The following is a 72,089-nucleotide window of genomic DNA, read 5'->3' as shown; positions in this document are numbered from 1 at the left end:
AGATTATATACATTTATCTATAGACATAGTAGGTAATAGTAATATAGGTAACATAGGTAAATACAGATATAGTAAGTGATATGTATATAATATATCATGTATATATGCATTATGTACTATGTTATATATATATTCTGTATATCACTTTTACCATTAGGCACTGTGGTGCATGTGCTTGTGTGTATTGGGGAAATATAAAAATGTGTAACTGTCTGCCTCTAAGGGGTATTTAACCTATTTAAAGATATAAGACATATGCTCAAGACTTCATGTGAGTCTGGACCATGAGCTGGGGGTGATCATGGAAAGAATTATGAAGGAGGTACATCTATAGCTGAGCATTAAAATACTACTACTGCTACTACTTCTTTTTAACATTGATTCAATACCTACCAAATTCCTGGTAGATTCTAAGTACCTTTATATACTCTCGTAAGTGCTTTTTGCATGTGTTTAATCATCACGATATAACACTATAAGGAAGAAAGGGGAAAACTGAGGCATAAAGGGTTTAAGGAACTTGTCCAAAGTCACACAGCTAGTTAGTGGTGGGGCTGGATTTAAATGGAAAGCAGTCTGATTGCAAAGGCCCAGCTCCTGGAGGGATTTTAGTCTGCACAGAGAAGAGTGAGGCATTCCTGATGGCAGAGGCTGGTCAGCAGAGCAGTGGTGGCTGCCGTGTTTAAGTGGAAAAGGCCTGGCTGGGAGGGCGGGGCGGGGGGGGGGTGCTCTGTGTAATGATTGGCACGATGCCCGGAAGACAGTAAGTGTTTGATAAATGTTTATTGAGTTATTGACTGCATGGTTAGAGAAAGAATGCTGGAGAAAGTAGGCTGTTATCAGATTGTGTAGGGTTTTGAATTACAACCTAAGTGGTTTAAACTTAGTACCGTGGATAATATCTTCTCTAGAATGCATGAATTTCTGGGGTAGGCCAACATGCTAGTTCATAAACGTGTGTCATTCTCATCTATATTTTCTTCAGTGCTTTCTGTAGAATGTCAAGGAAAAAATAAATTGAAACTTTGTTCATGAAGCCTATTACAAAATCATGCTTTCTATGTTTTGTTGAGCCTTCACTGCAAAAGTAAGATGCTAGCTAGACTTGCCAGGTCAGTCTTTGCTGTTATGCCCTTACTCCCTTCTAAATGCACATCAATGAGCAAATCCTCAAGAAGCCAAACTATATCAATACATATGGTGTGACCTGCCCCTTCCCTGGCCATAGATGACTGGACTTCTGGTGGGTATTGCAACATGACAATGCACTGTCTTTGGAAATATTAAGAGTACAAAGCATTTAGAAGAGGGTTTAGGAACTGAAAGATCATGCTGGAGAGAAGAGCCAGAGATGACGCAACAAACTCCTCATGTGCTAAAATTATGAGGGAGCAGGAATAATACATAAGCAGAAAGTGTGATGTAAAGAGAAATTATTTTATGTACGCCTCAAGCCCAAATCTTTGGATTTCAAATTCAGTTCTGGATACTTTCTGAAAATTCCCCATAAAACGAAAAATCCTACCATCATTTTCCAAAATTCATTCCCTTAGATTTTTCTGCTATATTTTATATAATTGCTCATTCACTCCATTCTCAAACTCTTTCCACTGAAGTGCAGTCCCCTCCTGGGTCTCTTCCTCCTTATTCTAACACCCATTTTCTCTTCTTAAGCTCCTCCTCCTCTATGCCCAAGGCTTTTCTGAAACATATTACTCTTCCGTTTTATTGTCCGTGTGATTTATCCATCTTCAGGCTTTAAACTTGTATCACTTTGCACATGGTGCCCCAAATATACACAGTCTGGACATCTTTTCTGAGCTCTCATGGAGCTCACATTTCTAGTGGTTTGCCCCATACCTCCAACTGGATGACACTCAACCAATTAGAAAAGGTTCCATGCAGTCCCATGGCCATGCCTTGCTTCCAGACTTTATTACCTCTTTCCTGACATCTCTATGTCCAATGGATTTTATATGCTGCTGCAAAAATAATCCTTAAAGCACAACTCTGCTTTTATCACTTCCCTGTCCCTAAATCTTCATTGACCCCTTTTCATCTACCAGAAAAAATTCACATTCCTTACCTTGGCATTTTTGCCCATCTTTAATATGATCCCAATAGATGATTACAGAATATGTACATGCCTTTTAGGCTTTTACAAAGTAGAATTCTTTCTATATCTCCTCTAGTTTTCAAAATTCTATCCATTACCCCTAAATTTCCCAAAGTGCTGCCCCTTTCATAAAGCATCAGCAATTCTAAATCAAGTTGATATCTATTTTCTCTAAAATTTCATGAATTTTTGTTTGCAGCTCTAAGGCAATTATTGAACATTTATTTTATTTACCTGTGATATTGCTAATTTGTATTTGCTATTACACAGGTGTCAAAGTTCGAGATGTATGGTCTGTTTGCTCTCAGATTCCATCCCTTGTCTTTTCCTGCTCTGCCCTTTATCACAGAGGCTGAACCTGTGAGCTGTGCAGCCCATACTCCTGGGTCAACTGGCTTCATACTGGGTGGTTTCATACTGGGTGGGTTTCATGCTCGGTGGTACTGGCATGAGAAACTAGGGTCTTCTCCCCATCCCTATGCCTTGGGAGATGTCTCCAGGAGAGCTGTATCTCCTTTGAGGCTCCAACTGCCACCTGATAGCTCCCGATTTTGTTGGGTGGTCCTTACCCTTGGGATCTGGGAACACAACCTCCTTGTTCTTCCTGCTTAGGGATGGTGGTGGTGCCCACTGTTGTTTATTTCTGGATTGCTTCACCATCCCCTGATGGGCTTCTGGTTCTTCTATCACCTGTGTAACCTATTCCCATATATTAAATTCATTTTATTTGAAATACAAATGGTTTCTGTTTTCCCAGGATGGGTGATGATAGATGTATTCCACCTTAATTTTCACAGCAGACTGTGTCTTGTCCTTATATCCTCCGTGGTGCCTGGCTCAGTGACTTGCACACTGCAGGAGCCAAATAAATGTTTACTAAATAAATGCATAAGTTAAGGAGAAATTTTGCTTTGTTTAAAGGTAGCATAGTTAATTTTTAGAGAAATTACGGTTCTCAGAAAAATTTGGGAGGCACTAACTATATTAGTCATCAAGACATAACCCAAAACCAAAAGCTGAAGACAATATCCTTGTCATTAAGAATTAAAGAGGCTACTGGGAGACTTAAAAAGAGCACTCAATTTTGTGTTAGAAAATTTAGTGGACTGGAAAATACCTACTTAAAATATTTCTTTTTCACTTTTTCTTCTCTTGGGCTTTGAGGAATGCTTATAAAGTGAAGGGGCTCAAATTGTTCTTAAAATTAGCCATCAAGTCCCTTTTAAAATCGCAATGTTGATATTCTCCAACTCAGCCCTAGGAGGTGTTCAGAAGAAGATATTAGAATGGTTGGCATGTTAACTGCTGTGTTGATTTTGAGTATTTTTTCTTTGTGGTCCTTAGACCCAGAAGAACTCACGGGTTCTCTGAGTCACTGCCCCGTCCCTGTTTCTTAGGGCTCCCATTCCTGAAGGCTGTAATAACATGGATGGATATGTGGGAACATGATGGACACAGCTGGAGTGATGAGCCAGTGCTTTTGGAACTATGCCCACTGCCAATGAAAGTGAGCTTGTGGTTTAAGTTCTTAATAGAACTCCCTACTCTGCCTCTGGGTTGACCCAGGGACTTGAACCATCTCTCCCAGCCTTAACCTCATTCATCAGAAGTAGCTCAAGTGATAGAAAGAATTCTGTGGGGAAATGACTTGGTAAAGTAAAGGATGATCTGGGAGGGCAAGATAAGTTAACCTTTGCCATAGATAGATGCTGCCATGCAAAGTTCTGAAAACTAATGAATTTCTTTGAATTTTGTTTTTATCAACAGTTTTTTATTGGAGGCCTATTATGTTACTGGCACAAGAAATTAGAAAGAATTTGCTGACAATCTTCTGCATTTCTTACAGGAAAATAGTATCACTCCTGGTTTCCCTCTGTTAATCTCCATAAACCAGTGATCGGAATAACCACTTTGTTCATATTCTTGGAGTTGAAAGCAAGGGGAGAAAGCACACATTCTGCCTCCTGAAGTTAGTATTTCTTATTGCTTTGCCTGCGGAGGTGGCCAACTTTTTATCCCTGTAACAATGCATGTTGTCTAAAGTCTCTTTAAAATGTCTCCCTGCATCAACAGGGAACATAGACTTTTAAAAATAATTTTGTTTCATCTGGAAAGAGGGTATCTTGGAAGGGAAGTCAAGACCTCTGCCTGGAGGGCTGGCCCAGCAGTAATTTTTTCATTGCTGAGTGCATCTGGAAATCTGCTGAGGCTTTAGTTTTAATAGGATTTTTTTTCTTTTTTCCCCCAAAGGAGACTGTGTCCATGGCTATTCACCTTAAAGGCATATGGTTTTGATATTAGCTATTTTGAAAGGCTTGCTATTCCCCACAGCTGAGGAATCTTCACTGCCCTCATCATCATGATAACGGTAGGCTCAGCTCAGCAACCTGGGACCTCACACCTTGCTTGGAGTCTCTGGTTTTCTCCCAGCGACTTTGGGATGGATCTGATTCCATATCTATAAGATACACTGGATCTTCATGGCACTCCCAGCTCAAGGGAGGGGACCAAAGATCTCCAAGACACCCAGGCAGGGCTCGGCTTTTCCTCTGTCAGATGACCCATTTAATGGCCACCTCCTGAGTACCTGCTGTATACCAGACCAGCACTGCATTAAAGACAAGTAAGTCAGAGGAGGCAGACTCAAGGAATTGTGACACTAATATTAAACCATCTTTAAATTAGAATTAATTAAATTACATAGCCTGATCAGGCTAAGAGTTTTTAATTTTCAGCATAAGCTACAGGCTGATGAGTTTAGAAATCTACCCTGTAAATGATAGTCTTCACATGGTAAGATCAACTCTACAAAGAGGTTAAAGGGGTAATCCCCCATGGTGGGGAGAAGGTATGTATCATTGATGAAAGACCCTTTTCCCCAAAGTGTCTTCTTTCAGCCCTTATGTTCCCACAATATTTTTTCAATTTTTCTTTCAGGCAATAAAAATATTTAACTTTACAGATTTTTTTTTTTTTTTTTGGAGTGGCTGCTCAAACCACTGTATCACTTTAATTTCATCCTAAAGCTCTAGAAGTTTCCTGTGTGAGCCTGGAAAAGTTTTCTTCCTCCTTTCCTATCATGTGGTTCTTCTTCCCATAGGTTCCTACTTTCTGCTATGGATGGGAACAAAAAACTAGAGGTGGTGGGTGGGAGTTTCCCAAATTCTAAGAGGAAGAGGAGAGAGATGAGTCAGTTCATAGGGTGGATTCAGTTCCCTGATTTCAGAGCTGAGGAAATTGGAATCAAGAGATCCCGAGGTGACTTGCTCAAGACCATGCAAGGAGCTCGTGGCTAAATGAAAACCATGGAGGTGGCATCTGGATTCCATGACTAGTGTTCCCTCCATTCCACTGCCACCCATCAGTGAGAACCGGTCCATCGTATTCTTCTCATCTCATATGTCTGTTCTTCATCATATTTATCTCAGCTGTTTTAGTTCTTCTTGAATCCTTTACCCTCACATCTGGAAAAGTTTTCTTTCCTTTCTCTTCTCAATCACACGCATTTATCCTTCCGATAATGCACTCATTCCAGACCTTACGAATATGAGTAAGACCATGCCTGTCTCTACACTCTTTCCATAGTCACTCCATTGTGCAGGCCATCCCTATTCTCTGAATGTAATTCACCTCTGTGACCTCCTGGCTGACTCCTCTCCAACATTCATAATTTAACTCTCATGCCAGCTCTTCTGAGGAGTAGTCTCATCCACTCCCTCTTTTCTGACACTTAACTCATTGCACTGCTAGTCTGTGTAAGTGTCTTGCTCCCTTACTTAAAGATGAACTCTCAACTCCAGCATGATTCCTATCACAAAGTAGGTTTTATTTTAACAAATGCTTGGTAAGTGATTGAATAAGGGATGGATGAAGGAATGAATCCATTGTGTGGCTGCATTTGAAGCTATTTGCTTCCATCTCTCCTGGAGTTGCCTTCCAGCCACTCTCAAAAAATCAACATATTTACTACTGTTTGTAGAGCACCTATGACTTGCCAAAATCTAATTTAGCCCCCATTTGATGGGTGAAGAAGCTGAACTGCAGAATAAACTAATTTGCCCAAGGTCACATGATCAGCAGATTTGTGCTGAAATTTGACCTCAAAACTAACTCTAAGTGGATAAAATAATGCTGCATTACCTCTCATGTCTTATGCTTATATGAATATATTATTACTTGTAAAATTGAGACATTTAATTAAAATGCTATATGAAAGACATTTGCTTCTCCAAGTCACAATCATCCCTTCTGCTGTAGATGTAATCACTGCCTTTCACTTTATTTTTTTTTATGGTACTTAGATGATCACCACACTCCGTTCCCTCTATGACTTTCCAAGATTAAGGTAAATATCATGTTTTTTATTTTCTGAAATTTATATTTGTATATTGAACAGTTTTTATGATAGTGTGACATTGGAAAAAGATTGAAGTCTCCGTTTTTGAAAGAGGGCCAAGTTGAACTCCGTGCAGTTAGGTAATCTACCCAAGGTCTCACAAAGTATGGTGGCATAATTTTGACCACAACTAGGAAAAAAAATGGGAACTACATACGATTGTTTCTTAACTTACTTATCTCAGTATCAGACCTTTCCAGGTCTTAAATATTGAATTATATAATCTAATGGGGCTGTAAAGGTGGCCTCTCCTAAGACAAACTGCATTTTTAAATGGGTATCTTTAAGATCAAAGAAACTTTAAAACTCAACTGTTAAACCACAACGTAGGATGACTGGTAATCCCATCAGTAATTTGGGCAGCAACCAACCACTTGTACTGAGAACTGATAAAATCAGGCTCACCCAAGAGTAAGATCCAAGTTTCTCCCATTATCTGACTTCTTAGTAACATCCAATGGGATGTTGATGCCAGTTTCCACTCTTGATTTTCAATTTGTGTTTCCTTACCTACGAAAGAGCTCTGAGGTGACCACTGAAGTAGACCCAGGGCTGTCCAAGTCTAGCAAAGAGAGCTAGGCTGACATGGAGGATGTGAAGCATGGTTCTGTTGGAGGCAACCACAGAGCAGACAAAGTTTAACTTAAGTTGTTGGATCCTAAGAGTGACTCATATTTTATGTGGAAGACAAACCCAGAGATAAGGCGTTTGATGAGAATGTGCTTTGGTAGACCCCCAAACTGTAGTTGGTCACATGATTGCAGGAAAAGCACAAAAACTCTTCAGGTCTTCAAATGTGTGTGTCTAACAGGGAGAGAGAGAGAGACAGACAAAAAGCTGGGTTTTTTTTTTTTTCTTTTTCTTTTTTGTTAAATGGATTAAACCTTGGTGCCTGACGAAGTATGGAAGCAATTGTAGTTTGGCTAATGCAATATAAAATATTCCCTAAATAAATCTTATGTAAAATAAATCTATAAATCATTTGTAAATATTGCTGAAGAATATACTTCCTCTTTGTGCCAGAATTCTTTTTTGCCTATTTATTTATTTTTTATTGAAGTATAGCTGATTTACAATATTGTGTTAGTTTCATGTATGCAGAAAAATGATTTGGTTATACATATATGTGTATATATCTATATTCTTTTTTTTATTCTTTTCTGTCATAGCTTATTACAAGATATTGAATATAGTTCTCTGTGCCATACAGTAAATCCTTGTTTATTTAGAGAGAACTGTTTCAATTAGTACCTTTCTGGTCTCTAACACAGAGGTACTGTCGTTGTCATTTTGGTAGGTGTGTCAGCTGACCCCAACAGACGTGAGGTCAGCAGGTGCTAAGCAAGGATGATGCATCTGTGAATGCTAACAGAGGGGAATCCTGGCCGTGGTCCTGGAGTGAAGTTATGGACACTAAGCAATGGTTGCCAAATGGGGAGGACCAGGAAGTCTGAGTTTCCCTGGTGGCTTTAGGGCTGGATCTGGGGATGATTAATTTTCTGGCCTATTTGTGCTCCTTGTGTGTATGTGCACGTGAGCATGTGTGGGCTTTGTCTTTCTTCCCTGTAATATTTTAGATGGTCTTCTGCATGAAATCTGTCCCTGAAATTGTCATAATTGCTGAACTTATTGTTTCATTGATCATCTGTACTTTAGATCATTGGGTGCTAGAATAGGATAAAGACTGGGACTTTGGTGTCTCTCATCTGCCCAGTTAGGTTACTGCCTTAACTCTTTTAGGGGCTTGGCCTCTACTTATTTGCATTTCTTCCTGTCATTTTATGTCATTGCTTTGAGCATCTGGCAATTAACCGCAGGATTGGGAAATACTTTCAAGATACATAGTAAGAAACTAGTAACTTTACTCTTAATTGCTGTTTTCATATTTCAGTGGTGTCTCTCCATTGTTGCACTGCGATGATGTATCTGTAGACTCTGCCACGGTTACCACTAGGTACATGGACAGTGCAGAGATCTGTGGGCTATAAACCTATTTGCAACACTGCCCACACCTTACATCTAGGTCTCCAGATTCCTGGGATAGAAATAGAATTTTTTGCCCTGTAAAAAGTGGTTAAACCTCTCAGAGTGCTGTTTTGTTTTGTCTTTTTTTTTTTTTTTTTTTAATTTCAGAGAGTTGAGGTAGATACTAACTAAGATCATGGGGTTATCTTTCTTGCTTTTTGGTTTGCATTTTTATTTTTTAAATTTTTTCATGGTATTTTCTAAATCAACAAATGAAACATGCTTTGCAATACACATACTCCTATGTGAACAACGGATTTCAATATTTGAAATCAAGAACTAAGCTTTTAGGTATAAAATGTGGGGCTTTTTCATAGTTGTTCAACACAGATTCCAATGCAACATATACTTGTTAAATGGCTAATTTTGTGCAAGATAAGGCATTTGCCTCTTATGGTCTGGTGTCATGTGCTGAGGATATGAGTTCTGTGCTTATAACTCAGACTGTGACTAGCACCATGAGAGCTGTCTTGCAGGTGAGATGCTATGACATCAAACCGTCAGTGGCAGGGAGTGCCCACTCAGGTGCAATGGGTCATCCTGTGACCCAGGAGAGACAATCTGACATGAGGGACAGGCTCTCAGTTTGGTAGGAAATCTGTTTTGGATTATCCCCAGATTATTAGAGAACAAAGTCTCTTAGGGAAAGACTTTGTTCATTAATTTGTTCAACAAATATTGAATGAACAACTTAATGTAGAAGGCACTTAGGAATAGAGAAATGAATGAGTTATTTTCCTGTGCTCTCATGGAGTTTACTTTCTTGTAGGAAAAAGAGACTTTAACAAAGACTTAAGTACTTGATTGCTACATTCAAACTGTGATTGTCTTGAAAGTAGAACAGGAGAGTGCTATGAAAAAATATAAGAGGAGACAGCTAATTTGGATAGTCTGAAAATGTGACATTTAGGCAGAAATATGAGAAATGAAATTGGCCTGGTTAAGGTGATGGTCTGAGGGTGGGGAGAAATGTCATGATTCAGGCCAGGACTTGGTGATAAGTTCCTGAGGCAGGCAGGTGTGCTTAGGGAACTAAAGGAAGGACAAAATAGAGCTTGCTGGTTATGAAGGAGAGTGGGTATGATCAGGCTGAGGAGACTGGCTGGCTGTGCTCATGAATGAAGTAACTTTACACTAAGAATAATGGAAAGGTTTTGAGCGGGGGCACAATAAAATCAGATCTATGTGCTTCAAGAAGAGGGTCTGGCTGCTGGTGGGAAGTGGGTTGAAACACGCTGAGGAATGCAGGGATAGCAGGAACAAGGCCATTTCAACAGTTCTAGGTATCTTCATCAAAAGCCTCTTTGCAATAAACATCTTTGGGGCAAGCATTTTTGCCTAAACATACTCGTTGCATAACTAGCTGGCCATAAGGCAATTTTGCCATAAAAGATAAAATAGCAAAAATTAAAGAGGGGCATGAAAAAGGACATAATGACACATGAAAAACGAATTATAAAATTAAAAATATTGCAAAATATAAAATAGTTGAATACATTAAAAATGTGTGCAGATTCATGGCAATACTGTACAAATAACTGATTTTATTTTATGTATTGTATCTAAATACTAGTCTTCAGAGTTTTCCAGTCATAATATTTTATACATTTTTTGCTTGTTAATTCACCTCTTTGGCAGCACACTTTTTCTTTTTCACTAAAATTTCTTCCTTCATTAACAGAGGTAACAGCTCCAAAGAAGGTATACAGATGGCCACCAGGCACATGAAAAGATGCTCAATATCACTAATTATTAGAGAAATGCAAATCAAAACTACAATGAGGTGTCACCTCACACCAGTCAGGATGACCATCATTAAAAAGTCTACAAATAAAAAATGCTGGAGAGGGTATGGAGAAAAAGGAACCCTCCTACACTGCTGTGGGAATGTAAGTTGGCATGGCCACTATGGAAAACAGTATGGAGGTTCCTTAAAAAACTAAAAATAGAGTTACCATATGATGCTGCTATCCACTCCTCGGCATATATCCAAAGAAAATCATAATTCAAAAAGATACACGTACCCCAATGTTCATGGCAGCACTGTTTACAATAGCCAAGACAGGGAAGCAACCTAAATGTCATCAACAGATGAATGGATAAAGAAGATGTGGTATATATGTATATGCTATGGAATACTACAAAGCCATAAAAAAAAGAATGAAATAATGCCATTTGCAGCAACATGGATGGACCTAGAGATTGTCATACTAAGTGAAGTAAGTCAGACAAAGATAAGTACCACATGATATCACTTATATGTGGCATCTAAAAAAAATGATACAAATGAACTTATTTACCAAACAGAAATAGACTCACAGACATAGAAAACAAACTTAAGGTTTCCAAAGGGCATGAGGGAGAGGAGGAGATAAATTAGGAGTTTGGGATTAACATATATATACCACTATGTATAAAATAGGTAAACAGTAAGTACCTACTATATAGCACAGAGAACTATACTCAATATCTTGTAATAACCTATAATGGAAAAGAATCTGGAAAAGAATATATATATTAGAATATAAAGAATATATATCTGAATCGTTTTGAAAAAAGAGGTAACAGCTTCTAAATACTAGGTTGCATGTTTGTAACTTAGCTCTGAACTGTGTTGTGAAAAGCCTTCTACACTGTTGTTTGTTCTGGGCATAAATATCACTTGTCTGTTGACAGAAGTTCCAAAATTCTATGGGATATATGGGTTCAACCCTGTGCCTTTGAGACCCTCAACTTTTTTCAGATTTATGTAATATAAAAATGGGAGTGGTGCATCAATGAAGAAATGAAACCAAACTGTCAACCAGTTATTTTATCTTTTGCAGCAACAATGCCTTACGGCCAATTAAGTTACGCAGCGGGAAAGTTTGCGGCAAAAGCGTTTGCGGCAGAGGTATTTGCAGCAAAGAAGCTTACGGCGAAGCCACCAAACACATTCCAGCAGTGTAAGCTAGGGACGATAGTGGTTTCTGTGTAAGTTGATGATTTATGTGCCTACTGTGTTTGGGGTGTTCCATCAGGATTAATTGGTATTAACCGAGCTGTGTTTCATGGGTGGTTTCAAAGTGAGAGCATTAAAGGTTTGGCCCACAATCCTCTGAAGCGACTAAGTATCTCTCATTTTGGGTTGTATTTAAGGATGATATGTGTAATGCTACGTGTTTCTTTAGAGCTTAGCACCCTGCAAAATTTAAGGCAACAGCTTCTGTGAGCTCTGGCTTTTGTAATAGGCAGTGAAGTTTTGATTTTTTAACAGCCATCTGGCTGCCAACATTCTTGCTCTTGTTATTTTTTTGACAGTGTGCCATGCTTTGGAAATGCCATATCTGTTATGCAACATCAGAGTGACTAAGTAAGGGAGGACTCCCCACGCAAGGGAAACGCTCCCAGCTGTGCATGAATATCCTACACGTGAGTGTAAGGATCTGCTGCTCCCTGACTCTGTAGGTCAGGTGCCCTGTATTCCTGCAGGTGTTCAGAGTGCTGCTGCCAATGATGTGAGCCAGGCAGCTCTGCAGCCACTGAGGTGCCCTTCCTAAAGACAGAGCCATCTAATAGTGGGCAAGTCTTTTCACTTATTTGCTTACTATGTTGCATCAGGTTTTCTTACACTTGGGTAGGCTGTGAGAAACATAATATAGTGGAAAGACCACAAGCTTTGGAGATAGGTATGGCTAAATTGTACTGTGTGGAACTCTGTAACCTTAAGTGTATTGTTGAACCTTTCTGAGCCTGACTACCCTTATCCGTGAAAAAGGGCTAATGATATTACTACTGACCTTTTGGGGTTCTGGTGAGGACCAAATGTGATGGCGTATGCAATGCCTTACACAGGGCTTCCCCACTGCAGGCATCCAATAACTGAGTTTCCTTCCCTATGTTAATCACGTAATAACTAGCTTGCCTGATGTCACCCAGGGGCCCCAGGCCTTCTGCGGTAATGGGATCATCACCACATCCTCATTTTCAGCTGGTTTGTGGGAATTTCACTTATCTGTGCTGTTCCTTCCCTCTGAGGGCACAGATAATCAAATTTTCAGTAGAAGGATGAGGCAGATAAGACTATAAGCTCTGAGACTATCTGACTATAATTTGTAGACTGTCAGGAACATAATACAACCAGCCTGGCCTTTGGACTCTGACAGATGCATGAGAAAAGAGTGTTGCTCTCAAGCAGTTGAGAGTGTATCCTTTACCTATAAATGTATTGAAATCTCCTTTGAACCTTTGATGATCATCTACTATGTCTTCGGGTTAATAGGACAATGAATGTATTAACATTCAAAGAACCACTTTTTCTTTGGGCCTAAATTTACCCTTTGCTACTCTCAAGTCATGCTTCTTGGTTCTAATATTTTTTCGGAATGGAGAATAAATTCTTACTTACCCCTCTTTTCATTTTAGGAGGCTGAGCTACAGTGAAAAAGCGCTGGATGCGGGCTCAGAAAATCAGCTTAGAGTCTCAATTCTGCTACTTGTCATTTGGATAGAGGTGTTTCTTTGAGACTCAATTTTCAAACGTGTGAAAATGGTGATAATTGTACTTACTCTGCTCCCTTTCTACACTGGCTGTGACGATGGAAGGATAACAGAAGGTATGTGAACTGTTAAGCATCATAAACGTGATTTTCATCACATACCTGAATCACCATGGAGATAAAAAAAATTCTGATGTCAGGGCCTCTACTGAGTCAAAGTCTCTAGCGGGGGCAACACTGGCCCTTCTATTAAAAAAATATATCAGTATGTGCAGCAAGGATTGAAATCCACTGCCCTTTAAACATATATGATGACATCACTATTCACAGTATTATAGACTTCATTGGTCTTAATAGATGAGCTGGAATTCTTTGGGCTCACCTTCAGCTGCAGGTCTCCACCCCTCTCACTTTAAGTGATGATTCTCAGAGCTAGCCCCATGCATTTCTTCCATGCTCATCACCTGTGTCTTCTTTCTGCAGCGCAAATCTCCAGCCACACCAAACTAGCTGCCATTTGCTGAACACTCATTCACTTCCCTGCCTTTGTGATTCTGCTCAGTGATTCCTTGAGAGGATGTTCTTACTGAGTACGGGGACCTGGTCTTCTTGTGGCACTATTGGAGACATAGATGTTTCAAATAGGAAGTGATCTTAATTCCATTCAGTTTAACCCTGTGACCAAATAAGCTAACTTTCTTGAAGTGACACAGCTAGTTAAGGATAGGGTCAGAATTAGAATCCAAGTCTCCAGACTCCAGACCAGTGCTTTTTGCAGGACTTACCCTTCTAAAAATATTAATTGAACACCTGTTGTGTTCCAGGCACTGGCTTAGAGTTGTACTATAAATACGCACAGCAGTCTCCTGTATCTATCATGCCAAATACAGAGCATTTGTCTCTAGCACTTATAATTTTAAAAATTATCCCTTTTAGAATACGTAAATATACACTCAATCTTTAAATCTTCTCAGGACACTGTACTTTCTCCTATGGTATATTCTTCTACTGCCCATAGCCCATGCACATCTGCCTTGCATGATGCATTTGACCTGAGTGCCACGAGGTCAGGGCCTTCTCCTCAGGGGTTTCAACCACTCTTCTCTGCCAAGCTCAGCTTATTAGCAGAGAAGGGGCTGCTTCTGGCCCATTTTCCTCAATCCAAGTGCTCACGTACGGCTGCCTCATTGTCATTCCCTTAAATTGCTGGAAATAGTGGCCTCTAGCTACCTCTTTTAGCTTCAAGTCTTGTGTCCCAACACCAGCTCTGCAAGATTCAATTACCTGAAGTTTGTTCTCAGTTTTCCACTTTGGGAGGAATTTGTCAAATATAAAAACAAACAAGAATTTGATATAAGGACTTTGTTAGGATTTACAGAGCCCAACTTGGGTCAGCACATACTCAGTCTAATCTCCAAAGGTACCATGTCTACAGCTATGGAGTCATGCAATTAATCTGACTCTCAGCTCAGATTGCAATAGAAAACTATTAAGTATATAGATTAAAGGTGTAGAGGGGTAAGTGCAGGAAACTGTGATTTCTCTTCTTGTCCCTCCTGATTCAGTTTGGTTTAGGAACAGAGACGCAGGGGTTGAAATTGCTGATCACTAGAGAGTTTTTCCTGAAAATCGAAAGAGTGGCTCACACTTCCCTGTTTGACAACCCAGTATCTGAAGGACTCCATTGAGCAACGTTTGCCGAGTTTATTGTCCTTTCAACATTTCCTCGGTGCCTTTGCGTTTCTGAGGCCCCTTTATTTCCAGCACATCAGCAATATCAGTTTAGAAAATAAGCAGTAGTGATGGATCAGTGCTACATAAGATCGCGTGTTGACTAATGTCTACGTAGTGAAGAAAAATTAGCAAACTCATGATTTCTATGTTTCCAATACCAGAGCCTATCAAGTGTTGTGTAAAATAAGCCTGCTTTCATTAAAACCACTAGAACTAGATTGTGAGTTTTAAATCTTGAAAGATCTATGTTTCCATCTAGGAAATCAGAATTAGGCAAATACTGATGATTGGTATAAACACAGGACATACTAACTTTTAAGCTGTTATTTACTTTTTCCTCTTGAAAGGAAGATCCATGCATTTATAGTTATTGTTTTCTGCTATGGAAGTTAGTTAAAAGTTGGTCTTTAGCCACATTCTCTTATGCTTTTTCTATGCACTTTTAAAATTAAACAAATACTTAGAGTTCTCTAGGCATGATTCTAGATGCTAAGGAAACCACAATGGACAAATGTGTTTCAGCCAGCACAGGAGACAAGGGTTGTATCTTTAAAAAGACTTAATAACATTGACATACTTATGACAGAAGTGATGAATGGAAAACAGAAAGAGGACTTCCCTCATTGCACAGTGATTAAGAATCAGCCTGCCAATGCACGGGACATGGGTTTGATCCTTCGGCTGGGAAGATCCTACATGCCGTGGGGCAACTAAGTCCATGAGCCACAACTACTGAGCCTGTGTGCTGCAGCCACTGAAGCCCACATGCCTAGAGCCTGTGCTCTGCAATAAGAGGAGCCACTGCAATGAGAAGCCCATGCACTGCAATGAAGAGTAGCCCCTGCTTGCCGCAAGTAGAGAAAGCCCACGTGCAGCAATGAAGACCCAATGCAACCAATAAATTAATTAATTAAAAAAAAAACAGAAAGAAAAAACAGAATGAGAAGGGAACTGTAACCACAGATTATGCATTTTATGCATTTATTAAAAAGATAAGGTAATATTTTATAGACCTATATGCGATCAGATTAGGAAAAACTAGACAAGATATATGAATTTTTAGAGAAAAATAAAACTGACTCAAGAAGAGATTAAAAGGTCTAAATGATCCCCTAACTAATAAAGGAACTTAACCAATTATTTAAAATCTTCCTGCAAAGAAAACATCAGCCCCAATAATTTTAGAGGTGAGTTCTACTAATAATCAGAGGAATAGGCAATTCCAAACTTTCAGATAATAAAAAAGAGTGAATATTTTCTCAGTTGATCTCATGCGGTGACTAAAAACTTCGTGCTAAAACCAGACAAGGCCACATAAGAAAGGAAAATTACATGGCAATTTCACTCATGAACATAGATAAATGAATGAAAATGCTCAATGAAAATGTCAGCAAACTGAATCCAGTGATATTTTAACAAAATATAATGTTATGACCAAATTAGATGTTTTTCAAAATGCAAGCTGAATTAAACATTAGAAACTATATTATTGTAATTCACCATTTTGAAGTTTGAAGTGAATAAAACTATGGTAACCTTGAAAAATGTAGGAAAAACATTTGATAGCATCCAACAATCATTCATTACAAAAATGTATAGCTAACTAAGAAAGCAAAGTTTCTGAATCTATGAGGGTGAGTCAAAAATTATCTGCACTCCAGTTATATTAAAACTTCTGTTGGCCACCCTGTCTTATCAGTGCTTTCCATTCAAGACTACTGCCTCCCCACTCACGGCTGTGCAGGTGTGAATGTGTCACGTCAGTTGATTTGTAAATGTGGTACGAGCAAAAATGGATGCCCACTTGTGATTTGTATGAAAGAAAGCAGCGTGCAGTGATTGTTTTTTATGGCCTGAGGGTGTACACATCCGCACACTTCTGCCCACACTGTTGACAGTCTGCAAAAACTTCATTTTGAGATGTTACAGCATCCTCGCTGTAGTCCTGATCTTGCTCCATCAGACTTTCACATGTTTGGTCCCCGGAAAGCAGCCCTACAAGGTTGAAGATTCACTTCTGATGAAGAGGTGAAGACAGTGGTGCATTCATGACTCGCAGCTCAGCCTAAAACATTTTTTAGTGAGGGAATATGAAAGCTTGTTGACAGATGGACAAAGTGTATTGAAAAGTAAGGAGATTGTGTTGAAAAATGATGTATTTGTCTTTTCTAAAAGTTAATTAAAATAAATTCTACAGCCAGAGTGTGGATAATTTTTGATTCACCCCTGTATTTAAGAGTAGCCACAAAAAAGACCTATAACAAACATAATACTTAATGGCAAAATGTTACAAATGCCATTTTGTTTGAAATCAGGAACAAGACAAAAATGCCTGATATCACTGCTTCAAAGCAAATGGTAATGCAGGAAAAATAATAAAATGTATAAGGATTAGAAAAAAGGAGCCAAAATGTCATTATTTACAGATGAAGGAAAGTTTTGAGTAAAAATATGAGAAATCTATAGGCACACCTCAGAAATATTGTGGGTCTGGTTCCAGATCAACACAATAAAGAAAATATCACAATAAAGTGAGTCACACAAATTTTTTGGTTTCCCAATGCATATAAAAGTTATGTTTACACTATACTTCTCTCTATTAAGTATGCGATAGCATTATATCTAAAAAAACAATGTACATAATATAATTAAAAAATACTTTATTGCTAAAAATTACTAGCCATCATCTTAGCCTTCAGTGGTTTGTAATCTTTTTCCTGGTGGAGGGTCTTGCCTTGACATTGATGGCTGCTGACTGATCTGGGTGGTGTCATGCAATGCTGTTTGATAGCATTTTACCCAAAGAAGAACTTTTTTCAAAATTGGAGTCAGTCCTCTCAAACCCTGCCACTACCTTATTAATGAAGTGTGTGTCATATTCTAAATCCTTTGTCATTTCAACAATCTTTACAACATCTTCACCAGGAGTAGATTCCATCTCAAGAGACCAATATCATCATTGCTCATCCTTAAGAAACTCCTCATCTGTTTTGATCATGAGATTGAAGCAACTCAGTAACATCTTCAGGCTCCACTTCTAATTCTTGTTCTCTTGCTATTTCCACCACATCTACAGTTACTTCTTCCACCAAAGTCTTGAACCCCTCAAAGTTGTACAGGGTTACTGGATATCTGAGTGTTGAAATCAGCTTCTTCCAAACTCATATTAATGTTGATAGTTTGACCTCTTCCCATGAATCACAAATTTTTTTAAATGGCATTTAGAATAATGAATCTTTTTCAGAAGGTTTTCAATTGACTTTCCCCAGGTCCATCAGAGGAATCACTGTGTATGGCAGGCGTAGCCTTACAAAATGTATTTCTTGAATAATAAGACTTGAAAGTCGAAATTACTTTTTGATTCATGGGCTGTGGAATGGATGTTGTGTTAGCAGGCATGAAAACAACATGAGTCTTGTTGTACATCTTTATCAGCACTCTTGGATGACCAGGTGTGTTGCCAGTGACTACTAGCTCTCAACAGTGGGCTTGAGGTAGTTCCAGCATCACTCTTTGAGAGTCAGAACTTACAAAGGATGGATGTGGACTCAGACACTGAGGACTGCAGGCATGAGAGGAGTCAACAGCTTTTGAGACCCCTTTCTCTGGACAGTGAGTGGGGGCAGCTTGCATGGAGGACTTAGTATTTGTTTGACCCAACACAAGGCCATTAGTCTTGGGCTTGGAGAGTCTTCTGTAAACCCCTCTATCGCCAGGACAAGCAACCCCAGAAGTTTGGACTACCATGAGGAAACAAAGAAACACCATGCAGGCAAAGGAGCAGGAAAAAAACCTACAAGACCAAATAAATGAAGAAGAAATAGGAAAAATGGCTGAAAAAGAATTCTGAGTAATGACAGTAAAAATGATACAAAATCTTGATAACAAAGTAAAGTACAAGAAACAGTTCCTAAGAACGAAAGAACAAACAAACAGCAATGGATAACAAAATAATTGATATTAAAAATACTCTAGATGGTATAACCAGTAGAATGACTAAGGCAGAAGAACAAATAAGTGAATTGGAAGATCGAATGGGGGAAATAACTGCCACAGAGCAGGAAAAAGAAAAAAGAATAAAAAGAATAGAAGACAGTCTCAGAGATCTCAGTGATAACATTAAGCGCATCAACATTCAAATCATAGGCATCCCAGAAGAAGAAGAAAAAAAGAAAGGGTCTGAGAAAATATTTGAAGAGGTTATCATGGAAAACTTCCCCAACATGGGAAAGGAAATAATTAACCAAGTCCAAGAAGCACAGAGAGTCCCATACAGAATAAACCCAAGGAGAAATACACCAAGGCACATATTAATCAAACTAATGACAATTAAACACAAAGAAAAATATTAAGAACAGCAAGAGCAAAGCAACAAATAACATATAAGGGAAAACCCATAAGGATAACAGCTGACCTTTCTACAGAAACTCTGCTGGCCAGAAGGGAATGGCAGGATATACTGAAAATCCTGAAAGAGTAAAAACCTAGAGCCAAGAATACTCTATGCAGCAAGAATCTCATTCAGATTCGATGGAGAAATCAAAAGCTTTCCAGACAAGCAAAAGTTAAGAGAATTCAGCACCACCAAACCAGCCTTACAACAAGTGCTAAAGGAACTTCTCTAAGTAGGACACACAAGAAAAGGAAAACACCTACAAATACAAACCCAAAACAATTAAGAAAATGGTAATTGGAACACACATGTCAATAATCACCTTAAATGTAAATGGATTAAATACTCCAACCAAAAGACACAGACTGGCTGAATGGATACAAAAACAAGACCCTTATATATGCTGTCTACAAGAAACCCTCTTCAGACCAAGGGATACATATAGACTGAAAGTAAAGGGATGGAAAAAGATATTCCATGCAAATGGAAGTCAAAAGAAAGCTGGAGTAGCATTACTCATATCAGACAAATTAGACTTTAAAGACTATTACAAGAGACGAGGAAGGACACTAGATAATGATCAAGGGATCCATTCAAGAAGAACATATCACAATGGTAAATATCTATGCACCCAACATAGGAGCACCTCAATACATAAGGCAAATGCTAACAGCCATAAAAGGGGACATCGACAGTAACACAATAATAGTGGGAGACTTGAACACCCCACTTACATCAATGGACAGATCATCCAAACAGAAAATTCATAAAGACACACAAGCTTTAAATGACACATTAGACCATCTTGAATTAATTCATATTTATAGGACATTCCATCCCAAAATAACAGAACACACTTTCTTCTCAAGTGCACATGGAACATTTTCCAGGATAGATCACATCTTGGGTCACAAATCAAACATCAGTAAATTCAAGAAAATTGAAATCATATCAAGCATCTTCTCAGACCACAATGCCATGAGACTAGATATCAATTACCTGAAAAAAACTGTAAAAAATACAAACACATGGAGGCTAAACAATTCACTATTAAACAACCAAGAAATCATTAAAGAAATCAAAGAGGAAATCAAAAAATATCTGGAAACAAATGACAATGAAAACACAACAACCCAAAACCTATGTGACTCAGCAAAAGCAGTTCTAAGAGGAGGTTTATAGCAATACAGTCCTACCTCAAGAAACAAGAAAAATCTTGAATAAACAACCTAACCTTACACCTAAAACAATTAGAAAAAGAACAAAGAAACCCCAAAATGAGCAGAAGGAAAGAAATCGTAAAGATCAGAGCAGAAATAAATGAAAAAGAAAGGAAGCAATAGTAAAAATTAATAAAACTAAAAGCTGGTTCTTTGAGAAGATAAAGTTGATAAACCATTAGCCAGACTCATCAGGAAAAAAAGGGAGAAGATGCAAATCAACATAATTAGAAATGAAAAAGGAGAAGTAACAACGGACACCTCAGAAATACAAAACATCATGAGAGACTACTACAAGCAACTATATGCCAATAAATTGGAAAACCTGGAAGAAATGGATAAATTCTTAGAAAAATACAATCTTCCAAGACTGAACCAGGAAGAAATAGAAACTATGAACAGATCAATCACAAGTATGGAAATTGAGGCAGTGATTAAAAATCTCCCAACAAACATAGCCCAGGGCCAGATGGATTCACAGGCAAATTCTATCAAACATTTCGAGAAGAGCTAACACCAATCCTTCTCAAACTCCTCCAAAATATAGCAGAAGGAGGAACACTCCCAAACTCATTCTATGAGGCCACCATCACCCTGATACCAAAACCAGGCAAAGATGTCACAAAAGAAGAACATTACAGGCCAATATCACTGATGAATATAGATGAAAAAATCCTCAACAAAATACTAGCTAACAGAATCCAACAGCACATTAAAAAAATCATACACCATGATCAAGTGGGGTTTATCCCTGGGGTGCAAGGATTCTTCAATATACATAAATCAATCAACATGATACATCATATCAACAAATTGAAGGATAAAAACCATATGATCATCTCAATAGATGCAGAAAAAGGTTTTGACAAAATTCAACATCCATTTATGATAAAAGCTCTCCAGAAAATGGGCATAGAAGGAAATTACCTCAACATAATAAAAGCCATATATGAGAAACCAAAAGCCAACATCGTTCTCAATGGGGAAAAACTGAAAGAATTCCCTCTTAGAACAGGAACAAGGCAGGGGTGTCCACTCTCACCATTATTATTCAACATAGTTTTGGAAGTGTTAGCCACAGCAATCAGAGAAGAAAAAGAAATAAAAGGAATCAAAATTGGAAAAGAAGTAAAATTGTCACTCTTTGCAGATGACATGATATTATATATAGAAAACCCTAAAGACTCCAGAAAACTGCTAGCACTAATTGATGAATTTAGTAAAGCAGTAGGATACAAAATTAATGCACAGAAATCTCTTGCATTCCTATACACTAACAACGGAAGAACAGAAAGAGAAATTAAGGAAACTCTCCCATTTACCATTGCAACAAAAAGAATAAAATACCTAGGGATAAACCTGCCTAAGGAGGCAAAAGATCTGTATGTAGAAAACTTTAAGACATTGATGAAAGAAATCAAAGACGACACAAACAGATGGAGGGACATACCATGTTCCTGGATTGGAAGAATCAACATCGTGAAAATGACTGTACTACCCAAAGCAATTTACAGATTCAATGCAAGCCCCATCAAATTACCAATGGCATTTTTCACAGAACTAGAGCAAGAAATCTTACGATTTGTATGGAAACGCAAAAGACCCCAAATAGCCAAAGCAATCTTGAGAAGGAAAAATGGAGTTGGTGGAATCAGGCTTCCTGACTTCAAACTATACTATAAGGCCATAGTGATCAAGACAGTATGGTACTGGCACAAAAATAGAAAGGAAGACCAATGGAATAGAATAGAGAACTCAGAAGTAAGCCCAAACACATATGGGCACCTTATCTTTGACAAAGGAGGCAAGAATATACAATGGAAAAAAAGACAGCCTCTTGAATAAGTGGTGCTGGGATAATTGGACAGCTACATGTAAAAGAATCAAATTAGAACACTACCTAACACCATACACAAAAATAAAAAACTCAAGATGGATTAAAGACCTACATGTAAGGCCAGATACTATAAAACTCCTAGAGGAAAACATAGGCAGAACACTCTATGACATCCATCAAAGCAAGATCCTTTTGGACCCACCTCCTAGAATCATGGAAATAAAATCAAGCATAAACAAATGGGACCTAATGAAACTTAAATGCTTTTGCACAGTGAAAGAAACCATAAACAAGAGAAGAAGGCAACCCTCAGAATGGGAAAAAATAATTGCCAACGAAACAACGGACAAAGGATTAACCTCCAAAATATACAAGCAGCTCATGCAGCTTGATACCAAAAAAGCAAATAACCCAATCCGCAAATGGGCAGAAGACCTAAATAGACATTTCTCCAAAGAAGACATACAGATGGCCAACAAACACATGAAAAGATGTTCAATATCACTAATTATCAGAGAAATGTAAGTCAAAGCCACAATGAGGTATCACCTCACACTGATCAGAATGGCCATCATCACAAAATCTGGAAACCACAAATGTTGAAAAGGATGTGGAGAAAAGGGAACTCTCCTGCACTGTTGGTGGGAATGTAAGTTGGTATAGCCACTATGGAAAACAGTTTGGAGGTTCCTTAAAAAACTACAAATAGAACTACCATATGATCCAGTAATCCCACTACTGGGCATATACCCAGAGAAAACCATAATCCCAGAAGAAATATGTACCATAATGTTTATTGCAGCACTATTTACAATAACCATGGAATATTACTCAGCTATAAAAAGGAATGAGATGGAGCTATATGTAATGAGGTTGGTAGACCTAGAGTCTGTCATACAGAGTGAAGTGAGAAAGAGGAAGACAAATATTGTATGCTAACTCATATATACGGAATCTAAAAATGGTACTGATGAACTCAGTGACAAGACAAGAATAAGGACGCAGATGCAGAGAATGGACTGGAGAACTCGAGGTTTGGGGGATCAGGGGGTGAAGAGGAAGCTGAGACGAAGTGAGAGAGTAGCATAGACATATATATACTACCAACTGTAAAATAGATAGCCAGTGGGAAGTTGCTGCATAACAGTAGGAGATCAACTCGATGATGGATGATGCCTTAGAGGACTGGGACGCGGAGGGTGGGGGGTAGTTGAGGGAGGGAGGGAATACGGGGATATGTGTATAAATACAGATGATTGACCTTGGTGTACCTCAAAAACTGGTACAAGAGTGTAAAGCAATAAATTAATAATAAAAAAAAAACAGTGGGCTTAAAATATTAAGTAAACCATGTTGTACACAGATATGCTGTCATGCAGACTTTGTTGTTCCATTTATAGAGCACAGGTAGAATAGATTTAGCATAATTCTTAAGGGCCCTAGGAGTTTTGGAATGGTAAGTATGCACTGGTTTCAACTTCAAGTCACCAGCTGCATTGGCCCCTAACAAGAAAGTCATCCTGTCCTTTGAAGTTTTGAAGCCAGGCATTGACTTATCTCTAGCTGTGAAAGTTCTCGATGGTAGCTTCTTCCAGTGTTTTGTCTACATTGAAAATCTGTTGTTTTGTGTAGCCACCTTCATTATCTTAGCTAGACATTGCATTTTATTTATTTATTTATTTATTTATTTTTATTGGAGTATAATTGCTTTACAATGTTGTGTTAGTTTCTGCTGTACAGTGAAGCGAATCAGCTATATGTATACATATATTCCCTCCTTCTTGGACCTCCCTCCCACCCCATGCTAGGTCATCACAGAGCACCAAGCTGAGCTTCCTGTGCTTTATAGCATGTTACTGTTTTACGCATGGTAGTGTATATATGTCAATCCTAATCTCCCAGTTTGTCCCCTCCCCACCCCCCATGTTCACATGTCCATTCTCTGTGTCTCTATTACTGCCCTGCAAATAGGTTAGTCTGTACCATTTTTCCAGATTCCACATATATGCGTTAAGATACGTTATTTGTGTTTCTCTTTCTGACTTACTTCACTCTGTATGACAGACTCTAGGTCCATCCACCTCACTACAAATGACTCAGTTTTGGCTAATTTATGGCTAATATTCCATTGTACATATGTACCACATCTTCTTCATCTATTCATCTGTCATTCGACATTTAGGTTGTTTCCATGTCCTGACTATTGTAAATAGTGCTGTAATGAACATGGGGGTACATGTAGCCTTTTGAATTATGGTTTTCTCAGGATATATGCCCAGCAGTGGGATTGTTGGGTCATATGGTAGTTCTAGTGTTAGTTTTTTTAAGGAACCTCCATACTGTTTTCCACAGTGGCTGTATCAGTGTACATTCCCACCAACAGTGCAAAAGGGTCCCCTTTTCTCCACACCCTCTCCAGCATTTATTGTTTGTAGATTTTTTGATGATGGACATTCTGATTGGTGTGAAGTGATACTTCATTGTAGTTTGGATGTGCATTTCTCTAATAATTAGTGATGTTGAGCATCTTTTCATGTGCCTCTTGGCCATCTGTATGTCTTCTTTGGTGAAATGTCTGTTTAGGTCTTCCACCCATTTTTTAATTGGGTAGTTCATTTTTTTTGACATTGAGCTCTGTAAGCTGTTTGTATATTTTAGAGATTAATCCTTTGTCTGTTGATTCATTGGCAAATATTTCCTCCAATTCTGAGGGTTTCTTTTTGTCTTGTTTATGGTTTCTGTTGCTGTGCAAAAGCTTTTGTTTCATTACGTCCCATTTGTTTTGTTTATTTTTATTTTTATTTTCATTAATCTAGGGGGTGGGTCAAAAAAGATCTAGCTGTGGTTTATGTCAAAGAGTGTTTTTTCTATATTTCCTCTAAGAGTTTTATAGTGTTCAGTCTTATATTTAGGTCTTTAATCCATTTTGAGTTTATTTTTGTGTATGATGTTGGGGAGTGTTCTAATTTCATTCTTTTACATGTAGCTGTCCAGTTTTCCCAGCACCACTTGTTGAAGAGGCTGTCTTTTCTCTGTTGTATATTCTTGCCTCCTTTGTCATAAATTAGGTGACCATATGTGTGTGGGTTTATATCTGGGCTCTCTGTGCTGTACCATTGATCTATATTTCTGTTTTTGTGCCAGTACCATACTTTTTTTTTTTTTTTAAGCAAACATTTATTTATAGTTACTTTTTAAAAAAATTTTTTTTAATTTTTATTTTTGGCTGCATCAGGTCTTAGTTGTGGCACGTGGGATCTTTCATTGTGGTGCGTGGGCTCTTCACTATGGCCTGCAGGTTTTCTCTTCTCTAGTTGAGGTGTGCGGGCTCAGTAGTTGTGGCACGCAGGCTTAGTTGCCCTGTGGTATGTGGGATCTTAGTTCCCTGACCATGGATCGAACCTGCATCCTCTGCATTGCAGAATGGGTCCTTTACCACTGGACCATCAGGGAAGTCCCCATACTGTTGTGATTACTGTAGCTTTGTAATATAGTTTGAAGTTGGGGGGCCTGATTCCTCCAGCTCCATTTTTCTTTCTCAGGATTGCTACATTGAAAATCTGTTGTTTAGTGTAGCCACCTTCATTATCTTAGCTAGACATTGCATTTTTATCTTATGGAGATGGCTTCTTTCCTTAAACCTCATGAACCAACCCCTGCTAGTTTCAACCTTTTCTTCTACAGCTTTCTTACCTGTCTGAGCCATCATAGAATTGAATAAAGTTAGGGGCTTGCTCTGGATTAGGCTTTGGCTAAAGGGAATGTTGTGGCTGGTTTGATCTTCTATCCACACCACTAAAGCTTTCTTCAGATCAGCAATAAGGCTGTTTTGCTTTCTTATCATTCATGTGTTTGCTGGAGTAGCACTTTCAATTTCCTTCAAGAACTTTTCTGTTGCATTCGCAACTTGGCTAACTGGTGCATGAGGCCTGGATTTAACCTTATCTTGGCTTTTGACATGCTTTCCTCACTGTGCTTAATCATTTCTAGGTTTTGATTTAAAGTGAGAGACGTGTGACTCTACCTTTTACTTGAACACTTAGAGGCCGTTGTAGCATTATTAATTGGCCTAATTTTAATATTCTTGTGTCTTAGGGAGGCTTGAAGAGAGGGGAGAAATGGGAATAGCAGTTGGCACAGCAGTCAGAACAAACACATTTATTAAGTTCTGCATCTTATATAGGTGTGGTTCATGGTGCTTCCCCCACCCCCAATTATAATAGTAACATCAAAGGTCACTGATCACCATAATAAATACTATAATAAAAAAGTTTGAAGTATTGTGTGAATGACCAGATGTGACACAGAGACATGAAGGGAGCAAATGCTGTTGGAATAATGGCACCAGTAGATTTGCTTGATGCAGGGTTGCCACAAAACTTCAGTTTGTAAAAAACTCAACACCTCTGAAGTGCAATAAAGTGCAATAAAGTAAAGCACAATAAAACAAGATATCTGTACAAAGTTTATGGTATAACATCTCAGGTTTGTTAAGGTCCTTGGACTCTGAAATGTAACTTACTTCAAGGGAAAGAGAAGTTTCAGGGTTCTTATATGTTGGACACCAGCAATTGTCAGGCTCAGTGCTGGCTTGTTTATTTAAAATAATGATAATGATTATTATTATTGTAGATACCATCGAACACTAACTCCCCATCCAAGAACAGGCTAAATTTTCACAGTTAATATTTCTATTTCTCACACAAATTGCAAGATATTATTCGAGGTATGATTCTCCTTATTTTACAGATGAGAAAACAGATTCAGAGAAGTAAGGTGACTTAGGTTCACACAGCTACAAGTTGGCAGAACTACCGTTTCAAAAAGGGTCTTTTGCACTCTGAGCCAGTGTACTTTACAGTAATACAGGCAGCTTCCCTAAGGTACCAAGCTGTGTCCTGTTCATGTCCTTGATGCTCAAGAAATATCTGTGGACTATTTCACTTGGAGCCCAAGTCAAAAACTTGTCTCACAAAAGGGTCAACTCATCTTAAAAATCAGGAATATTGGCCTGATTAAAGCAGGTATCACTTTCCAGGATTTTTTTTGGATCCTTTGCTCTTCCTCTTTGGACCAGAAAAGACGTTTAGGGGGGTGTATGCTGTGGGTGCTAGAAAGAATAGAGGACATCAGTATTAGTTTTCTAAGGCTGCCATAACAAAATAGCACAGACTGGGTGGCTTCAAGAACAGAAATTAGTTTTCTCACCATTCTGGGGGCTAGAAGTCCAAGATCAAGGTGTTCACAGGATTGGTTTCTTCTGAGGTCTCTCTCCTTGGTTTGTAGAGGGCTGCCTTCTCATTGTACCCTTGAACCCTTGTTTCTCTATGTTGTCAGTGTCCTAACCTCCTCTTCTGATCAGGACACCAGTCATATTGGAGTAGGGCTCACTCTAAGAACCCCTTTTAACTTAAAGGCTGTATCTCCAAATACAGTCATGTTCTGAGGTGCTGGTGCTTAGGACTTGAACTTAAGAATTTGAGGGGACGGAGATGCAATTCAACCTGTAGCATCTAAGGGATACAGTACGGTGGACCTGCAGTCTCAGAAAGATTGGATACTTTTAGAGCATGTGTGGTAATGAGTTCTTAAGGGCATTCCTCTCTGGACAAAGAACAGCAACAGTCAGCCCTCCAGACTCCTAGGCAGTTAACAAGAGCATGGTGGCTCACACTTCAGGCCCAGAAAATTATTCTTACTGGACTCACTGATGAAAAGGCAAATGCAAGGTCAGCTCTCCACTGAGAACAGAAGCCACCAACAGGATATCCCTCCCTCCTTGTTTTCACTTCGTCTTTAGGAACCTGCCAAGGCCTGGTGAGTGGGAGCTTCAAAACGCCCCCTCAGCTGGCCATGCATTCATCAATTCATCAACTCTGATAAGACAACAGGAACTTAGAAGCAGTCCCAGACTCCCAGATGGATTTAGAAAATAATAAATCTTTGACATTTCATGAAGTATTCTTTAAGGTCATGTTTTAGCATCGGAAGCCATACAGGGGCCACACAGAGTAGAGCATGGGAAGAAACCTGCATAATAAAGCCACATTTGACAACATCCTTCGTGCTGCCTCTCCCCTATTCTTAGCTTCTCTCTATGTTCTTTAGAAAACAGAAACAGAGCTTTCTGTTTGGAAGATAAATCTGGAGGCAGCCTTGAATCCAACCCAAAGGGAATTTCCTTAAAAGCCAGGCCACCATTTAGCCCTTGCCCAGTCCTTAAAATTGGTCAAAAGATATTGAAACTGTCTCTTTCTGCTGAATAGACCATGGGTCTCTAGGGAACTTCTGTAGTTATCATTTGGATTGACATTGACCTCCAATCAAATTGATAAACTTGTGCATAGTTGTACATTTGTTTACTGCAGGTTTTTTTTTAAAGAACTTTTATTGAGATACAGTTAACATACAATAAACTGCATGTATTTAGAGTGTACAATTTGGTATCCCAGTCTCCCATTTCATTTCCCCCCAACCCTCCCCGCTTTCTCCACTTGGTGTCCATATGTTTGTTCTCTACATCTGTGTCTCTATTTCTGCCTTGCAAACCGGTTGATTTGTACCATTTTTCTATATTCTGCACATATGTGTTAATATACGATATTTGTTTTTCTCTTTCTATTGCAGTTTTTTTCATTGAAGTATAGTTGATTTACAATGTTGTGTTAGTTTCAGGTGTACAGCGTAGTGATTCAGTTATGTGTGTGTGTGTGTGTGTATTCTTTTTTACATTTTCTTCCATTATAGGTTATTACAAGATATTGAATATAGTTGCATATGCTATACAGTAGGTCCTTGTTGGGTGTCTATTTTATATATAGTATTGTGTATATTTTAATCCCAGACACCTAAACTCATAGTTGTACATTTAAATTGCCTTAGCATTGTGCTCACAGAAAGGCTCGTAAAGAATTGAGGAACTGGGATTTAGGCCTCGAGGGTTTCAATGAGGAGAATATTCAATGGTTTGAGTGATGGCTGAGTAAGTTTAAACAATGAACATTTAAAGAATAATATTATTTTTAACCTTACATTTCTGAAATACACCACCTTTATCATGATTTATTGTGTTTTTTGGCTTAGGACTTGCACTTAGAATATTAAACGTTCTTGAACCTCATAATTTACTTAAAGCATCACAGTGATATTTAAAGGAAAATGGTTAAACTTTCATTTTATGGAGAGGGCATGGAGGGCAGTTAGCAGTTATCAAATATTTGCTGTATGCTTGGCACCATGCTAGTAACTTTATATTATTTCCTCATTTAATAAAAAATATTGTGGTGGCAGCAACATTTAGCAGCAAGATGTACCTGCAGCATGGATTCAAGGCTTGGAGGGAGCCACGTGACATGCACGATGCTGGATCCATTTACATCCCCACACCTCCCCTTTTTCTCCTACCTCAGTTCCGACAGGCGTGGTGGCTGGAGTTCAGTCACTTCTATTCAATGGTCATTTGGAACATGTAGCCTTTAGGAGATGCTCTGACTTGAAAATCACCTCCAATGAAAGGCCTTACTTGACCACCCTATCTAGAGAAGCCACCCAGTATCACTCCATCAAATCTTTCTATTATCTCTTAGCATTTCTTACAATCCTGTACTTCACTTGTTTGTCATAATCTGGATCCCCTTGTAGAATGCATCCTGTCTTGTTCTCTGCTGTGTCCACAGGGCCTCAAACAGTGATGGGCACAGAGTAAGTTTCAATTGTTATTTGTTGCATGATGTTTTAATGAACAGATTCACACAAATGATAGTAATCCCACTAACTGGCTAACTGGTTTGGATGAGATCATGATGTTTGAAAGAAATTAAACAACATAGAAGAAGAAAAAAAACCCAATAAAAAAATGAGCAGAAAACCTGAATAGACATTTTTCCAAAGAGGAAATGCAGATGGCCAACAGGCATGTGAAAAGATGCTCAGCATTGATAATCATCAAAGAAATGCAAATCAAAACCACAGTGAGATATTACCTCACACCTCTCAGAATGGCTGTCATCAAAAAACACAAATAACAAATGTTGGGGAAGATGTGGAGAAAAGGGAACCCTTATACACTGTTGATGGGAATGTAAATTGGTGGAACCACTGTGGAAAATAATGTGGAAGTTTCTCAAAAAACTAAAAATAGAACTATCATATGACCCAGCAATTCCACTCCTGGGTTTATAGCAAGAAAAAAACCCAAAACACTAATTTGAAAAGATATCTGCACCCCAGTGTTCATAGCAGCTCATTATTTACTGTTGCCAAGATATGGAAGCAGCCTGAATGTCCATCAACAGATGAATGGATAAAGAAGATGTGGTGTGTGTATACACACACACACACACACACACACACACACATATACATACAGTGCAATACTACTCAGTCATAAAAAAGAATGAAATTTTGTCATTTCTAACAACATGGATGGACTCAGGGTATAAGGCTAAGTGAAATAAGTCAGGCAGAGAAAGACAAATACTGTATGATATCATTCATATGTGGAATCTAAAAAATAAGACAAACTAGTGAGTATAACAAAAAAGGAGATTCACAGATGTAGAGAATAAAGCAGTCATTACAGCGGAGAGAGGGAAAAGGGAGAGGGGCAATAAAGGGGTAGGAAGTTAAGAGGTATAAACTATTATGCATAAAATAAGCTACAAGGATATATTGTTCAATTGGGATATAGCCAATATTTTATAATAACTATAAATGGTGTATAACCTTTAAAACTTGTGAATCACTATATTGTATACCTATGACTTATATACTGTTTTATATATACTATCAACTATAGTTCAATAAAAACATTTCAAAGTCCAAACACCTTCCAACCCAAAAATGATTGTCCCAATTTATGTTGACAGCCACTCTTTATGAGTTTCTGTTGTTCCACATCTTCACTAAAATTTGTATTTTTTGACAAATAGCAAAACAATGGCATTTTGATAGGTATAAATATTATAATTTTAATTTGTATTTATTTGATTAACAGTGGAACTAGTCATCTTTTTATATGTTTAAAGGCCAACAATTTATTTTACTTCTGTGAAATGTTTGTTCTTACCTTGTGCCATTTTTTTTCTACTGGGTTGTCTTTTTATTGATTTGTAGTAATTCTTTATGTATTCTGGTTGCTAATCCTTTATCAGTTGTATATGGACCAGTGACCTTCTAATTTTTGGCTTGTCTTTTAATTCCCTTTAGGGAGCATTTTGATTAATAACTTCTCTTATGTCATTGAATTTCTCTCTCTTTTCTGTTAGGGTTTGTGTGGTTTTTTGCCCTGTGTGAGAAATCTTTGCCAACCCAAAATCCAAAAGATATTCTCCTATACTGTTTTCTAAATGTTTTAAACTTTTGCCTCCATATTAGTAATTAATCCACCTAGAATTTATTTTTTAATCAATGGTCTAAAGTAGATACTTGTTTTTACTTATTTTCCTGGATAAACAGTTGTCTAGTACCATTTACCAATATACCATCCTTTCTGTACTAAACTGCCATACCAGCCTTGCTAATGTGTCTGTTTTAGATAAAAGCATGGGTCTGTTTCTGAGCTATTTTATTTATTGGTCAGTTTTTTTTCATCCATAAGCCAGTGCTTTACTGTTTAATTTTTATAGTTTATAATCAGTCCTGATACATGACAGAGTGACAAGTTCCCTACCTCGTTTTTCTCCAAGAACATCTTGGCTTTGCTTTCCATTTCAGCGATTTAAGAGTTAGCTTGTCAGGTACTATGAAAAGTCTTGCTAGAATTTCTATTAGAAATGCATTGAATCTTTAAATCAATTTGAGCATGTATATCATCTTTTAAAATGTTGGCCCTGTTAATTAAGAAAGATCGTATGTCTCTTTATTTGTTTTTTAATGTCTTTCAACAAAGTTTTATATTTTCTACACACAGTTTTAAAAAATTTTGTTGAGTTTATTTTCTGGATTCCTTATATTTTTGTTGTTATAAATAATAGCTTTACTTTTTAGTTGCATTTTCTAACTATTGGTGTCTGTATATAGAAATTAAATTGATTTCTGTACATTAATCATATGCCTGGCAACATATCTAAATTCTTTTATTAATTCTAGTAATATTTCATAGATCATTTTGAATTTTTTTTTTCTTTTTTTAAAAATTTATTTATGGTCTGTGTTTGGTCTGCATTGCTGCACACGGGCTTTCTCAAGTTGCGGCACACGGGCTTTCTCTAGTTGCAGTGAGTGGGCTACTCTTCGTTGTGGTGCACGGGCTCCTCATTGCCATGGCTTCTCTTGTTGTGAAGCACAGACTCTAAGTGTGTGGGCTTCAGTAGTTGTGGCACACGGGCTCAACAGTTGTGGTGCACAGGCTTAGTTGCTCCGCGGCATGTGGGATCTTCCTGGAGCAGGGATCAAACCTGTGTCCCCTGCATTGGCAGGTGGATTCTTAACCACTGCGCCGCCTAGGAAGTCCTGAATTTTCTATGTAAACAATTTTATCATTTATAAATAATTGCTTTCTTTTTCTAACCCTTATATTGTGTGTGTGTGTGTGTGTGTCTGTTTCTGTGTGTGTGTAAGCCTTATTACTTACTGAAAAACTAAGTTGCATAGAAGTGGTGATAGTGGGCATCCTTGCCTTGTTCCTGATTTTAAAAGTACTGATGTCTTCAACATTTTATCACTGAGTAACACATTTGTGGTAGAGTTTTTGTCTCCTTGTGTTTTAGCTATTGTTGAGGGGGCTAAGAAAGTTTCCTTCTGTTTCTAATTAGCTAAGAAATTTATCTTGAATAGTTGTTGAATTTGAACAATTGCTATTTTGGTCTGTTATTTTGGTTTGAATTTGAACAATTGTTATTTTGGTCTGTTAATATGGTGAATTATATTAATAGATTTTCTAATGTTGAATCAACTTTGCTTCCTAGAGTACATCCCATTGGTCATCATTTTCTCTTTGTACAGTCAGCATTCCATTTTCTAATGTTTAAGATATATTTACATCTATTTAAGAAGTAAGATCACATAATTTTCCTTTATACTGTCCTATCTCGTGTTGGTATCAAGGTTTTACTTACCTCACAAAATATGTTGGGCAAGTATCTCCTCTTTTCCTAGTCTATGAAAATGTTTGTATAAATGATTCTTTATATTTGCTAGGGTTAGGCCCTAAAATAATGTGGGCCTGATCCTTTCTTTTTGCAAAGATTTTGTTTCTGTACATTTTACTGGAGTATAACATACATCCAGAGAAGAGGAATCCTGATGAATAATCACAAACTGAACACACCCCTTTAACCAGCATCCGGGTCAAGAAAGAAAACATTGCCAGCACCACTTAAGCCCCTGCCATGCCTCCTTCTCATCACTTCTCCAAGATTTTAAAGGTTAGAAGTACTCCAATTTCTAACACTAATAACATGCGTTATTAGTTGTGCTTTTTTTTGAACTTTATATAAGTGAAATTCTAGAATATATAAATCAAATGTTTTGAGAACTCATAGATTTCTTTAATAGTTATAAAATTATTCTTTTTATTTCTTCTTTATATTCTTTTTTCAAAGATTTATTTTATTATTTATTTATTTATTTATTTTTGGCTGCTTGGAGTCTGTTGCTACACATGGGCTTTCTCTAGTTGTGGCAAGTGGAAGCTACTCTTCATTGCCCTGTGAGGGTTTCTCATTGCGGTGGCTTCTTGTTGTGGAGCACAGGCTCTAGGCATGCAGGCTTCAGTAGTTGCAGCACGTGGACTCAGTAGCTGCAGCTCACAGGCTCTGGAGTGCAGGCTCAGTAGTTGTGGCGCCTGGGCTTAGCTGTTCTGCAGCATGTGGGATCTTCCTGGCCCAGGGCTCGAACCCGTGTCCCCTGCATTGGCAGGCGGATTCTTAACCACTGTGCCACCAGGGAAGCCCTTGTCTTTATACTGTTTTTGATTGATGTATATTTTCCTAAAATTTTGTCTTAGTTCATCAGTTTTCAAATTTGTGGGTGTATACTTATTCAAAATATTTTAAATTCTTTTTAATCAGTGCAGTATCAGGGGTTAGGTTTCCATCTTATTTTATTTCTGCCTTTTATTTTACTAGATTGGTATTTTTAAAGGCTTGTCAATTTTTATTAGTCTTTTCAGCAACTAACATTTGACTCTTTCTTGGTTTATTTCTGTTCTGTTACTTTGTTTTATTTTTATTATATTTTCCTACTTTCTTTGGGTTTATTCTACTATTATTTTCATAATAAGTTTTATTCTTATATCAGTAATTTTTAATCTGCCTTTTCTTATATATGCACTTAGAGATTATTTTAAAACAACAATGTCTTCTAAGTGGAAGCTGCATCCAATGTTTTAAGAAGTAGCATTTTCATTATAATTTAGTTCTGTGCTTTCTCCCCCTAAATTTCATTATATATTCTTTGGCATATGAATTACTTAAACATTTTTTTCCAAAATTGAGTTATCTTTTTGATTTTGATTTCTAACTTTATTGTATTATAGTAAAATATGTGGTCTAACACAGATTTTTAGGCTTTTTTGAGACTTGTTTTGTGATCTAGAATGTATTTGAATTTTATGAATTCTTTATGACTCCATGAAAGTATATTTATTTTCCAATTATTGGGCGCCATGTTCTAAATATATATACTAGTTTAAAATTTTAATCGTGTTGCTTAATTCTCCTCTATCCTTACTGTAATGGTGAGGATGAGTTGTAACAAACAGCCCCACAATTAAAGTTTACTTCTGGCTCATACTCACATCATCTTTATTGAGGAATCAGGCTGACAGGATCCAGCTCTGTGCTTCCATGATTGCGACAGCAGGGAAAAAGGCTTCTGCAATATCTCACAGTGGCCACTAAATGCTTTTGCCTGGAAGTGATACACATAACTTCTGTACACATTTTGCTGGCCAAAGCAAGTCATCTGGCTAAAAATGCCACACCTAACTTCAAGGGGCAGGAAAGTGTATTCCTACCCTGTAGTATGAGGGAGGAAAACTGGAATTTTGGTGAATAACACTAATGACTACCACACTTTCTGTTTTATTTTGCCTGCTTTATTGATTACTAGAGAAAGGGGTTTAAATCTCCTATCATGATGCTGAGCTAATCAATATATCCTTGTATATGCTGCTAGTTTTTTCTTCATACAGGTATAATCCTATATTCTGAGATGGCTATACATTAAAATTCTAATACTGTCAGGGGAATTGTGCAGTGATCATCTTTCCCTTTCAAAATCTTCTTGCCTTAAATCCCATATTGTTTGTTATTAACAGAGATTCGCAGCTTAGTATATTTGGAGAGCCTTGTATATAGTCTCCCTCTTTTGATTGTCAACTTTTTAATTTCCTCCTGTCTTAGGTATGTCTCTTATCAAAAAGTAAGTTAAAAATATGTATACATATGAATATATATGAAAGTTATATATGTATATGAATATATATATGAAAGATATCAATCCCAAGGTTCAAGAAGCCTAATAAACTGTGTGCTGATTAAATATCCATTAGGATTCTTGAACCTGGGCATTGGTATCTTTCATCAGTTCTGGAAAGTTATTAGTCATTAGATCTTTCAACATTGTCTTTCCTCCATTTTTCTCTTTTCTTTCTGAAACTCTTATTATGTGTATGTTGAATCTTCTACTCTAATCACCATATCTCTTAAACTTTTATATTTTCCATCCCTTTGTGTGTAATTGCCTTCTAGGTTATTTCTCACATTTGTCTCCTAATTCACTAGTACTCTCTTCACCTGTATCTCTGGAATGGGGCCTCTGCCTCAGTCAGATATGCAAATACTCCCAGAGAAAATATTAGCAAAAGCACTGGCTCGTTCTTCTGTAATCCCACTTTCATGTTATTTCTGGGCTGTATCTTCTCTTTGTGTGCCCATTAGCCATGGTTTTGAGAAATGTTTATAATTTTTATCCAGTATTTTTATATATTCTATCCCAGAATATTGGATTAAAATCTACAAATCTATTTCACCACATTGCCAGAAATGGAAATCTGAATTTCTCTTAAACTTGTCCTATTTTGCCTAGTATTTTGGTTATTTTTATAGTGTGATCTATTGTTAGTTTTCATTCCTTGCCAGCAAAACTTCAAAATCTGATTTATTTTGAAGTCCCCAAATTAATTAATGTACTTAAACCACATTTGTTGAGTATAGGATTTCAGTAGCTAATGGAGCCTTCTCACATTACCTAAGACCTGATTGTGGGGAAATACCAGAAGAGGTAGTGCCACGAATTTAACCATTAAGAACTCAACAACAGCCAGTTCAATGGGAGAAAGTACCTGTTCAATTCCCAGTCTTTGTTTCATCTCCTATTAGTTTCTTAGGTTGAAGAAAAACAAAATATTTTCTCCAGATGCTGACGGAATTGTACAAAAATTTGTTTTCTGTGAATTGTTTCATATTTAAAATTATTTTTAAAGGACTATTGTTTTCAAGTTCCAGACCACAAAAATTAAAATACAAATAAGTAATATAATCAGAGAAGACACTGGAAGTGAGATGGCAAACAATCTTAGGAAATTATCCTCTCTCTCCTTTTCTATCTCATCTCATCACATAGCAGCTCTTGGTCATATAAATTCCAGTTGAATGTGGGCTTTCCAATTTTTCCATATTTAGTCAATTAAAGAGTGAAATTCTAAAATCTACATTGTATTTGTTCCAAATATGAAGATTTATTGCAGTTAAGAAAGGACAACATATTAGCAACATCTTCTAAAGATGGCCAAGCCACTCAGAGTCTAGATGCACCAGTGTCCTCATTATATGATTTACAGACCCAGGATAAGGCTTACCCCAAAATGAGTGTCTGCTCTCAGTCTCCCAAAACTGAACTTGGAGTTCTTGTCCATGTATGACAAAGCAATAAAATGTCCAAGGCTATAGTTATGGCCAAAAAAATAAAATAAAATAGAATCCCTAAGATTGGGAAGCGTTGTTACCCAGTTTAAGAATCAGCTTTAGACCTAAATGAAGCACAGGGTGAAATATTCATTAGGACTTAAAAGATATCAGATTAATATTGGTGCATCTGATGATGATAATATTTATGTTTGTATGTATTGCCTTCCGGCTAACTAGAACAAAAGAAAATAACCCTTCATTATGTTAGGACCACTTAGAAAGTATAGTTCAGGACTCCACTGACAACATTGAATCTTCTCTATCTTCTATTCAATTTCTGCAACATTTTACAATATTGGCCAGGACCAGCTCACCAAAGATACTCACTCCTCCCTTGATTTCTGTGACAGCAAACTCTCCTGGCTCTCCTCCTACCTTTCTGTCTGCATCTTTTCCCTCTTTCCCTCTCCCCTATCCACACACCCTACCCCAGCCATTAAATGTTGGAATAATGTGAGATTTTACCATTTGCCATGAATCAGCTCATTGGATCTCATACTTGAACTAATTCTAAGTCTTTATTTTTATGTATTTTATTTCTCTAGGTCATGTTTCTAATTGCCTACTTAATACTTCAAGCAGGACATCTGACAGATAACTTTAATTCACTATGCAAAAGAGAAATCATAATTTCTCCATTTCACATCTATTCATCCAATCTAGAAATCTTAGATTTCTTAATGTCTCACTTCCCTTCACCAATCACATATATAATTATGGACAAAATCCAGTAAATATACAACCAGCTGGTGTACTTCTCTGCCTTTGCTCATGGTGTTCCCTCCTCTTGAAATTCTGGTAAAAATTCAACTCACTTTTCAAGAGCTAACTCCAAAACTGACACTTCTCTCAGTACCTCTCAGTGGAATTATTCCTTTCTTATTTTTAATTTTCCTAGCTTTTAGAATCTCTCTATTATTAACGTATAAATACACTTTAGGTATGTGTGCACATGTAAATCCTTTCCAATAAATGTAAGGTTGAGGGTATGGCTGTCTCTCTTTTGGTTTGTGTATCTCCCGCTGACCCTAATCTGTTGCCATGCAGTGTTTGTTAGGCTTTCAATAAGTATTTCTTATAGTGAAAAAGAGTTGGGATTGGATGTTCTACCTGTTCCAAAATCAACTAGCAAAACCTATCTCTACTGTGAAAAAAACAGAAAATCCCCAAAGAGAATTATCATGTTTACTTAAGCTATTAAAATGAGAGTTACTTAAAAAAATCGTTTATTTACTCTGGGCTCTAAAGTCAGTAGAAAAGGCAGCTTCAATATGCATCATCTCTTAAATGGTGAGGAAGCAAAGCAAGCAAAAACCAAAGTTCCTCTCCCTCCCCCCCCCATTCAGTTTGGTCAGTGTAACAAAGGCCCCATATCAATTTCAGTTCAATGTAATATATGTTTAGTCTTTACTATATACAAGGCATTAAGGGGAAAAAGGACAAATGAGAGTTTTCAAAGGAGTTCTTCTAGCACTCCGTTTGCTTTATCAAAAAATGTTCTCTTTAGCTTGGAATGACTCTTATCTCTAACCAAGAAAATTTTCAAATGATGTTGTTGGCTACTCGCAAGATAATTCCATTTTCATTAATAATATTATTGGCTACTTGAAATACAGTTGCATTTTCACAGACAGGCTCCAAGTTGCCGTGGTAATAGAATGGCTAAGGCTAGAAATCATGTAGCTAATGCTGATAGCTTTAGGAATGTTTCAAGATGACCCAGAGTGATAGTCACTCATTTTTTACGCAAGTCCTAAATGTCAAATTTAATTGAACTTGAGCCCCCCTAAACGAGTTGTCCAAACGTGGTAACCCACAAACTTTCTTCAGTGTGTCCTAAAGTTTGAGAACAGCAATCACTCATACAATTCTAAATTTCATGCTAGATCAGAAATAAAAATAGTCTTTTAAATTGACTGTTTTTAGATTTACTACCCACTTTCAAAATCTAATAACATAGTACACTTTCATTGCCTCTGTGAACCACAACGTACATGCGGTAATGTTTACCTCCAACAGGAAGAAAATACTTCTTGACACATACAATTTAACAATAATAGCTGGGACCATTCATGTCTGAGTCCTAGAACTGGAATTTCCTGCATTATGTATATTCCACGTTGGAAATATTGATGGTTTGGCAGAGTGGAAAATAGCTTTGGCTCTGTTGGGAAATAACACTCTGACCTGGATCACTGTGACATCCTGGAGGCTCAACATCTAAGTGTGGTGAGTTGGACTGAATTCTGGAGGATGAGCATCTTTCGTAGACACCAGTAGATATGCTAGAAGAGGCAGTAATGAATTGGCTGTACATTTCTTAATACCTTGTTGTAAGAAATGGGGAAGAACGAAGGAGAGCATCTAGGCCATGAATTTATTATGTGATAATTTATCTTACACTGTGGTAGTATTAATAGTGATCCAAGAAGGGAGAGCTATGCCTCATGTCATATCTGTCAATACCAATAACCAACAAATTCATTTGGTAAATGCTTGTGCTATGATGGGGCCGTAGAGATGAGGGCACAGAGTCCATAAGCCATGGAACTGGGCTTCAAGAGTGTCATGGAAATGATCCTCTAGTGACTTTTTTTTTTAAGTCTCACCAAATCCTTAAATAGTCATCAAATTAGATATTGGTTGTGAAGGTGTGTTGCATTTCAGGTGAAAAGATAATTGAGCTTCTGAACTTGCACAGTAGTATGTTAATCTACCTTCTGCTCATCAGATATTTAAAACTAGGGTGACCATAATTTATCACCTAAACTGGGGTAATTTTGAGGGTGAAAGGAAGAGCTGCTTATAAATATACTGGGATAAGAGGCATAAACCAGGAGAGAACCTAGTTTTTGTATGGTCCGCTTATCTAAAACCAGAGATATTTTTTCTATATATACATATATTTTTAATTTTTATTAGAGTATAATGGATTTACAGTGCTGTGTTGGTTTCAAGTTTACAGCACAGTGAATCAGTTATACATATACATACATCCACTACTTTTTTTTAGATTCTTTTCCCATATAGGCCATTATAGAGTGTTGAGTAGAGTTCCCTGTGCTACACAGCAGATTCTTATTAATTATCTATTTTATGTATAGCAGTGTGTGTATGTCAGTCCCAGTCTCCCAATTTATCCCTCCCCCTCGTCCCCTGGTAACCATAAGTTTGTTTTCTACATCTGTGACTCTACTTCGGTTTTGTAAATAAGTTCATTTGTACCCCGTTTTTTTTTTTAGATTCCAAACATAAGCGATGCCATATGATATTTGTCTTTTTGTGTCTGACTTACTTCACGCAGTATGACAATCTCTAGGTCCATTCATGTTGCTGCAAATGCCATTATTTTGTTCTTTTTATGGCTGAGTAATATTCCATTGTATATTTGTATCACATCTTTATCCTTTCCTCTCTAGATGGACATTTAGGTTGCTTCCACATCCGGGCTATTGTAAATAGTAATGTAATGAATATTGGGGTGCATGTATCTTTTTTGAATTATGGTTTTCTCTGGGTATATGCCTAGGAGTGGGATTGCTGGGTCATATGGTAGTTCTATTTTTACTTTTTTAAGGAACCTCCGTACTGTTGGCTGCACCAGTTTACTTTCCCACCAACACTCTGGGAGGGTTCCCTTTTCTCCACACCCTCTCCAGCATTTATTTAAAACCAGAGATTTTAATCAGTAATGTATACTACTCAATTTGAAGATCTCATCAGGGAGAGAAACTCCAATTTACCCACATTCCTTAATGAATGGCTAACAGAATTGGTATTAGATGGAAAGAATCTGAAAGACATGTTATTCATTCACTCCTCCAGGTGTTTCAAGTTCACCATTACCTGATGATCAGGAAAGATCAGAAACCCATATATATGAGTCATGTTAGCCTAGCCCCCAATATAACTGTCTTCTTTCAATGATGCTCAACTGTTCTGGGCCTGTATTAAATGTCAGTATGAGGAAGAACTGAGCAGCTATGGAACTTGGCATACATGTGTGTTAAAGATGTTCTTGAGGATTTTTCCCATTGTCATTTAATGGCTTGTAAAAGAGTCCATGTGATTTCTCCTAGGATGTTTGCTCTCTTGGCAAGACCTAATGAGCTACTTTCTACCAGATAAAGATTTCTATAGGTTTCAACTTGTGCTTGTATGCCTGGCTCCCAAAGTCAGTTACAGGAATCCATCCTTGAGTTGCAGCACTCCTATTCTACTATTTCTCATGCTTGGCTTTCTTTCTTTTTTTGACGTGACATTGTCTTTCTTCTAAATCGGTAAATTTTTCAAAGTTTTATCTTCTAATGTTAAATTTAATGATCACTAATTTCCCATCAGCAAATGAAGTTTGAATTTTTGGCCTGGTGCTCATGGTCTACAGAGCTGACCCCAAGCTCCTGGTCATTGTCACTTCCTCATACTCTCCCTCATGTACTCTTTTTTCCAATGTAATTATTTGCTCTTCCCAGTAGATGCCCCATATTTTCTTGCCTTTGTGCCTATGTTTATGCTGCTACTACTATTTGGGGGATTTGAAGAAAGTTTATTAGTATCTATGGAGGGGAGTAGAGTAGGAAGTTAATAGAGGGAGGATGGAAGACTGCCCACCAGAACGTTTGGGGCCCATTGAAAGAGAGGCTGTGAAACATCCCGAGCCCTTCTTCATTGTGTACACTCTGGCCTGGTGCCATTATCCTTTCTATATGGGAAGCCTCTTGTCCTGTAAAATTCACCTCTTGAGTGAGCAGAGACTCGTTTTAATGTTTTTTCCCCCCGGGTGTGGGAGAGAGTGATGGCATGGAGCTCACACAGACCATGTGTTGGCACAGGCCTGCTAAAGCCATCTGCTTCTCTTTGGGTAGTCATTCAAACCTCTGAGGCGTTTGCCACCCTAGTCCCCCATTCCCAAAGCCAGAAGCCAGAGCATAGGCCCTAAGGAACAGGAGCCCAGGACTTGGCCTCACGTTTATAATCCTATAATCTTGTTGGGTGGGAGAGAGAATGGGAAGTCCTTGGGGTCATTCCTGCATTTGGCTGTGCAGTCAGGGTCTAGAGGCTTTTGTAAAGAGAGATGTGAAAAGAAAATGGGATGCATGGAGCAATATTCACAAGCCCTAATTTTTTCCATGGCTGCTGCCTTATTTATTTCCTACTTTTTTTTTTTTTCCTTATTCATTTTGTAGGATGGGCTCTTGGCTCTAGTTCAAGCACATTGCAGAGGAATGGTGGAAAGGGATTGTGGTTAGCTAGGTTTTACTGAAAGACAACAAAGAAATTGAATACCCAACTTGGCACTGGCCCAGACCCCTTCCATTGAATACTGGTTTACTATGAGCAGAAAAGACTCATGCACAGGGGCTTGAAAATGTGGTCAGACCTATTTACTTTTCAGCAGAGAAGGAAATTGGAAACAGAAGTCTGGATTGCCATTGAGAGGCAATTTTGAGTCAATTAGTCAAGTGAGGGAATCCAATGGCTAGGAAATGGCAGCTACATAGTCAGTTTTGCACTTGGGGCCTGTAGGCAGGGCCTCAGGGGATGCTGGTAATTTGAATTTTGTGTGGTCCTGGAGGGAGCTCTTTGCCATCTCAGCATACCTGGTTGCAAGGCTGTAGAATGCAGAGTTTTTCACCTGTTTTTGTGTTGTGTTGGCATTGGTGGTTAGGAAATATCATGCAAAGATAACTGTAGAGTGATAATGGTAATAGGATGGAAATACGGATGTATAAATTATAATAACAACAATTAGGATAATAACACATTAGGAAAAAGTTGTAAAGGCTGAGAATGTGAGATAAGGTGATAAGGTTCTATTATAATGAGAAATGAAAATCCTGGAAAAATCTTTCTACTAGTTGGCAAGTTCGTTAAAGGCAGAGTCCATGTTTTACTCAGCCTTGAGAGCATCAATAAATGAATGAAAGACTCTTCTAATACATCTCCTTGCCCTTTGCTGTGGTCTGGATGTGTCCTCCCAAATTTTTACTGATTCCTAAAATGATGGTGTTGGGAGGTGGGGTCTTTAGGAGGTGATTAAGTCATGAGGGCTCCGTCCGCCAGGTCATGATTGGTGCCGTTATGAAAGACCCCAGGGGGCCAGCTTGTCCCTTCCAACATGTGATGACACAACAAAAAGGCACCATCTGTGAACTAGGAGGTGGGCTCTCACTAGACACTGAGTTGGTTGGCGTCTTGATCTTGGCCTTCTCAGGCTTCAGACCTGTGAGGAGTAAATTTCTGTTGTTTTAAGCCCCCAGCCCCGTGTATGGTGTTTTGTTATAGCAGCCTGAATGGACTAAGACACCCTTGAACTATCCTTTAATAGATGTGTGCCTGATAATATTTTAAAATATTATTCATCTCTTAAAGGTCTTTGTGAGAGAATATTCCATAACCAGCTCAGTAACTTATATTCCCAACTATTTTATTTTCAAAGCTCTTTTTGCATTCTAACGTAGATCCTGTCTGCTATTATTTAAAAACCTTTGTTTTCTGCTGTCCTTCATGAAGCTAGAACATGTCACCTTCTTCCACATAAAACGCTCTCCTTAAAAAGTGAGTGGCCCTCCTGAGCCAGTGCTGTCCTCAGGCAGGGAGAGGACAAGACCGCCATACACAAAATAGTCACGAGACCGTAGGAGGTGGATTAAGTGCCTACGTGAATGACATGTATGCAGAGTGTTCTAGAGAAGCAATGCTGAAAACCATTCGCGTGACTGTCTGCGTGGATCTTTCCTTGGGCCAGAGTGTTACTCCTGCTTTTGTTGATGCTTTCCCTCTAAATATGTATGTTTTATTCTTGCAACTTTTTGATTTGAAAAATTTCAGACTCAAAGGGGCTTCCTGTATAGCCTTCCTTTACATGGGTCCGATTTGATTTTGCTTTCCCCCCACCATTATCTGTTATCATCTTTCATTATCTATTCATTCAGGAGAAATTTTAGACATTTTTTCCTACTCATTAAACCCATGAAAATTTAAGAGTACAGATAAACAAACTGTGTAACTGTTTATAACCATTGTAATATCTAAGAACTTTTTGCCCCCCATTCAGTGCTTACTCTCTTATTTTTCTGTGCCCTTTGCAAATAAGTTGCACACATTGCACACTTTTCCCCTAAATATTTCAGTACTTTTTTCCTAAGAAGAAGGGCTGCCTTTTACATAATCAAAATATCAATATCAAAATCTGGAAGTTTAACATGGACACAGTATCATCATCTAAAATCCACAGCCCACATTCAAGTTTTGTCAGTTGTCCCAGTAATGTCCTTTGTAGCTATTTTTTCCCCCAGCCCGGCCAGTGTTCAATCCAGGAGTCCATGTGGTGTTTGGTTGTTATGTCTCTTTAGTCACTCTGACTCTGGAACATTTCCTCAGCCATTTTTGACCTTGACATTTTAAAAGTACAGGCTACAGGCTATTTTGTAGAATGCCCCTCACTTTGGGTTTTCTGATGTTTTGTCCAGATTTGTTCAGGTTTTACATTTTTGACCAAAATGCCATGAAAATGATGTTAAGTCGTCCTCAGTACAACCCATCAGGAGACACATGATGTCAGTGTGTCCTAGCACTTTGTGTTTAAGGGGCTGCCTGCCAGTTTCTCCACTGTAAAGCTACTATTTTCCCCTTGCAATTAGTAATTTGTGGGGAAGTACTTTGATACCATGTAAATACCTTGTTTCTTGTAAGACTTTCACTTGCTTAGTTTTAGCGTCTATTAATGCTTGTTTTAACTGTGTCACCCCTTCTGTAGTTTTTACTTAGAATTCTACTGTCAGGAGGAACTTTCTTTTTATCCTCGTTTATCCATTTATTTATATGAGTATGGACTCATAGATTCTCATTTTATCCATTGCTATCCTTGTTTATTTGAGTGCTCAGATTGTGCCCACTGTGGCCCATTGGGAGCCCCTTGAAGCTGATTCCTGTGGTCTCTGACTCTTGGTTTTGAATCGTAGCCATCCTTTTCAGTACCTGAGATAGCTCTTCAGTGTATTTGCCCCTTTGTGGAATTCTACAATGGCAGGAGGCAAGAGAAAGGGGGCAGTGAATCGATAATCAGCAGACCAGGCTCTGTCATTGGCAGGTAGGTGACCTTCAGCTTTTGAGCCTCAGTTTCCTCATTTGTAAAATACAGCTAATAATAGTGTCCTGACTATTTAACTGGGTTGTTGGGTGGTATCAAATAAAATACTGCATAAGAAATGCCAGACAAGCCATAAAACTTCAATCCTGTGTGAGATGTATTATTATTATTAAATTATGCTTTATGATGATAATGATATAAGCCTTATGTTAGCAATAAGATACTTAGAATGATGCAATAGGCAGTGGCCTAGAAACAGACATACTTTTGATAAACACTGAGGATCTGGATATTATAATGAAGTCTTTTAGATCATTTCCATATCCCAGAGAACTTCGTATGCACTATTTTCATTCCTTTGATGAAATCTCACATCTCGAGGCATGGAATTGTCTTTGTAGAGTATCATTCCCTTAGTAGATCCCTGCCTTTCATTTAAACACTGGCCCTGCCCGACGTGCGGTTCACTAGAAAGGCATCCACACACACGCCATATTAGTCTCATTTATCCTATAATGTCTGGAAGCCCAAAAGATTGCAATGCAGATGGGGCTGCTTGGAATACTTTCCTCCCCTGAGAGGAGAACATTTTTTTGTTGCTTCTTTTTTCGTTTGCTTGTTTTCACTGTGGTCCTTATTCTGTAGTCTCAGGAAATCCTTGGAATTTTTGACACGGGGAAGAGGCATTTATGTCTTAGAAGTTAAGCATTTTCTTGAAGAATCTTGGGCTAACTTACTATCCAGTGAATAAAACTGTCTTTTCCTTGGGTGCATGTACACCATTACCAGGGAAAAGGGAATTAGTTTGACAAGCATGCATCATAACCAGAAATCTCCCCTACTTGTGGGGTCCTAGTAGGACTGAGAATTTTGTTTCATGTCACCTGTGTTGTACTTGGAGTTCTGCCAAAACCTGAAAACCGAAGGGCACATGCCCCTTGGTACAGCCAGGGCTTATTGGCTGTCAGGTCAGCATTCTTGCTAGACTTCTAGGTTCTGGGCTCGAGTTGGAGAGGTCTGAGCAGGGTTTAGGTCAGGTCCTGCATTTTCACAATTTGCCTAAGCCTAGTAATTATTCTTGCAACTACTTTGAAAGTATATATTAGAGACGTTTAAAGTAGGAAAAACACAAACAACATTCCCAGCCTGGAAAAGATTCCTAATCTCCAACCTACCTACCCTTCACCAATGCCATGTGCTCGTTAACCTGGTAGAGGGGCAGTGATAATCAGGCCAGGACTGTGGTGGTGGTTCTCAGATTTAATAACCATATTGAATGAGCATGAACTGTCTACATAGGGTCTGTGAGGGATACCAAGAAATGTCAATGTAGTCACATCCCTCAGGGAGCTTTTGGTTTAATCTCTTACTCTTCCACATCCTCACTTTGATTAGGCCTGACCTCTAGACAGTTTTAGTCTTTGGACCTTTTGAGACTCTGTGTGTGTGTGTGTGTGTGTGTGTGTGTGTGTGTGTGTGTAGTTCTGTGCAATTTTATTCCACATATAGATTTGTTTAACCACCACCATCTCCACAAAAGCGCTTCTTCCGGCTCCCTCTTCGTATTGGCATGTTGCCCCACCACATTGCTGTTTTGTCCCCTTCGAACCACTCGTGTGTGTATCACTTCTGTTGTTCTGTCATTTCAAGATCATTATGTAAATTGAATCATACAGTGTGTGTACCCTTTTGAGGTCCATCCAAGGTGTTGCCTGAATCAAGAGTTCGTTCTTCTTACTGGTGAGTAGTAGTTCTCTGTATGGATGTACACGTCTGCTCTGGGAACTTGTTCTTTAATGGATCTATGGTTTGCAAATATTTTCTCCCAATCTTTAGCTTATCTTTCCATTCTCTTCACAGAATCTTTGGTAGTACAAATGTTTTTAAAGTTGATAACATCCAATTCATTATTATTAGTATTATTTTATGTATTGTGCCTTTGGCATCATATCTGTGAACTCCTTACTTAGTCCTAGGTCCTGAAGATTTTATTGTTTTCCTCAAAATGTCTTATAGTTTGGTGTTTTACATTTAAATCTATGATCCATTTTGGATTAGTTTTACATTTGGTGTGAGGTTTAGGTTGAGGTTCATTTTTAGTTTACATTTGTCCCAACACAGTTTATTGGAAACACTATCTGGCCTCCATTGAACTGCTTGTACACCATTGTAAAAAAAAAATCAAATCATTGTAAGTAAGTGAAATCAATCAAATTTCTTGGTTCTCTATATTGTCCTATTGATCTGGGCCTCTTAATTCACCAATACCACACAATTATTATTAAGCTATGTGACATTATTAAGATGACTATAGCTATATGGTAAGTCTTAATGTGAGGTACAATTATTTCTCCTACTTAATTCTTTTTTTTCAAAATTGGTTTAGCCATTCTAGTTCCTTTTCCTTCCCATAAATTTTTAGAGTAAGTTATTCTTTGTCTACAGAAAGAAATTTGGGATTTTGATAGGAATTTCCTTCAGTCTGTGGACCAGTCTGGGGAGAACTGACCTCTATACTGCCTTGAGTCTTCCAACCCATGATCACAGTACAGTGGTCCCTCTGTATCCACAAGCGTTGATTCCAGGACTCTTGCAGATACCAAAATCTGTGAATGCTCAAGTCCTTTATATAAAATGGTATAATATTTGTATATAACCTGTGCACATCCTCCCATTTCTTTTATTTTGAGAAATGAACAAGTGCCTAGTTTATTCAAATGAAATCATAAATATAGTACATTTTTCACATGTTTTACTTTATGCTTAATAAATATCCTTAGATTGTATTATAATTAGCAAACTATATACCAAGCCAGGACTTGTGTGGAAAATGAAGTGCTGCTAGAGAAGGAGGTCTGTAGATTGATGATGAGAATCCAAAGGGACTGAAAACAGAAAAAGAAACATATAAAAAGGCACAGCAATGCAGTATTTAAGAGTGAGGCCAAGGTCTGGCAAGTTAAAAGCTTGGAAGTCACTACTCCATACTAAACAAGTTAAAACTGAACAAACAAAAATCAACTCTTCTTACATCCCATTTATTTTAAACAAGTAATCTCTAGATTACTTATAATACCTAATACAATGTAAATGCTATGTAAATAGTTGGTGGTATGCAGCAAATTCAATTTTTGCCTTTTGAATTTCCTGGATTGTTTTTTCTGAATATTTTCAACCTGCAGTTGGTTGAATCCATGGATGTTGAACTGATACGGAGGCCTGACTATATATCTCTCTCTAGTTATTTATATCTTTGTTTTCTTTCATCAGAATTGTATAAATTTTAGTTTATGGAGCCTGTACAAGTTTTGTTAGGTAAGCTACTAATTTTTACAGTGGTTTTTATATAAAAATCGATGACTGATAGCAAAAGTAGGAAATTGACATAGGCACACTGTAGCCTTGACAAGATAGATTACATTAGTCAAACACTGCTTAGCTCTGTGGGCCATTGTACTTCATTATCACAGTGAGTATATCAGAGGGAAAAGTGAAAACAACTGTAAATCACGTGGGGTATGGTGGTGGAGAGGGTGACAGGTAGGTCCCAATTCCACTGAAAGCCCAAATTTAGAAAGGATCTCAAGGCTTACACTAGGCTTCTAGGAGAAAGGCAGGGCTTTACTTTAAAGACAGAAACTGGTCTAGAACTTTCAAACTAGGATTTAGATGTTCCTTGTGATAAAATCTGTAGGTTAAAATTTGCCTTTAGGGTTCTCCTCAACATGGTAAAATGAGCACATACATAATCTCATTGGCCTTTAGAGAAGAATGATAGAATATGTATGTTTGTGTAGGCTGAGTCTGGGTGGCACTGACCTCATGTCTGTGACTGTAAGTGCACAAGGAACACTTCACTGGGACTCAACTACTCCTACAGTGAGTAGTTGCACGTTAGCACTGGTGATAAATTATATTTTTCCTCGTCATGTTGATATAGCTACTTTAATCCCTGTTTTTACCCTGTTTATCATTTTTAAAAAAAGGGGAAAAACCCAAAAACTTGTGTTTAATTTTTTTTTCTTTCTGTAAACACAGTCACACTCAGAAAAAAGAGGTTAGGATCCTATGATCTGGAACTAACAGAAACCTGTGGTGGGGAACAGAGGCTAAAGGCAATTGGCTCATAGGCAACAGACACTATATACAAACAATGGAGGCTGAGGTTCAAAGACCATTTGGTGATGAAGGCATTGCTCCTCTCACAAAAGGCAGAAACTTGAGCTGGGCTTCCCAGATGAAGCTGAGATCAGTGTTTACAGCATCTGACAGTCAGTAGACATGAAAAAATTCCACTAACTACCCATCATTGGATCCTGCTTTCCTGTGGTTCTAGGATGGAGAAGAGACATCTGGGTTAGAATGGGAACCATGCCCTGCTGCACATAGCCATGGTGTCAGTGTGACACTACTGGTCACAGTAGTGGTGGCTGGGAATAAGATATGTGTTGGCTTGGTGACGGACATCTGGAGTGCCAGAGTGAGATAACCAACCATAAAACCACTTGACAGGGAAGAGAGTCAACCAGAAAAAAAATCTCCCAAGCAAGATAAGCTTTCAGACAAAACTTAGAAAATACGCAAGGACATTTTCTGTCATGAGGATAGTTAGCTGACCCAATAATCTACAGATGCTACACATAAGGAACCAGAAATACATAAATTTATCTATAGATTTTACAGTGAGGAACTAAAAATAATGGATATTATGTAATTTGGAATAATCAAGTAAGTCAAAGAGAAAATGAGAGTGAAGGCTTGTTAATCAACAACAGTAAGGTATTTAAAAAGATTCATCTAGAAACCTTGGAAATGGATAGTGTATTCATTGAAATAAAAATTACAGCTGATAAGGTAAACTGTAGAGTGCTCATCCGGGTCAAGACCAGGATGAGGCGAAGGAGGCACCCAGGATGCATAATTTAAGGAGGCTCTCACTGTCGGGTGCAGACCTTGAGCTCGCATGAGCCTGCGAGTGCCTCCTTAAATTGTGCACTGTGGGTACCATGCTTCCTTCACCCTTGTCCCAGCTCCAGTAGACACCGCCGAAGTTAAGAGTTCCATGGAAAAACTGAAGGAATGACCTGGAAGGCAGATGAAGAGGTATATCATATGAAAAGAGAAGTTGAGAGACATAGAAGAAAGCTCCAAAAAATGTCTTAAGAGTTCCAGAACTAGCGAATAAAAAGAACAGCAACGAAGAAATATTATGAGAGAAAACCTGAACATTTTCCAGAATTAAAGATATTAATCCTTCAGGTGTAATCCTTTTAGCTTTATAAATGAGACTTCATTCATTGTTCATTGATGAAACTATGAAGGTCCCAGATCTCTGATTGTCCCCTGACCTAGCATAATGGAACTGAGAAAATTCTGTTTAATCTTGGGGCATTGGCACATTAAAGAGGACTGTGGATGGCTCAGAGGGATTATGTCCTTAGTTTTACTTCTCTGACTGTTAAACTTTCCACAATTTCCAGTATTCAGTTGCTTCTGAGCAGCAGTGGCTCAACAGTGAGTCGACTGTCTCATCACTCCTTGGGGAGATGAAAGTCTGGTTTGCAGCTAGTAGTTTGGAGTTAGGCTGGATGCATGTTTGGGAACCATTCCATCTATAGGTCTTTATTACTGGCAGCTGCATATGAAATGTTTTCAGTCCCTTGTGCCTGCTTCCTGTCATCTGCCTCCTCTGGCAAAGGAACTGTGTTTTTCTTGTCAAACTGCAACGCTAAATAGCACAAATTGCTTAATGGGGAGAGTAACACTCTAGTCCTTAAAGTGCTTTGCTTTTCTTTGCTCCTTATCACAACTAAATATGTAGCTAGAAGCGGAAAGTCTGACCATTTTGGCCCAGTCGATGAACAATTAAAGAAAGATGGGTCCTTGATTATTTCTGTGCTCACTTTAGCCCTCATGCAAATTTAGGACTAGAGATGGATACAGAGGTTACTTCCTCTTTCTGAGGGGTTCTTTACCACAGCAGGGGTAAACAAAGCCTCAAGTCTTGAACAGTTTTGGGGCAGATAGAAATCCTTAGCACACAGGGGAGGGAGAATTTTGGATAAATGATTTGGTTGGCCTTGCCAAGGCTCTTTGTTTATTTCAAGGTAATTAAAATGTTCTGGGTTTGGAGGAGAAATAATGCTTTGGGACTTACTCATTTGGTATTTTTAAATTAGGGGTTTGGCATCTCTTTCCAGGAGTGAGTAATTTCTCTTGTGGTGTCTGTATACAGATAACCCAGCAATCAAAATAATCCAGAGCCTCCCGTAGAAACGTGCCTGGGAAGAACCGAAGAATGTCACGTTGTACACTGGGGCTCAGCAGATGCCCACTGAAACATCTCACATGGAAAACAGAATCTTAATTAGGACCCTGTAGAATTGGGTTTGTGCACGTGTGTGTACGTTCACTTGAAAGACAGAGATACAGAAGGACAAAGTAGCAGAGACAAAGAGGGAGATCCAAAGACCAAGAGAAAGAGACAGAAAAAGGTTATTCTTGAGAGTTCAGTTAAAAATCAGGAAACTGAACTAGATGAGAGAAAAATCACCTGGTCATCATCAAAGCACAGATATAAGACATAAAATAAAGATCGTTCACTATGTACCAGACACAGGATAGAGTGTAAAAGGTATACAATGGTATGGCCCTCTCTAAGCAGAAGCCTGGAATGTGGAGAGAAGTAAGGTTGGTTGTGGTTGTGTAACATGATTACACAGGATTAAAGGACAGCACATTACAAGGTCAACCAAGATCAACTGACTTTTCTCAGTTAGATGCCAAGACCTTACTTTGGCCGCCTAGGGTGCTTATCAAGCAGGGCTGCTGCGAGAATCATCTGAGGAGCCTCACAAAAACTTAGAGAGAAACATCTATCTAAACGTTCACTTTCCTAACTCATGCCATCTCGAATAGGAAATAGATGTGTACCAGCTAAGGAATATACTCATTGTGGATGCAGTTAACATGATAATAATATTTTTATTAGGATCAAGCTTTTTCATCTCACAAATGGCTTTCACTTACAGCATCTAGTTGCATCTTTGACTCATCTGTGTCAGGGAGATATCGTTGTTTCACAAGCAAAGAGACTAAAGCACAGACATGTTGAAGTACTTGCCCAAGGTGACAGAGCTAGGAAATGGCCAAGCAGGGCTTGAAGTCAAGTTCAGCATTCTTCCACTGTGCCCTGTGCCTGATTGCCTGCCGCATGAGGTGCTATTTATGATTCTGCATTTTGTTCAGTTTCCTGTTACAACTATGTTAACAAATGTTAACAAAACAATGTTAGAGGCCAGGTTTATAGAAAATTACCATATCTAAATTCTCTGCCGGAGATTTATAGCAACCTATATAGTAAGTGGTGTTTTTTGTTTTCTTTTTTGCAGTCACAGCTTTTTCAGAGGGCCAAGAGTTTTGGTGACCTTATGTGTTAAAAATCATTGCTGCATTAATCACTTCAACATAACAGATTTTAGCGAGGCTTTTCTGAGTTCCATTTAAGATAGTTTCTTTTAGTGCTGAGTGAATTGGTTTGATGTCCTATCACTCCGTCTAAGTAGAAGCAGAATGTGTTTCCTGGCCAAACACAGAGCAGTGAGTCTGGGTGTGGCTTGACTATTCCGTGGCTTGTTTCTGTAGTTGGAGGAAAATGGCTCAAAATGTAATGTGAGGAGACTGTATTGCATGTATTCACCTCAGCAGTTTTGTTTGGGAATTAGAGCTTTATTCCATTTGAAACTTTCAGCTCCATAACTTCAAATTTTCCATTTGAGACCCAGTAATAGACTCAGAAACAGGTTTTGAGAGTCAGAGGTAATTCAAGGGAGGCATAGTCACTTTGAACTTGGGCCTACATTTCACATCTTATAGATGGAAATAATGGATGAATGGCTGAATAGGTGACTAAAGATAATGCTGGTTTCTTTTTTGGCCTTGCAGATTAAATTCCCCATGTATTTATCCCATGGGTGGTTGTTTCATATTGATGGAAATTCATCATAAATAAGACTGGACAGTTGTTATTCTCTTTGATTGAGATGTATTCTTGTGTAATGACTCGCAAAGAAACAATTTTACCTATTTGAATCTCCTACGGGTAAGGCTTTGGCAGAGCTGTCACTAACCACGGCATGTAAGTCACCTAAAACCATTGTGCTTGCTGCTACTTACTTCTTAGGAGATGAGATTTCAGAAGGGTGGCAAATTCTGTATCTGAGAAGTCTGAATCCATTTTCTCAAGAGGGCGGCGTGAATGTTAAGGCATCTCAGGCTTGTCTTGCCAGAAAGCTGAATCAGGAGAAATAAGTTCATGTTTTTCAACTCAATATCAGTTGTGTATCTGGATCTCCACTAAGTGATTTAACATTATCTTACAGGCATTATTGCCTTCATTACACAGACCGAGGACAAGGATGCTCAGAGATGTGCCCTCTGTAACAGCTGACAGGTAGCAGAGGCCCAATTCCTTTAGACATGAAGACTTCACACTCTCTGCTGCCCCTGGGGCATTGAGGAGCTCCATGTGATCTGAGGCCAAATGAGCTCTAAGGCACTAGAGAAACTTTGGTTCTTCCAGCATTATTTTTCTAGAAGGCTGGAGAAGAAAAATCCCTAGAACTTGAACATCACACCATTGGTTTTCTAAAAAGCAGGCTTTTGATGCAAGAGCTGGAAGAGAGATTTATAGGTCCTTACCTTTCTCACCTGAGAGGAATTTAAGCCATTACAAAGTATGATCTAAAATGCCCCCTAAGATCAGCTTGGTGCTTTGTGACAACCTAGAGGGGTAGGATGGAGAGGGTGGGAGGGAGACTTGAGAGGGAGGGGATATGGGGATATATGTATAAATATAACTGATATACTTTGTTGTACAGTAGAAATTAATACAACATTGTAAGGCAATTATACTCCAATAAAGATGTATAAAATTTTTAAAAAGTGAAAAAAAGGTAAAAAAAATAAATAAAATGCTCCCTAAGGGATGCTTCTAGGGGAAAAATGGAGTTGGTAGATTATCTGTTTTTCAAAGTGGCTGAATTGAGAGGCATTTTACAGAGCTGTTCCAGGATGTGGAAAGTCTTGCTTAGCAGGTGATTTAAATAGCCAAAGAGGGGGGCAAAAAGTCAACTATGTGGGGAGAAGTCCAAGAAACAAGCAATCATTAACATACTACTTGGCTTGGCAATGAATTATGTTTCCATAGTCATAATAATAATCATGATAGAACTCTACTGGGAAGCTGGGGGAAGGAGGAGGTGTGTAGTGATGGAGAGAAGACAGTGATGTTTGGGTCTCTGACGTCATCACTCTTGTCCAAAGTTGCTGGACTGTGAATACAGTTTCTGGGTAAAATTTTACCCCCAAAGAGCAAGCAAATAGTCCAGTCCCTAGATGGCTCAGGAAAACTGTTTTTTGTTTTTTAATACTTGAGGTCATTCAATCCTTATAAAAGAAAATAATTTTCAGCCTGTATTCTGAAATTAGAAAAATGCTTCTAATATATTTTCTCCACAACTTTAATTTTAGAAGACTAACCAAAAAGATCTTACTATAAGATTTTTTTGTTTCTCTCTAAAAGAATGTTTGATCTTTAATAAATTTTTAATTGAAGTATAGTTGATTTGCAATGCATTAGTTTCAGGTGCACAACAAAGTGATGCAGTTTTATTTATATATATATATTCTTTTTCATATTCTTTTCCGTTATAGGTTATTATAAGTTATTGAATATAGTTCCCTGTGCTGTACAGTAGGACCTTGTTGTTTATCTGTTTTTAACATAGCAGTTTGTATCTGCTACTAATCCCGAACTCCTAATTTATCCCTCCCCACTTTCCCCTTTGGTAACCATAAGTTTGTTTTCTGTGTTTGTGAGTCTGTTTCTATTTTGTAAATAAGTTTATTTGTACCATTTTTTTAAAGATTCCACATATAAGTGATATATTTATCTTTCTCTGATCAATGTAAGTTAGGTCTTTAGTTATTGACATGGATTAAGAAAATCCATTATTACAAGTGGATTGACCTGGTGGAGGTCAGCTTTTCTAGATGGGAGTTTGAGTCATGAAACCGTCAGCTACAGAACAGGTTGCCTCTACGTAGGCAGGTCACTTCCTGTCTCTCAGTTTCCTCGTCTGTGGAATGCAGGAATTGAACTCCAAAATCTTGACAGTTCCTTCCAGCAGCACAATGAATGGTAGCAGAAATAGAGACCACCATGTTTATGCAGGCCTGGACCCCTGACCTTAGTACTAACAGGGTCTCCCAGTCCTCAGGTGACCTCCTGAAGTTCAGGGCTGGGGCTGCTTCTGTGGAAGTGCCCTCCAGACTTGGTTGTTCCCAGCCAGAGAGGACAGGGCCTCTTTAGCAGGCCTCTGATGACGAGGGGTTCCAAGAAGCTGGAGCTGGGTCTCTACCACAGACATGAGTGTTGTGTGAGGGATGCTTGCGTCCCAGCAGGCTGACTTCCAGCAGCAATTTTCTGGGGAAACAGTTGTTATCAGTTATCAGGAAAAACAGGCCAACAGTTTTGTTGCGTGTTCACACTTGACCCTCCATCTGGACAAGTAAGTAATTTGAACTTGCAGAGAGTGTTTACAGAAACCAGCCAATGAGAAGATCTCTTGGATTCAGAGATAAACACAAAATGGCAAAAGGCAAAACTTTTCAGAATTCCACTGTCAAGCCAGGGGCCAACTGATGCTGCTGGAAATGCTTCTGCCTACCAAACGAGCGCCTGCTGGTTTCCCAGCCAGACTTTTTAACTGCCTGCATCCCACCCGGGGCCTGAAGAAGCAGTGTGGTCGGTGGGTATCTACAGTCTGTGCTGTGCTGATCCCAAACCTGCTAGCCTCTCATCATTTGAATGTCGTGGCTAATTTTAGTACAGCTTCCATGCTAGTTAACAGAGGGGAGGGCTCCCCTGGCACTGTGACTTGAGGTCTTGGAGAGCTGAGTCCCTCTCAGGGGTGGCATCACCTTGATGCAGATGCTTGAGGGCTGGTGTTTTGGTTTGTAGGGTTGTCCATGGTGGTGGAAGGAGACAGGTGAGAGGTTGAGAGACAGTGGGTGGGATACCCACTGTTCTAGGACCAGCCATCCTGGCTCAAGGCTTTGAAGTGAGCCTTTTTTTAGTTTTCCTTTTTACCTTTTCATATCCAGACTCAACTTTCTTGCATTACCCTCTCTGTGCTTCATCAAAACATGACTACTTCTTGTCAGCAAAGGCCCCCCGCATTTCCCCATGTCTGTACCTTAGCTTAGGTGGACTCTGTTCCTGAAACGCCTGTACTTTCTTCTTCAGCCACCAAAGTCTCTGATTCCCTCCAAATATTTTTTAATTTATTTATTATATTTTTTGGGGGTACACCAAGTTCAATCATCTGTTTTTATACACATATCCCCGTATTCCCTCCCTCCCTTGACTCGCCCCCACCCTCCCCTCCCTCCAAATATTAACTCCTCAGGGCTTTTTCTGCAACCCATCCTTTCCCCCATTCAGAAGCTATGCCTCTTTCCTCTGTAGGTCTTTGCATAGCCTTTAATTTTAGTGCTTCTAGCAGTTGGAGCTTGTGTCAGGTGGCCAGGCTAATGTCTTGCCTCTCCCCTCACTCCCTACACTGGCTTCTGGCAGTCCTTCAAAGAGATCACGGTACTGTTGACCTTTTGTGAGAAGTCTTTTGCTTTACTCGTGTGGTTCCCCCACCTAAAATGTTCTACCCCCTCACCAACCCATTACACCCCTTTGCCTGGGTAATGGCTACTCATCCTTTGTGTCATCTTCAGTATCACTGTATCAGGGAAACCTTCTGGAATCCCCAGACTAGCTCATGTCCACCTGCTGTGTGCTCTCATAGGACTCTGCATCTCCCTTCACAGCATTTATCACTGTTTTAATGAATTATCTGATTCTATGTCCATTTGCTTGATGACTATATCTCAGGCTAGATTAAAACCTTTATAAAGATAGTACTATGGTCTTCTCTGATTTTTAGTTCTCAGTGCAGGGTTCAGCACGTAGGAGAATGAATGTTTGCTGAATTAATGGATGTGTGAATTGTGTTTCCTCTACTTGACTCTGAGTTCGTCCACAGCAGGTGACTGACCTCTGCTTCCAGGGTCAGGGCTGGAGGCCATGGTTGGACCTGGGATTATTTATTTATTTATTGTGGTAAAATATACATAAAATTTATCATTTTACTATTTTTAAGTGTACAATTCAGTGGCATTTAATACATTTGAATTTGAAGCCCTCACCAGTCTTTGGATTTTTGTAGCCAGAGCTAAGTGTGAGAGAAGCTGTAGCAACGGGGAATCAGAGTGCAAGGTCAAAGAGAGCTTTGGGAATTAAGGGAGAAAAGAAAAATGCAAAAGGTCAAGTCTGCGAGGTAGGTATTGCATAAGATAATGGAGATGTCTATGAAAGGGACTTGGAGTGAGGTCAGAGAGCAAGTGGGTGCCAGAGAGATCCAGGGGCAACTGCAGCTTTTTGTAACTGAGTTCATGGACGGAGGTGTTGGGATGCTGAAGTGGTTGGGACACTAGCAGCCATGTCTTACTCGTCCCTTTGTACCTAGAATCTCCTACAATGTTTGGCATATGAGAAGGCACATAATGAACATTTTAAATTAAATTGGACTTGTGGTTGATGGCAGTGGGGTGGGATGTTCAGGATAGAATGGATGTTAGAATGTGGCTCCTGCCTCCTTAGACCATAGATAAAGGATGTAAAACGGTCAGTTGCCTCTAGCTTCTTTTTCACTTACCTTAAAAATTTAGGCCCTATTATTCTCGAAGGGCTGTTTCGGCCTCTTTATTTTTCAGACAATAACAAGGCAGAGGGAATTAAAAGCGTATTGAGGATGAGAAATCAGGTTTGCCAAATGCCCAATTTTTACCCAAGAAGTGGGTCAGCTAGGGAAACAGGAGGCAAATGAACGCTTGCGTCTTTTTGCTAACCTCCGGCAAATGTGAGAGTCTGTGAACTTCCTTGCTCTCTTCCCCCACCCACCTGGCTGAACTTGGGTGTTGCAGGGGTGGTGCTAAACGAGGGACCTTTTTGTGGCCTCTGATAGATTTTACTTTCTGCCCTTTGACTTCATTCACATCATGGATGAACTTGGACTCACTTGCCATAACCTTAGGATGGAAAGATCGTGTCCTTTCACTGACACAAGGAGCAGGGAGAGGCCAGGGAATGCTTCTTGGGGGAAGTGGGGAGGGAAATGTCTATCACTCCTCAGCCACCCTCTGTCTCTGAGTTGGAAAAGCTCCCCAGCTGGGTGCAGAGTCAAGACCCTCTGAATGAGGTGGAAAAAAAGGGACATTCTAGGCAACAGACATTAGAGACAATACGCATGTTAAGTTGGGAATTAGCACAACCTGAGGTGTGCAGAAGAAGCAAGTGGCAAAACAGTGAGAAAGAGGGTTTAATACACAAATTTTGGCCAGACAATGAAGGACTTCGTGAAAGCTAAGCAGAGACATAGAGGTTTGATGCAACCAGTTGTAGGGAGCTGTTGAAAGCTTTTGAGAACTTATCAGGCAAATTTTCTTGGATGCTATTGTATTTCAGACACTAACGTAGCCTCTGGGGTTACAACTACAGGTGAACCTGCCCTTAAAGAGTGTACAGTCTAGAGAGGGAGAATATTAAGCACTGGGCAATTATAATGCAGAGCCTACTTGAAAGCAATAGGTTAAAATTAGTCTAAAGATATGAGTGGATTAGAAGTAAAATCAGAATTATGGAGGCCTTAGATGAAGCTTTTGCAATAATTGAATACATGAGTTAGAATATCTTGGATGTTTGTTGGTGGAAACAGGAAGGAATGGACAGAGAGGGAGTGTATTTCTAAGGAGGGCTGAAAGTACCTGCAACGTAGTTTGGCACTAGTTTGCATTCAACATAATATTTAAGTGAATGAATGCAGAACTTTGTGATTCTAGATTTCTAAGGAGGTGGGAGAAAAAAATGGCTAAATTTTGAACTGTGTGATAGGGAAGATGTAGCTATCAATGACTGAACAAAGAAGTTGGGGAGAACGGAAGGAAGGAGGGTGATAGGAAAGGAAGGGAAAGGAAGATGTTGCATTTGGCTTAAGAAGGTGTGTTGAGTTTAAAGTGATGGTGAAACATCCCATAGGAAATGTCTAGTTTGTAGTTAGAGGATAAAGCAAGCAAGCAAAGAGACAAACAAGCCCTAGAGGGAAGTACTAGAGAATGCATGTTAGAACAGGTGTGGAGATCCTCATTTGGAGTAATTAGTCAAGTCATAATAATGGAATACATTGAATTGAGTTCTCTGAGAAAGAGAAATAAAACTATAAAAAAGGAGTGAGGGTTTAGATCATGACTTAGAAGTTACTCACACTTTTCTCCTGACGACTGATGTCTGGTTTCAGTCTTTCTGCTGGCCTTCTTGGTCCAGTAAGACTGGAGTGAGTTTTCCCCCTGGTTGCTCCCAAGTTCAGCCTCTCCCCTGCACCTTCTAAGGTTGCCTGCTCTGTGCTGGGGCTACAGCTCTCAACCCAGGTTTATACACAAGTTGCTGAACCTCAGCTAGTAATTTCCAGCTTCTTTCCAGCAGCTGGACCCTGTTCCAGGGACACTTAGCTATTGGTAGGATCCTAATTTAAATTAGGTTGATACCCTCTCCTCAAAAATGGCTTCAGACCATGCCCATTCCAGACACCTGTATTTCACCACGGCCTAGAGATTTCTCCTGCTGTTCTTTGCACATCAGACCAGGTGGCCTGGACCAAGAGGCTGGGACACAGAGACATGATCTGCCTGCCGTGGGGCACTGTGTCCTTCGCCCCATTGATGTTAACATCCCAGGCTCTGACCCACCCTGCTATTCTGCCTCTTTCCCATTGGCCTCCAGCTAAAATGCTGGCATACTTCTGAGGCTGGGGCAAAGCAGAGAATCTGTATTTCTTTCTATGACCTTCCTCTGGTCCAAGAGAGAATTGAGTCCTAACCAAGGATGACATAAGTTCATCTAAATTATTTTACCTCAGTTTGTTTTCTGTAGTCATCTCAGCAGGCTTGAGGAGAACAACCTGTCCTGTGATGTCCCCACCCAGCCTGGAACCAGTGTAGGCCTTTGTGAAATTCTGTCCTCTTCTTTTCAACTCTTTATTACCAGTGGAAAATTCATGAAGGCTTGTTGCAAATGAGGTGGCAATCTAATTTGGAAGCTTCACTATTCTAAAGAAGTCAGCATTCCAGAATGGAAACAAAGGAGATCATCATGGAAACTAAGAACTGTTATGTTTTAGATTTTCTGAAAGAGAGGACGTAATAGAATTTTTTATTAGTTGTGAAATTTTCCAAGTCTTCTGATTATTAACAGTCTGTAAATTAACCTGAAACTGTAATAGGAAGACTCATTTGCCAGTTTTGTTTACAGAAAGTTACTTTTTGGGTAATATATATTTCTGAACCAAAATTCAGAATGAATAAAAGAGTATACAGTAAAATATAATCTTCTCACATCCCATCCCCCAGTTTCCCAGTTCTCTGCCTCATGCCAACCATCTCTTATGACTACATAACTATGTAGTTATATACTTACTTCTTACTTATATAATTTTTCCAGAGGTGGTCTGAATGTGTGAGCACACACATGTGTACAAATAAACATACACATATCATCTCTTTTTACTGAAAATAGTATATTATGCAGTGTTCTGTATTGTTTAATTTTAATTGTATAGATTTACAACATTATATTAGTTTCAGGTGTACAACATAGTGATTTAATATTTTTATTCATTACACTCCATTTAAAGTTAAAAAATAGTTACTGTATTTCCCTGTGCTGTAGAAGATATCATTGTTGCTTATTTATTTTATACATAGTAGTTAGTATCTCTTAATCCCCTACCCCTATCTTGCTCACTGGTAACCACTATTTTGTTCTCTATATCTGTGAGTCTGTTTCTATTTTGTTATATTCATTCATTTTTAAAAACTTTTTAGATTCCGCATGTAAGTGATAACATACAGTATTTGTCTTTCTTCATCTGACTTAAGCATAATATCCTCCGAGTTCATCCATGTTGTTGCAAATGACATAGTTTCATTATTTTTTACGTCTGAGTAGTCTTCCATTTTATATATATATGCCACTTTATCCATTCATCAGTTGATGGACACTTAGATGCTTCTATATCTTGGCTATTGTAAATAATGCAGCTATGAACATTGGGGTACATGTATCTTTTCAAATTAGCATTTTCATTTTTCTGGTACATACCCAGGAGTGGAATTTCTGTATCATATGGTAGTTCTAGTTTTAGTTTTTTAAGGAGCCTCCATAATGTTTTCCATAGTGGCTGCACCAGTTTACATTCCCGCCAACAGTGTACTACAGTTACCTTTACTCCACATTTAACATTTGTTATTTGTACACTTTGGTGGTAGCCATTCTGACAGATGGTTAGTGATACTTCAATGTGGTTTTAATTTGCATTTCTCTGATGGTTACTGATGTTGAGTATCTTTTCATGTGCCTATTGGCCATCTGTATATCTTCTTGGGAAAATGTTTATTCAGGTCTTCTGCCCATTTTTTAATCAGATTGGTTTTTTTTTAGAATATTGCGTCATATGAGCTCATTATATATTTTGGATATTAACCCCTTATTGGTCATATCATTTGCAAATATTTTCTCCCATTCCATAGGTTGTCTTTTCATTTTGTCAGTGGTTTCCTATGCTGTGCAAAAGCTTCTAAGTTTAATTCCCATTTGTTTATTTTTTGCTTTTGTTCCTTTTGCCTTAGGAGATAGATACAAAAAAATATTGCTACAATTTATGTCAAAGAGTGTTCTTATGTTGTCCTCTAGGAGATTTATGGTTTCAGGTCTTAGATTTAGGGCTTTAATCCATTTTGAGTTTATTTTTGTATATTATGTGAGAAAATGTTGTAATTTCATTCTTTTACATGTAGCTGTCCAATTTTCCCATTGTCACTTATTTAAGAGACTGTCTTTTCTCTGTTGTATATTCTTGTCTCTTTTGTGGTAGATAAACCATAAATGTGTGGGTTTATTTCTAGGCTCTCTCTTCTCTTCCACTGATCTCTGTGTCTGTGTGCCGGTGTCACAGTATTTTGACTACTGTAGCTTTGTAGTGCAGTCTGAAGTCAGGGAGTGTGATACATCCAGCTTTGTTCTTTTTTTCTCAAGATTTTTTTCTTAAGGCAATTTGGCATCTATTGTTTTCATACAAACTTAAAAAGTTTTTGTTCTCATTCTGTGAAAAATGCTGTTGGTATTTTGATAGAGATTGCATTGAATCTGTAGATTGTCTTGGGTAGTATAGTCATTTTGACAATACTGACAATATTTTAAGGTATACTTTTGTTAATGCACAAAATATTCTAAAAAGTTGAAAGTAAAACACAGGGAGATCAACTCGATGATTGGTGATGACTTAGAGGGGTGGGATGGGGAGGGTGGGAGGGAGTCATGGTGTTGGAGGGATCGGTAGAGGTAGGCAGGACACCGAGGCTTGCAATACAGGAAGCGATGTTTATTGTACCGGTACAGGCCCAGTGGATTCACATCCAAAGACTGAGCCCCGAACCAAAGGAAAGTTTCTCCTTTTATAGACCAGTTCCCATGCTTTTTGGGAGCCTATAGCTATGCTTATCTATGCAGGAGCAAGGTACAGAAGCCAGAGTGCATATGTTAGGTTTTCCCTCATCTCCCTGATTCAGATGTCTGCGGCCCGTGGCAGGATCTTGTGAAAGAGGCCATAAGTTACTTATTCCCTGAGGCTTGCATTCTCTTCTGTTTGCCTTGTCCTTTCCTGCTTTTGTATTAACCTGCCTCAATCTCCCCTTTGATGCTTGGATCTGACTTAAGGTCCAATAGCATCATTTTCATCTTGACTTACTGGTTGATATTTCCATAGCATCATTGCATGGGTGGCCGTTTTCCTTTCAACTAAATTTTCAATGAAGTTTGAAATTATTTGTATGATTAAGGGGATAAAACAGGGAAGCAGTAGGACAATTCCCAATATTGTAAGCATACTTATTATCAGAGTCTTGTAACCACCTAAAGTTGAGAACCATTCTTCCAGCCAGCCAGTAATAGGGTTTTTAATTCCTGAATTTCTAGCCAGTTCGTCTGCCAATGATGATAATCCTTTGAGGGCCTTAGTTATGGTGCCATCCGGGGCGGTGTTATTGGGGATAAAGGTACAGCAGTTCCCTCCCAGCATGACACATACTCCTCCTTTTTCTGCTAATAGCATATCTAAGGCAATCCTATTTTCCCAGGTCATGTGGCTAGTGGCGTCTAACTGGCTAGCCACTCCTTCTAGGGCCTCTCTAGTGTAATTAATAAATCTTTGCTGGTTGTAGTAAATATAGTTTATCCAATCTGCATTTTTGTTAATTGTCACCCACCAGAAAAGGAACGACTCAAATCCTGCTGCTCTCTGATCTCTGGCCTTGAACTCACTGGGGACTCCCCTGGGCACTCCTATTGAGTCTAGATGTATCTCTGGGTCGAAAGATCCCGGTATGGATCTTTTGGCCCTTGTAGGGGGACGGAATGCCAGGATGAATGGTATAGCCAATTGAACCAAGGCACATGTTCCCGTCCATCCGGTGGGCAATCTGTCCAAGAGAGTCCGGTTCCCGCAGTACCACCAGACATCGGCCTGAGGAATATTTAAGTTGGAGTAATTGGCTCCCGGTTCGTGCGACATGTATCTTGGCTTTATGCAGTCTGACAGGTCTTCTACAGGAGTAGTGAACTTTTCTCCCCATCTAGAGAGACAAGAAGAGTAGTTCATCTTTCCCACAGAGAAGGAGGGTGTTACCCTCGGGTCTGACTCGCAGATCGCCGGGTAGAGCAGGGCCAAACTCCTACATGTCTCACTTCCCCAGGCCTTTTTGTCTTGATAGAGGGCCATCATGCAGCCAAATCCGGAAGGATCATTGTCCTATCCGAGAGGGAATGGGACTACCTGTGCCTGTGGTCGCTTGCAGCACATGCGTAACAGTTGCTTTTGTTTAGGGCCAACACTGAGAATTTTACCCACTCTATCCAGGCATTTGGCCCCCCATATCCTGTTTCAATTTCTAGAGTCTGTCTCAAATCCTTTACCTCAATCACCTTTACTTGTTTTGGATTATTTACAGGCCTGCGTTTTGATGTCTCTTTTTTTGGGGTTAGGTGCTATGGTAGTAGATTTAACTACTGGACCGCTGACTAAAGCTATTTTGAATTTTTCCCGGGGGCCCCTTCCAGACATATCAGCTCCTAGTCCATAAGTCCAAGGGGATACTACAGGGAAGGTGTTTATTTCAGCAGGGTTATTAATAGAAAGGTTTATCCGATTACATTGCAATGGCTGGCAGTTAGGGGGTGTAGTTCCTTTGTAAATATGCAATTTTGACTTCAGGCGGTCCCATCCCTGCCTGAGTTGCCACCTGAGTGGACTTGTGTTGGCTGTCCACCCTTGGTACTGAGTGGTCCACCATATGTCATTCCAAGTAGGGCAGGGTGGCCCCATGCTATTATCTGTCTCAGGCCAGAGATATTTATCTACCTGTGAGAGTTGTCTCTGTGCATTTAAGTCTCCACAGGGTATAACCTGGCAAGCATCAAACTTTACAGAAAAGGGAGTGGCTGATCTAGTCACAAGTTTTGGGTGCTTCCTATCACAATAATTATCCCAAACAGCCAATAGCAAGCAAACAGCTTATAAGCACGAGGAAAAACAGCGCGAGTAAAGTCCTTTCCCCCCATGTCCAGGCTTCAGGAGCAGTAGATGCTAATCCTGCAGCTAGATTTAGTGCCAAAAGTGTAACCAGAATCAAGAAAAAGGGGTTACAGTCCATGGGGAGGTAATAATAGTCTTATCTGTCCTTTTGCTGTGGCGTCCTTTCTCAGGCTTCTGCCGTGCGTAGATCAGTCAGCTTCCGGAGTGATGGAGGCAGGGCTATTGTCTTCTGACGTTCCAAGCGCCACAACTCATTTCTTTCCAACAGTCACTTTACACGGGGCCGTTGGATCAGGCATGCACTACCAGTCTGGAGAGGCCGGCTTCCCTCTGCTGTGGTGAATCCAAGGTGTCATCTCAGCCACCTTTATTGCAGTAGGAGTGGACAGAATAACAGTGAATGGTCCCCTCCAGAGGGGCTTTAAAGGCTGGACATTCCATTCCTTCACCCGTACAGTATCTCCGGGTTTGAAGGAATGGACGTCAGTAGTTAGACCTACAGGCAGTCGTTCTCCCACCCAGTGATGTATATCGGTTAGGGTGGAGCCAAGAGCCTGCGTCTGTTGTCTTAAAGTGATATTTCCTATTTCTTTTAAATCTCCTCTTACGCTCTTAACTATAGGGGGCAGTCGCCCGTAAAGAATTTCAAATGGAGAAAAGCCAGTTTGTTTTGTGGGGGTTGTCCTAATTCTCAACAGGGCAATAGGTAACAGTTGATCCCAGTGTAAATGAGTCTCCTGACATAACTTGCTTAGCTGTAGCTTTAAGGTTCTATTCACTCATTCTATTTTTCCTGAACTTTGTGGGCGATAGGCCGTATGTAATTTCCAAGTAATTTTTAATCCTTTGGCAACTAACTGTACTATTTCTGCCACAAATGCAGGCCCATTGTCTGACCCTATGGTAATTGGAATTCCAAATCAGGGAATGATTTCCCTTAGAAGGAGCCGGGCTATGTCTTGCGCCTTTTCTGTACGGGTGGGAAAGGCCTCTACCCACCCTGAGAAAGTGCACACAAATACCAACAGGTATTTATAGCCCTGGACGCGGGGGAGTTCAGTGAAATCTACTACAATATTCTCAAATGGAGTTCCTCCAACACTTTGTGACCCGGGAGCCATTACCGGCCCCTGGTGTGGGTTGTTTTTTGGCACACAGTTCACATTGTTTGCTTATTGCCCGAGTGATACTAGAGAGCCGGCGAACATAGAAGTGTCGGCTCAGAGTAACCTCTAAGGCTGTCCGACCCCCATGTGTTCCTTGATGATATGATTTGATGAAGGCCGGGGCAATGGCTTCTGGGATGGCTATGTGGCCATCCTCAAACTGCCACCATCCACTTGGGAGATATTTTCCCTTCTCAGTTTTAAGCCAAGTTTCCTCATTTCTAGAGTACTGAGGGTTCCATGCTGTTAGGGGTTAGGGGAGTAAAGCAGTAGTTAAGGCTGCAGTTTCCTGTTGTTCTCTAGAGGCTGCTAGTCTTGCCTCTTGATCGGCTCGTCGATTTCCCCTAGCAGTTATTGTGTTTTCCTTCTGATGTCCCCGGCAATGCGTAACTGCCACTTTCTTGGGGGCCCAGACTGCATCTAGAAGTTCAAGAATTTCTCTTCCACATTTTATATCTTTTCCTCCTGAATTAATTAACCCCTTTTCTTTATATAGGGCTCCGTGCACATGGAGAGTGGTGAAGGCATATTTGGAGTCAGTATAGATGTTTACTTGTACACCTGCTGCCAATTGAAGAGCTCTGATCAATGCAATCAATTCTGCCTTTTGGGCAGAAGTTCCCTTTGGCAAGGGCCTAGCTTCTATGGTGGATTTTAATGTCACCACCGTGTATCCAGCCAACTGCTCTCCCTCCTTCACAAAGCTGCTACCGTCAGTAAAATATTCTACATCAGGGTCTTTGAGGGGCTGATCTGTTAAATCTGGCCTGCTAGAGAGCACTTCATCCATGACTTCAGTGCGGTCATGGTCTGGCGGACCTGGTCCCATTGGCAACCACATAGCTGGATTGAGAGTTTTTACCGCTTCTAGGTTGACACGGGGGTTTTCACATAACATTCCCTGATTTCTAACCATCCGAGCATTGGTCAGCCAATATTGTCCCGTATAGTCCATCAGAGTTAGCACCGCATGTGGCACCCGAACAGTCAATTCTTGTCCCATAGTGAGCTTGTCAGCCTCAGCAACCAGGAGAGCAGTAGCTGCCAGTGCTCGCAAACAGGGGGCCATCCTCTAGCAACTGGATCCAATTGCTTGGACAAGTATGCTACAGGACGGTGCCAGGAGCACAGAATTTGAGTTAACATTCTTACTGCTATCCCAGTACATTCATGTACATACAGAAAGAAAGGTTTTGAAACATCCCAGAGCCCTAAACTGGGCACGTTAATGAGGGCTCTTTTGATCTTTTCAAATGCCTCCTGTTGTGCCTGTCCCCATATTAATGGTTCCCTTTCCCCCACCTTTTGTTGCTTCATTTAGGGGTTTTGCCATTACAGAGAAGCTGGGTATCCAAATTCTACAAAAGCCGGCCGCCCCGAGGAATTCTCGGACCTGGCGTCAGGTTGTAGGGACTGGGATTGAGCAAACGGCTTATTTTCTTTCTGGGCCTAACCGTCACTGTCCCTGTGAAATGTGGAACCCAAGATATTTTACACTTTCCTGGCAGATCTGAGCTTTTCTTTTAGACACTTTATAGCCTGCTTCCCATGAAAGGGTAAGGAGGCACCGGGTTCCCTCCGTGCATCCTTCTTTGGTTTTTCCAGCTAATAAAAGGTCATCCACATACTGGAGCAAGGTGCAGTCCAGCTGATCGGCTGGATAAGCCCTTAAATCAGTTGCTAGGGCCATCCCAAAGATAATCAGGGAGTTTTTAAACCCCTGTGGCAATCTGGTCCAAGTCAACTGGCCCTTGTCTCCATTTATAGGGTTTTCCCATTGGAATGCAAAAATGTCCTGACATGGTGGAGCTAGATGGATGCAAAAGAATGCATCTTTTAGGTCTAGACAAGTAAAGTATGTTGCTTCAGCAGGAATAAGTCCTAACAGCGTATAGGGGTTTGGGACAACTGGATGCAGGGTGACAGTAGCCTGGTTTACGGCTCATAGATCTTGAATTGGCCTATATTCCTCCGTGCCTGGTTTCTGTACAGGCAGGAGAGGCGTGTTCCATGCTGACTGACAAAGCCATAGAATCCCATACTTTAAGAGCCTCTCCAAATGTTTTTGGCTCCCAACCTGAGTCTTTCGGGGAAAGAAATACTGTTTTTGATGGATTGGCCTGGCCCCAGGTTTTAGTTCTGTCATCACCAGGGGAATGTTTCTAGCCAGTCCGGGGGGGTTATCCTCTGCCCATACTCCACGTATTTGGAAAGGGAGCTCGGGTCCTTCTTGTGGGTCCTTCATGGCACTATAGAGGCGCCATTCCTCTTTTTGGGGAAAAATAAGAGCCAAAATCTTAGCCTTGGGCTTTCCCAAAGTCAAAGCCACTTGTCCTTATAAGTTAAAGGTTATCTGGGCTTGTAATTTTCCTAACAAGTCACGCCCCAGTAGAGCTACCGGACAATCAGGAAGATATAGGAATTCATGAATCACCTCATGGCCTCCTAGCCTGCACCGCCTAGGTAACAAAAAGGGATGGTGCACTCGACCACCTGTGGCCCCCACAATGGTAGTTTGTTTTTTCGAAATAGGTCCCACCAGTTGTGTTACCATAGAGTGTTCTGCGTCTGTGTCCACCATAAAGTCCAGGGGTTGGCCCCCTACAGTCATTTGGACCCTGGGCTCCTGGGGGCCTAGTAAAATGGAGCCCGGTCTATCCCAGTCTTCCCCGTATCCCTCCATGACAGCTAAACCCACAAAGTCATCGGAGGAGGTCTCATGTCTCTGTCGCCCAGGCTGATATCGTCCCTGGATTACTCGCCCCCTTTCCTCTCCTTTATGGCCTGAATGGCAGTCCTCTGATCGGTGAGGACATTCATTTTTCCAGTGTCCTTCCCTACGGCAATGGGCACATTGGTTTGGTCCCAGCCTGGATCTTGGATAGGTTGGTTTCCCCTCTAAACTCACTTCCAGGCCCCTGGCGTGGCCTCGACCTTGATGCTGTATGTTCCTTCCTCGGGGGCACCCTGTCCTTTCTGTGAGAGTGGCCACAAGTAAATCTGCCTTTCTCTTTCATTTGCTTTCCGCCTCCCGCTTAGCTTCTTGGTCTCGATTAATATAGACGTTAGTGGCTGCCTCCAGCAATTGACTGATATTCATCCCAGCGAAACCCTCAAGCTTCTGCAGTTTTCGCTGGATATCCCCTTGGGCCTGGCTCACAAAGGCTGCATTAAGCATCCTCTGGTTCTCTGCAGCTTCAGGATCAAATGGGGTGTAAAGGCGGAACGCCTCACACAGTCTCTCATGATATTGGCTCGGGCTTTCCCCAGGCTCCTGGAGCACCTCAGTGGTCTTACTCATGTTCATAGCCTTTTTCCCTCCTTCTTTCATCCCATGTAACAGGGCCTCCTGGTATCATTCTAGCATTCAAAGGCCTTGGATTTCATTGGGGTCCCACTGGGGGTCTTCCTCAGGAAAATAGCGCTGGGCATATGCCTGGGTGTTAAGAGTGCCTTCTGGTGGATGTTCCTCTAGCCACCTCAGGGCAGCTTGTGTGACTCTGCGGCGCTCTTCGGTGTTAAATAATGTCAATAAAAGCTGCTGACAGTCCGCCCAAGTGGGCTTATGAGTTTGAATTATGGACTGCGTCAAATCAATCATAGCTCGGGGCTTTTCTGTATACGAGGGGGTATGGTTTTTCCAATTTAGGAGGTCTGTTGTGGTGAAGGGCTGATATACGAATGTACATTGTTCTCCCTGCATCTGTCCATCCTGATCATAGTAGAGAGGTCCCTGTGTTACCCTCAATGGCGCCTCTAGGGCCGCCTGTCGGCTCCGAGTGAAGGGTGGGCTGCCCTCATTTCCCTTCTGCTCTCCTGGGTTCAGGGACTTTCCCTTAGGAGATGGTTTGGAGTCTGATGTCTGGGGCATAATGGGTGAGGAAGTTTCAGATGAGTTACAGACCTCACTATTCCTTGCTGAGTTAGTAGCGGGTAGGGGAGGATATAGGGGCACATGTGGTGGGGGCACTTCCTCTGGCTCTCCTGCTAGGACTGGCCTTTTTGGTTTAGGCTTGCACCTAGAGGAGGCTATTACCTGTGCCATTAGGATCTTACAATTTGCCTCTAGGCATGACTGAAGCCAGGGTGGCTTTATCAGGACTACCTCCTGCCAAGAGTCTATATAGGGGAATTGGTCTGGGTATCCCGGATCTCCTGTCACTACTTTATACATTTTATTGATTAGTTCCCTATCCAAGGAGCCCTCCGAGGGCCATCCTGCTCCGAATGATGGCCACTCTATTTCACACAAGGTATGGAGTTTTTTAGGGGTCAATTTAACTCCCTAGTCTCCTGAATATCCCTTTTTAAAGTTTTTAATCATGCATTCTAAGGGGGTGGGTTTACTTTGCTTGCCACCCATTTCCTCCCATCCTATCAGACAACACACACACACACACACACACACACACACACACACACACACACACACGCAAGGGAGGGTAGAGTAGGAAAATCGGGTTTTGGAAATGCGCTTCATCTCCGGCGGCTTCCCTCAGGGAAATTTCAGGCACCTCTTAGCATTTGGTGGGACGGAATAAACCCCACGTCAGGACTTCTCCAAAGAGACCCACCTTAAGCCATATGAGGATTGCCACCGAACCGGATCAGGACTCAACACTCGCTTTGATCTTAATTGATCGTCTCATTCATTCGCATTCATTCAACAAGCTCCAGCCCTCTGCCCAATGCTTTAACCTTAGAGTCACGGTTTTGCCTCCTCTTCTCCCCCTGAGAGGGTCTTGGAGGTTACTTGGGTGACTCTTGGGAGGTGGTCAGGCTCCCCTTCCGTCACTTAAGGATGGGCCTATTAAACCAAAATGAACCCGGGTGCTTACCAGTCTGTCAGGTGGTGCTCCCTGCACTGGTTCCTGTGCCTCTCTGGGTTCCCTTGTGCTCTCGGAAGTCTCACCCCGACATGCTGGGAGGGCTAGTCTCCTACAGATCAATTGGTCTGCTGGTGCCAGGCGATGGCACCACCCCTGGCATCCCAGGGCTAGCACTCTGAAGACAAGGGAGGTGAAAGCACCGTCTCTGTATACTGTCTCCTGATCCCGGACGAGCCCCCCAAAATGTTGAAGGGATCAGCAGAGGTAGACAGGACACTGAGGCTTGCAATACAGGAAGCAATGTTTATTGTACTGGTACAGGCCCAGTGGATTCACATCCAAAGACTGAGCCCCGAACCAAATGAAAGTTTCTCCTTTTATAGACCAGTTCCCATGCTTTTTGGGAGCCTATAGCTATGCTTATCTATGCAGGAGCAAGGTACAGAAGCCAGAGTGCATACGTTAGGTTTTCCCTTATTTCCTTGACTCAGATGTCTGAGTGGCCCATGGCAGGATCTTGTGAAAGAGGCCATAAGTTACTTATTCCCTGAGGCTTGCATTCTCTTCTGTTTGCCTTGTCCTTTCCTGCTTTTGTTATTAACCTGCCTCAGTGGGCGGGAGGGGATAGGGGATATATGTATAAATGCAGCTGATTCGCTTTGTTGTACAGTGGAAACTGGCACAACCGTGTAAAGTAATTGTATTTCAATAAAGAGCTTTAAAAAATAAAGAATAATGTGATGCAGAGAAAGATGAAAAAAACTTTATGAATTGAGTCAGAAAGTAATGTACTAGGGTTGTTCTTTAAAAAATGACAACAGCAATAAGGAATATAGTAAATCCTCTCAGGAAGAAATGTTTTTTGAAGAAAAAATGAAGCTCACTATTTTATCTGTAGTAAAATCTGAGTTACGATATGTTTGCTTAAAATGAAACATGCTGGCTAGTCTTTGTGCTTTTTTTCCTAACATTGCCAATATAGCATTCAGAAAACTAATATTTAATTAGTAAATAATATTATCTGACTCTATGGGTTATTTTATGGTTGATTATTTTCCACTCGTGTCTAATAATTCTCTGTTCTTGTATGCTACTACACATACTTGGCTTTTGGGACTATATAGTGCATTACTAAAC

At 39.6% G+C, this 72,089-nt stretch overlaps 1 pseudogene; it reads right to left on the bottom strand.

Annotated features, from left to right (window-relative positions):
- Positions 1-17,437: 17,437 nt before the first annotated feature.
- On the bottom strand, positions 17,438-64,144 carry LOC130844679 (tigger transposable element-derived protein 1-like; annotated as a pseudogene).
- Between the last annotated feature and the right edge of the window lie 7,945 nt (positions 64,145-72,089).

Source organism: Hippopotamus amphibius, chromosome 2, assembly GCF_030028045.1.
Source record: "Hippopotamus amphibius kiboko isolate mHipAmp2 chromosome 2, mHipAmp2.hap2, whole genome shotgun sequence".
NCBI classification, from domain to species: Eukaryota; Metazoa; Chordata; class Mammalia; order Artiodactyla; family Hippopotamidae; genus Hippopotamus; species Hippopotamus amphibius.
The sequence above is the reverse complement of the archived record's forward strand: the minus strand, read 5'-3'. Positions and strand labels throughout refer to the sequence as shown.